At 50.5% G+C, this 53,715-nt stretch overlaps 3 protein-coding genes across 4 annotated transcripts; all 3 read left to right on the forward strand.

Annotated features, from left to right (window-relative positions):
- Positions 1 to 636: 636 nt before the first annotated feature.
- XKR7 (XK related 7) lies at positions 637 to 22,344 on the forward strand. The gene is made up of 3 exons (XM_006202669.4): positions 637 to 1,410; positions 19,802 to 20,004; positions 21,347 to 22,344. Exons 1-3 carry the CDS (start codon positions 827 to 829, stop codon positions 22,300 to 22,302), a joined length of 1,743 nt encoding a protein of 580 aa, XP_006202731.3. The 5' UTR covers positions 637 to 826; the 3' UTR covers positions 22,303 to 22,344.
- A 6,121-nt stretch (positions 22,345 to 28,465) lies between these two features.
- Positions 28,466 to 30,120, forward strand: LOC102529118 (splicing factor U2AF 35 kDa subunit-like). The gene has a single exon (XM_015237898.3). The coding sequence runs from the start codon at positions 28,527 to 28,529 to the stop codon at positions 29,229 to 29,231; it is 705 nt and encodes a 234-aa protein (XP_015093384.2). The 5' UTR covers positions 28,466 to 28,526; the 3' UTR covers positions 29,232 to 30,120.
- A 4,459-nt stretch (positions 30,121 to 34,579) lies between these two features.
- CCM2L (CCM2 like scaffold protein) lies at positions 34,580 to 51,482 on the forward strand. 2 transcript variants are annotated; one of them, XM_072944000.1, is made up of 10 exons: positions 34,580 to 34,680; positions 36,809 to 36,976; positions 39,228 to 39,311; positions 39,404 to 39,587; positions 40,464 to 40,924; positions 44,013 to 44,148; positions 46,237 to 46,300; positions 48,606 to 48,735; positions 49,300 to 49,438; positions 50,320 to 51,482. In XM_072944000.1, exons 1-10 carry the CDS (start codon positions 34,651 to 34,653, stop codon positions 50,631 to 50,633), a joined length of 1,710 nt encoding a protein of 569 aa, XP_072800101.1. In that variant the 5' UTR covers positions 34,580 to 34,650; the 3' UTR covers positions 50,634 to 51,482. The 2 variants fall into 2 exon arrangements, 1 of the variants encoding a protein (XP_072800101.1); XR_012061685.1 differs by lacking the exon at positions 46,237 to 46,300 and having other exon boundaries at positions 50,320 to 50,452.
- Positions 51,483 to 53,715: the final 2,233 nt, after the last annotated feature.

Consider the following 53,715-nt stretch of genomic DNA (forward strand, 5'->3'; position numbering starts at 1 on the left):
TTTCCACTTCCCTGGATCTGTGATCCAGACTTCCTTGAAAACATGCCCTCCAGTCTTAGGCCTCCAACCCTTTGCACTTGCTCTTTCCTCCACCTGGTGTTTCCTCCCATCTCTCTCCCTCTGATGTTACCCCCTTCCTTGCCTCTATTCTACTAGAGCTGTGGCCAGATGAAGGCAGTCTCTGAGGGGGGGAAAGGGGAGAGTGGGAGGAGACAGCTACTCTCAGAGCAGCCGTTTACTCAGCTTAAAAGCAATAAGAAGACAATAAGAAGAGACCTCTCAAGATCAAAGAAAGGGATGGAACAATATGTGAACACTTTGGCAACTAGGAAGTGGCGTGTGAGCATCCAGTGATTGCCAGTGGGTTACTGGGGTGCCCGCCCCTTACTTCCAAGTGCCTGGTCCCCTACCCTCCTCAGACCCAGACCATTGAAGGTAAACAGAAGAGTGGATGGAGAGGGGGCGGCGAAGAAAAGAGGAAAGAAGGAAGTGGAGAGGGAGGTGGGGGGTGCTGAGAGGCAGAAGGCATGAGATTGGGGCCCCAAGCCTCCGAGGAAGGAAGGAGAGGGTGACCTGGAATGCTCTCCCCTCCCCTCCCCCTCTCCTCTCCCAGGGGGGCTGCCCCCATCCGGCCACAGCCCAGGCGCGGTGGGGGAAGGGCGGGGGCGGCGCCGAGGGGAATGAATAATTGAAGTAGAGGGGAGGAGGAAGAAGAGGAGAAGGAGGAAGAGAAGGAGGCGGGAGCCGCCCGCACAGGGTCCTCCCTACTCCGCACCCCACCCCCTCCGCCGCCCGGAAGTCGCTCCCCGCCTCCTGCTCTGCCAACATGGCCGCGAAGTCGGATGGAGCGGCGGCCGCGGCCGGCCCGGAGCCGGAGGGGGCGGCCGGAGGAGCCCGGGGCAGTGCGGGCGGGCGCGAGGAGGCGGCAGCGGCGGCCGAGGGCCCTGGGGTGACCGGGGCGGGAGGCCCGGGGCCGCGCTACGAGCTGCGGGACTGCTGCTGGGTCCTATGCGCGCTGCTCGTGTTCTTCTCCGACGGCGCCACGGACCTGTGGCTGGCGGCCTCCTACTACCTGCAGGGTCAGCACACCTACTTCGGCCTCACGTTGCTATTCGTGCTCCTGCCCTCGCTTGTCGTGCAACTGCTCAGTTTCCGCTGGTTCGTCTACGACTACACGGAACCAACTGGGGCCCCGGGACCCGCCGTCAGCACCAAGGACAGCGGTGTCGGCGGGCCCGTCATCAGCACCAAGGACAGCGCCGTCGCCTTCCGGACCAAAGAAGGCAGCCCGGAGCTGGGCCCCCAGCCCGTGCCCTCCTCGGCCAGCGCCTTCCGCCGCCGCTGCTGCCGCCTCTGCGTCTGGCTACTGCAGACCCTCGTCCACCTCCTGCAGCTCGGTCAGGTCTGGAGGTAGGAGAAGCTCAGGTGGAGAGAACTGAGTCCGAGGAGTGGGGATTGTGAGGGGCTGATTGCCACCCCAGGCTTGCTCTGACCCCTCTTGTCCTGACCTCAGCACCGCCCCACCCTATTGCAGCTCTGATTTCTTCTTTGCCAGCTCCTCCCTGACCTCTGCCCTGTAACTCTGACCAGCCTCAGTACCATCCTCTCTGATCGGGCCGTTGAGGGAAGAGGGAATGAGTCAAGAAGAAAGAGAAAGATCCTCAGGGGTGTGTGGATGAGGAGGTCCCAGGGTCGATGGAGATGAATGTGAAGCTTGGCACAGGGCCCCAGGGCTCGAACCAGCCCTCTCCCACTCCTCTCTCCTTGAATGCTGAGCCTGGGCTTAGGGAAGATCTCAGAAATCCTTCCCTGCTCTCAAAGTTTCTCAGTTTGGAATTGTAGTCCATTCCCATCCTCCCAGGAGAAACAGAATTTGAGGCAGCTAAATGAATATCCCGCCCAAACTTTCTGGGCTTTTGGGAAAGGGTGTGCTGGACCCACCCAGCTGGTCTAGCTCCTTCTGTTTTCCAGCACTTCCCCAGAGTCTCTCCAAGTCTCTCTTTGAGTCACCCCAAAAGAAACAGGGCCATGAGGATCTGGGATCTTGAATCTAAGATTAGATGGCCACTAGCTGTCCTTTCATCTCAAGACAGTAATACAAAGTTGAGCTTTGTGTAAGCAGCTCACTTCTAGGCTTCTTCCTCTGCCAGGACTGAGGGTCCAGCTGAGCTGAGCTCAACTGAGTTGACTGGAGACGGGGAATTCTGAATCTCAGGTTCCCCTTGGGTCAGTATTGCTCTAGTAGCTAAGGCCCTACTGTGCACTGCAGAATGAACTTGCCTACTATGAGATTTTTGGCAAACCCCTCCTCCCTCTAAGCCTCAGTTTCCTCATCTGTGAAATGAGGGACATTCCCTATTTTTCTCATGTCACTGACCTACTCTTATGTTTTCTTACCTATTAGGATGGTCAGGTGAGAGAAGGTCTTCATAGAGACCCTGCAGATTGTAACATATTTTAGGATTGCAATAGATTGTCATGATTATCACAGATGTGGGGAAAGCACGGAAAAAGTCAAAGTCACTGTGGAGTAAAAGGTGACCATTGCTGTTGTTATATTTATTCTGCTACTTGTTAACATATTCTGCTTAACTCAGAAGATTCAGTTCTGTGCTGAGGGTTGGAAACAGGACTCCCAGGGTTTGTCCCAGCTGCTCACTTGCTGTGTCACCCTTGTTGTGTTGCCAGATCTCTCTTTGCCTTGGTTTCCCCATCTATGCCTTGCCTAGATAATGTGTATATTCCATTTATCTTGCCCTGGGGGAAAAGGTGGGTGGAGCTCTATCCACACAAGGTGGTGTTATTATTATTAGCTTGACACATAAAAATATTCATGTCTACATCCAGGAACTAATCTGCATTTATCATTCTGTGCCCGAGTGGACAGATGGTGAAAGATATTTTTAGATTCTGAAATGGTAACTTCCTATTCTTGGTAGCCAAAGCTTCATCCCCCTTTCCCTTCAGCCTAAAGTGGGCCAACTGCCCCTTGACTCACTGGCTACCTCAAAACCCCCTTCTCCCCTTGCTCAGAATCTACTTACAAGCAATGGATACTTCTTCCTTGAATTTCCCTCAAACAGAAAAAAAATGACCATGGGGTGGGGGTGAGGGGGGTCTCAGGGGAGCGGCTGCAGATGGCTGAGGGTCCATTGAGCACCATGCTTTCTTAGATAAAAGGGCTAGCAATTTCCACTCTACCCTATTTGTAAAGTGAGGGGGTTGGGATGAGATGATTTTGCAGGGATGACAGACTAATGGCTATTGGGTTAAACCTGGCCTACGGAAGTGTATTGTCTGGCTTGTATAGTATTTCAAAAATCCAGAGACCTAGATTCTCTTGAAAAAACAAAACAAAACATCAAGCAGTATCAGGCTTGAAACAATTTAGACAAGGTATATGTGCTTCAGTTTGTCTAGTTCCATTCTCTTTGAGCACAACTGGACTATTCCACTTACGCAGTAGGGGTATGGGAACCCTAATTTATAGTTCTATAATAATTATTTTATTAGACACTCACTTTGTGCCAGCCTATAGGTTGCATTTTTACCTGTTTCATCTCTTGTATCCTTCCTAATAATGTGATGTGGTTGTATTATCATTCCTACTTAACGGATGAGGGAATGGAGGCTCAAAAAGGGGACATCCTTGCCCAAGGTCACACAATCAGGGAGTAAAAGCGCAAGGACTCAAGACTCTCTGCTTTCAGAGCCCAAGTTCAATTTATCCACCCTGCAATTCTGCCACTAAAGTGTCCCCTGTGCTCAAAGAATTATGAGTCTGAGATCCCAAGATTCCAGAATGGTAGAAAGTCAGGGCTTCTGCTGGACTGAGATAAGAATGGGAAAGGAGGGGGAGGGAGTTGAATAAGGATGGGGACACACTGTATATTGCAGGGAAAGTGCTGGACTGGGGGTGGGGTCGGATCAGGAAACTTAATCTGGATTTGTAACCAGCTTGCTAGGTGACCTTGGGTGAGGCTCTTCTCACCTCAGTTTCCCTGTATGTGAAATGAAAATATTTGATTTGATGACCTTAAGAGTCTCCCCTTTTCTGGAATTCTGACTTTGGGTTCAGTTATCAGAGCTAAAGTCCCTAGGCCCCTGACCCAAAGCTTAGGATTCTGAAATGGCTAAGGGTCTGGCTAAATGGAGGGAAATCCAGACAAGAAGCCACCAGGGTTGGCATTCCTAGAAAACAAGCAATGTTGGCGCAACATGTTTGCTTACCCTGTGAAAATTTCCCACAAAGAATAGGTTCACTGTTCAGCAGGACTTCGTGCAGACGTCCTGAGGGGTGGAACTCAGGGTAATGAGGAAGGAGATGTGTGTCTAAGCCCACAAAGCTGGGAGATTGGCTAGTCATTCACCTCCTGATCCCACATCCCTACTTCTGAATAAATTAATTTGAATCATAAAGACATCTTTTAACTCCTCATGCTTGTGAGAAGCTTGAATACTTTGAGGAGCCAGGTAACACGGACCTGTGTCAGTACATGGATGTCAGACAAGAAGACAGTACAGGACATGCAGTGTCCTGGAGGAGAGGAAGCTGATACTCAGCTCCAGCTGATGGTTCCATGAGAAATCATGTACCAGGTATTGTCAAATCTTGATTTCTCAAGAGAAATGGGAAATTGGGACTTCTTTTCTTTTGGTGAATTCTGCCAAAATTCAACTATTAATTAAGGTTTTTAAAAAATAGTGTCAACTAAAGGAAACATATATGTGGGCCCATTCTCTTTGAAATCTCTGGTCAGCTCCTCACAACTGATTAAGGTCCTTTATTATTCTGTTCCCAAACCACTCTGGGAAATGAGTGTTATTCTTATAAACGCAAAATGGGGCCCTGAGGATGGAGAGGAGGAGAAGGAATCCACAAACACTGTGCACCCTCCATGTCCCAGCTGGCCCCATGTGAGGTGGTCCAGGCTCATGATCTTGTTTTACCCTGAAACCTTCCCTCTGGTGGCAAATTGATATACCCATTTATCAGATGAGAAAGTGAGGCTTGGAGAAGTCATGTAACTTGCCCAAGATCACTCACTGAAGAAGTAGGGGAGAGGTGAGGTGCCAACCCACCTTTGTCCAATTTTCAAGCCTGGGTTCTATCCCTGGCAGCACCACATTGGCAGCTTTAGAGGATCCTAGAGCAATGGCCCTGTACGTTGGCAGATTGATCCCTGAGAGAACACTCAGATCCTTGGGTAGGACATGTAGCTGGCTGTGGGCTGGACACCAACCTGTGTTTTCATCTCTTTCTGCCCACCACCTCCCTCCCCAACCCTCTGAGCTATTAAGCCACTCAGGGCTGTTAAGCCAATTAAAGTCCTAACCCTGTCTCCTCTGACCCTGTGTGCAGCAGAGCAGTAAGCCATGAATCCTGCTTTCTCTAATCTTAAACTCACTGGGCCCCAGCTTTGGCCAGATAAGCATGGTTTGTTTAGCCAATTAATGGGAGGCGATCTGGCATGGGATTCCTCCCAGGCTGTCAGGATCTGGGGGACCCCATATTGGCCGGGATGGGGGGAGATGGAAGCAAACTGGGCATTGAGGTTCTTCCCTCTAATACTCCCTCTATTTCTAGGCCCCGGAGCTACTCCCTCTGCCTGCTCACAGGCCCTGCACTTAAGAGAAGTTCTGAAATAGTGTCTTTTCTGGTGGTCAGGTCTGGGTTTCCTCTTTGGGAAGCTATATTCTTCACATGCTGGTTAAGAGCATGAACTCTGGATTCAAATGTCCTCAGTTCAAATCTGGACCCTACCACTTTATATATATGATCCTGACAAGCCGCATAATCTCTGTGTGCCTGAGTCTAGTCTCAGCCCTTGTAAACTAGAGACCATGATGGCACCACCTCTTGGGTTGTTTTGAGGTTTTACCAGGTAATGTACCAAGGGTTTAGCAGAGGGCTGGCCCATCGTTGAGTGTCCAGAACCTCTGGCAGTGATTAGTGCCATCAGCCTGGGCTTTGTTCCCCCTTGGAAAGGGGTTTGTGCATTGAGCAGGTGGCCTGGGAGGGGGCAGGAGGGCAAGAGGGTCTTGAAGGCCCCTGAAGCCATAGTGACCTGGCAGCTGTGCATTTAATCTGTAATCATTCATTCCACAAATGTAAGGAGCACCTGCTATATACCAGGCACTGTGCTAACTGCTGGGAATAGAGGGGTGAACAAGACAAAGTCCCTGCCCTTGTGGAGCTCAAGAGTCTTGTGATGGGAACCAATAAACAAACAAAATAAATTATGTATTACATAAGATAAAATAATATCATACATGACTCAACGATAACACAATGTAAAATATTGTGTTCAGTGCTAGGGAAAAATGAATCAGGGTGGTGTGTGGCTCTTTGAGGTAAGGTGGCCAGGGCAGCCTCTGTGAGGAGGGGGCATGTGGGCAGAGGGCTAAATGGGGTGAGGGCGAGCTACGTGGATGTCTTGGGAAGGGTGTTCCAGGCTCAGAGAAGGAGAAGAGCAAGGATGAGGCCCATGTGGCAGAAGCAAAGAGGGGTTGGGGAGAGAGTATAGGAGGCAATGGTGGACAGGTTGGCTGGGGTTAGATGCTGTAGGGCCTCACAGGCCACGGGGAGAATGTGGACTTTCAATCTGCATGAATCGGGGAGCCCAGGAGGATTTGAATAGAGAAGGAATAGGGTCTTGACTTATGTTTTACAATGCATGCTCTGGCTGCTGGATGGAAAACAGACTGGAGGGAGGGCAGGGTAATCTTGGAGACCCATGAGGAGGCTGCTCAATGATACAGGTGAGAGAAGATGGGAGCTGGACCAGGCTAGTAGCACAGGGGGCAGGGGTTCTGTTTCAGGCAAAGCAGACCCGATATCTTTCCTTTTTTGGTTAATTTCCCCAGTGAAGTCAGATAGTTAATGATTAAGAACTCTGGAACCAGCCTTATCCTATGTCTGCCACTTTCTGTGATTTGGGGCAAATGGCACAACTTGTCTGAGCCTCAATTTTTCTCATCTGCAAATTGGACATTCTGAGTAATAGTACAGTTACATGTGGCTGGGGGAGAAGTAAACTAAAGAATGTATATGGTACAGTGCATGCTTATCATGCACAAGGTCCTGGGTTCAATTCCTCAGTACCTCCTCCAAATATAAATAAATGAATAAACCTAATTACCTCCCCCTCATAAAAAAAAAAACCAAAAAAAAAAAAAGAACATATGGACAGTGTTTAGCATAGTGCCTGGAAAGACAGGAAGTCTTTAGTCTTAGTAGCCATTATTGTTTGTATTATTATTCATAAAAAGGTCAGGAATTGGATTTCATAGTGTTTCACAGCCCTCTTATCATCATTTCAACCTGAGTATCTCTGAGTTTTTCTTTTTTGATATATTGGTTACGCATCTAAGATTTCATTTTGACAGTCCCACAGCTGAAACATGTTTACAACCCCCTGAACTCAGTGACTCTCCCTCTCTCTCTCTCTCTCTCTCTCTACCTCTCTCGACAAGGGCCCTCCCTGCTGTGACCTGGCAGGGTTGTTCCACCACCCACCTCCTGGGAGACCCCTCTCCAGGACGCTCTCCCCCCTCTACCGCCCTCCTCTCCCTGCCCAGCTGGCAGCAACAGGCCATTAGAGCAGCTCTGAACAGACACAGCGGCGGCAGTTGGGCCCAGCGTCCCCTGTTTGATCTATAAAGACCACACAGGAGAAGCCCTGAGGGAGGAGGGAAGAGTGCCAGGAAATGGCTTTGAACCCCCAGCAGCTGGGGCGAAGGGTCCTGAGGGAGAGGAAGGAAGATGGGTTGGGATCTACTCTGGCCTCTCCATTCATCGCTCTGCCTTTGTTTGGGCCTCGGAATTCCTCCCCTGGGAAATCCTATCAGCCTCCAGTGCCCCACCTCCTGGGCCCCCACTCCACCCCATCCTGCCTCCACCTGCAGCTGGAATGATTGTTCTAAAGCTCAGAGCTGACCCTGCCACTCTGCAGCCAGAGGGCCAGCCTCGAGCAAGTCTTAATATTTCAGCCTTGTGACCAGCCCCTTACCTCCTGCCCTTTTGGCTCCTCACTGCTCTGCCACCCCCCAAATAAGCCACCTGCTCCTTTCCTTCATGCCTCTGAGCAGCTGCCTGCAGTCCTTCCTCCAGCAACACCCCATCCCATCCTCCTCCAAGTGAAACTCTGCACATCTTCAAGGCCAAGCTCACATGCCGCCTCTTCCCAGGATCTTTCTCTGAACAAACCCAACACGTGCCACCCTCTGCCCCACAGACCCCATCTCCCATTCCCTCAATCAGACAAGTTGTTGTTGTTTTTAATCTAGAAAGGACATTGCTTGGTTGTTTTGTCTGTTTAAAAAGGAACCGAACACTCTTGTTGAAACCTCAAGCAGCACAGAAAATATGGAAAGAAGACCCCTCTCCTCTCATTGTCTCTAGGGTCAGAGAGGTGGGGTGAAGGGAGATTCTCACTTACTAATTAGATATTTCTTGTGTTGCTTGTGATGCTAGTCGCATCGGTGAAATGGAGATAGTGACAGTATCCACCTTGAAGGTTCTTGTAAAGATGTCTTGAGATAATATAAACGTACAGGCCTTTCACATACTATATGCTCAGAAAATATTTACCACTAATTATTATTGGCCCAAGTAGCAGCCCATCCTAGTCGCTTAGTAACAAGATAGGGGGTGAGAGGGGGGCATCAGGGGTCCTAACGCTCACCACCCCTCACCCATGGGCCCCCTTTCAAGGAAGGAGGCTTATTCTGTGACTCCAGAGACAGTGGGAGAGTAGGTGACAACCCGAGGTTAAAGGAAGGCAAAATCTGTTTGATAAGAGGAAAACTCACCCTGACAATCAAGTTGCCCCCAACAGAGAGGGCTGCCCCAAGGGCATGAACTCTACATCCCTGGACATGTGCGGACAAAAGTGGCTGACTTTGGCAGAGAAGCTGGAGCAGGGCCTCCTGCCTTCAGTTTGGAGGAAAAACTAGATCATCTATAAAGCCCCTCACAGTTTTAAGGGTCTGGTAGATCTAACCTGGTGGCTTTATGATGCTAATCTGCCAGACCACAGGTTGCAAATCCATGGCCCGTGGGCAAATCCAGCCTAAGATGGTGTTTGTTTTGGTCCACACAGTGTTTTTTCCCCCTACTGTTTAGTGAAACTTTTGATTATGGGAAAAAATTTAAATGTACAAAAGGAGAGAGAGAGCAGGATAATGATCCCCCATGTGCCACCATCCTGCTCCAAGAATGATCAACTCCTGGCCAACCTTGCTTTATCTAAGCCAGCATCATCCAACAGAACTTCCTGCAGGGATGGAAATGCTTTATATCGGCACTGTCCAATACAGTAACTACCAGTCCCACGTGACTATTGAGCATTTGAAATGTGCCACTGAGGAACGAATTTTAAATTTTAGTTACTTATAATTAATTTAAATTTAAATCACCGCACGTGGCTAGTGTCTGACACGTAGATGCTGGAGAGCATAGGTCTAGACCCCACCCCGTTTTTTTCCCTTACATGCTATTTTTGAAGCAAACCTCAGATGTCATAGCACTGCATCCATGAATATTTCAGTATATCTCTAAAATGAAAGACTTTTTAAAAGTATAACTATAAGTATGTAATACTGTTATCACATCTAAAAAAGGAATAATAATTTATTTTAAATTCATATAGTATTGTTAAAATTAGTTGCCAACATTTCCAAATTGGGGTGGTTTTTGTTTTCATTTTTGTTTTTGCATAAATATCCTGATTTCCACTTCTTCTTGAAAAATTGAAATTCCAGCCACTGTGGGTTCACATTCTCCCGTCCAAAAATCAGTTGGAGTTGAGGGACAGCTGCCTTTTTAGACAGGGCATCTCTTTATCACTTCCTGGAGTCCCTCATCATATCAGCCTGCCCCCCCTACCATCTAGGATCTCACAGACCAGAGACAAATAGACGTGGTGATTTCTGCCTGCCTTGATCTTCTAGTACCTTCAGATGCTGCCAGGAGACTAGGATCTAACTCCCTCTCCTTCACAGGCTCACACCATCCCAACTCCACATAGGGATATCAGGAAAAGAGGAAAAGGGGGAGACAGGGAGCCATGGGCTAAAGTATGGAGTCGTCAGTTTTAGTCTTTGGTCTGTACCCACTTCACCGATGAAGATAGTGAGGCCCAGAGAGAGAAGGAGATCTGGCTGCCCTCATGCAGTGGAAGACATGAGGCGAGAACCTGGTTGCAAATGCTTTGCTGGAGAGGAGCTGCCTGCTTCCCCACCTGGCAAAGAGAGGAGCATTGGCTGAGAGCTGATAGCAGTGGGCGGGTTGGGAGAGGGTCTCAACTTTTCAGCCAGAGCCTAAAATTAGTGGCAGAGAAATGTTTGGCCTTAACCCAGGAAAAAAAAAAAAAAAGGTACTGTGACTCTGCAGGGGGCTGCGAAGGAGGAAGGAAACAGCCCAGCTACCAGCACCAAACGAAATGGGAGCCAAACGTGTAAAATCGCATCCTTTACTGACATTTATGACTCATTTGGCTGCCAACTCCAGGAAGGTCCCATTTTGCATCCTTGCAGGAGTGCTCAGCATTGAGGGGTGGACAGATGGGGAGGGGGCCTCAGGGCCATTCCCCCTAAGAGCTTCCTTGGTCACATTGCAGATGAGGTAGCTGTAGAATTGGACACCCTGTGGTCCCCAGCGAACCCATAGATTGCACCTGGGTACCCAGGGCCTGGCTCAGCTCGATTTGTGCCCTAGGGTGAGGTGGGGGAGTCAGCCATTTCTAATCTGAGGTGCAATTCTGATGCTTCTGGCTGTTGACCTTGGGCAAATCACTTTCCCAAATGTCTGCTAAATGTCTCAGGGGTTCATCTCTTCTGTCTGGGCCAACCTCACCCCTCTCCTGGTAACTGGTCTCCCCCCTCCATCCTTGCCTCCCTCCAATATGTTCCCTGCAGCCAGGGTACTCCTTCTAAAATGTGGAAGTGCTCTCTAACACTACCTTCTTGTTTAAAACCTACTTCCTTGTTTAAAATCTTTCTACGGCTCCCTACCATGCTTAAGATAAAGATCAAATGCTTCACCATGGCCCACCTCATCCTTTATTTTCTCACCTCCTCTTCTGGAGCTAGAGCCATCCTGACCACTTACCTCTCCCTCCCAACTCAGGATGTTTACCCATGTCGTTCCTCTGCCAGAAACTCCCTTCCCTCTCTTCACCTGGTTAACTCCTGTGCCTGCTTCAGATCATAACTCGGTAGCCACCTCCCTCAGAAAGCCTTCCCTGACTGCCACACCTTTCCCAAGCTAGGCCCTTCTCCAATAGCATTGCCTTCCTTGGTGCAGGAGCACAGAAGCCCATTGGAGCATGTCTGGAACCCACAGAATGTCTGTTGTTTCAAGTTTACATAACGATTTCATTAATGTCCAGGTCCCCCAGTAGACTATGCCAGATGGGCTGGGTCTGTCTGGCTCACTAGTGTCCCCACCAGCATTTTAGCCCAGTTCCTGGCACATAGTTGGTACTCAAAACTGCTGGGTGAATACATGTCAAGTATTCACATATCAAGTCTCCCTCTACTTTTCTGAGATTCAATTTCCTTATCTGAAAAACGAGGATCATGCCCACAAAACCTCATAGGGCTGCAATGAGGAGTTTAGCAAATTGCCTACAGAAGGCCTTCTATGAGTGGCAGTTATTTTCTGGGGGAGGGCAAAGACCCCAAAGAAGATGCTGCCTTGCGAACTTGCCCCGAAGGGACTTCTCTGACCATCTGTCTGTCTGAGGACAGATTCACTGAACACCAGGGAACCCAAGCGAGGAGTAGTATCAGCCCCACTGGAAACTAAACTGGAATCTGTAAGACCTCCTCTTCTCACCAGGGCCTGTGAGTTGGTGAAGTTCGTCAAATTTCTTGTTGGTTGAGTGCCCAGCACTGGGCTGGCCATTTTATACATATCGCTACTTTCTGATTTCATAGCTGTCCCATACAGTGGGCATTGAGCTGAGGGGTTCAGAGAGGGAAGCAACTTGCCCAAAACAACACAGACAGTAAATGATGGCCTCAGGATCTGAACTTGGGTTACCCTGACTCCCAAAGCTGATTCTTTCCCTCAGCACTTGACAGGCTTCACTTGGGGGCCTTATAAAATATATTCACACTCTTCATCCATTCACTCATTCAAGAAACAAATATATATTGAACATTACCTATGTGCTAGGCACTAGGGGCACAGCAGAGAATAGGTCAAACATGGTCCCCACACTCATGGAGAGATAGACAAGAAATTTGTAAGCAATAAATAAGGTCATTTCCGATTGTAATATGTGTTATTAAGAAAAGAAAACAGGGTAACTGAACAGCCAGTGGCCAGAAGGGTGGGTAGAAGTGTTTTGGAAGGGGTAGGGGGCAAGGGGAATCTGGGAAGACTTCTCTGAGGAGATGGTACTGAGCTAAGATGGAAGGAATGAGAATTTGCGAGGCATTGGTAAAGCCCTTTCCACGCAGAGGTCCTGAGGTTGGAAAGAACTTGGGGTGGGCAGGAAAAAGCAAAACCAGTATCGCTGGAGACAGGAAGTGGGGAGGGTGGAGGGAGATGAGGTCTTAGAGGTGGACAGAGTTTATTGCAATGAGCTCCGAAGGTCATGGTGAGGATTTTATTCTAAGGGTAATAAGGAGTGACATGACATCACCTGACCTAGGATTTTACAGGACCACTCAGGCTGCTCTGTAAAGAATACAGTCTAAGAGGGCAAGGATGGAGGGAGAGATCAAGGTAGACGGAGGCTGCTGCTGCTTGGATGTGGGTGGCTTAGATCAGAGTGATGACATCGGGGTGGAGAGAAGCCCTTGGGTTGAGGATACAGCTGTTGGTCCTTAATATTATCAGAATTGGATATCTGGGGTATCCAGATGTTATCCAGAATTGGATGGGTATTGGATTCTTGGGGTAGCAAGAATCAGGTTACTTGGGCCTGTTTTGTAGGAGGACTAAAGAACACAGAGGGGTTGGACTTTTCCAGAAAGTCTAGTAAAAGCCTTGAGTCGGGGGCTCCTGCTTCTCCAGCTACTTATTGTCACCCCTCCCCTAGTTTTCTCTAAACCCACATAATTCCAGGCAAAGCTTCTAGCCCATCCCTGTCCAACTTGGGTCCTTCTGGGCAGCCCTCTGCTTGTCCTTTGTTCAACTGAAACACCTTTTCTGGTGCAGGGGTCCGTGAAGAGTCAAGGCTGAGTTCTGGGTCTGGCACTAACTTGCTGTGTGACTTTACATATGTCCCAGGCCCTTTCTGGGTCTCAGTTTCTTCGTCTGTAAAGTAAGGATAATCATAGTACCCACCTCAGAGATTTGCTGTGGGGAATGGACAATATGTATAAAAAGGCTTAGCACAGCCTGTCACACAGTTGGCGCTCAATAAGTGTGAGCTATTATCAACCCCTGCACACTATCCCCCTACCGACTCACAGAGCAGTCATGGGCTCAACTGGTGTTGTGTTCCTGCTCCTTCCCGTCAGACCAGCCTCCCCAGCCCCACCCTGGTCACCCTCCAGAGCCTCCAAGCCTGGACCACGTTAGGGACTGGAGAGCTGGCCGTGGTGAGGGGCAGTTCCTGGATGGAACAGGAGTGAGGGAGCCACTGGAAACTGCTGTGTTTTTGGCCCCGAGCTGTGAGGGGGAGTGGAGAGGGACGAGAACACACACTCGGAAACGCCGAGATCGACAGATGGAAAAGCCGAGGATGTGAGAGACGCAGACAGACAGAGAGAGCCCCAGAGTCGGGAAAGGAGGAGCAGGCAGGGGAGGGCGGCTGGAAAACTGGCAGTCACGCGAGCCACGAGCTGAGCAACAGACCGGCAGATGGACCGACCAGCCAAGAGACTGAAAGAAGGACAGACCCACAGACAGTATCCAAGAGACAGCCAGAAAGACAGACAGGAAAGTGGGCCCGGTATCCAAGGGGACAGACAGGCTAACCTGACGTCCAAGGGACAGACAGACTAATGTTCCTGGTCTCTAAGATCAGACAGACAGGCTGACCCAGGACACCAGGGTTAAGATGACAGATGGACATAGGGTCTGGGAGACAACGTGACCCATAGTTCGAAGACAGATAGGTGGACTGACTCAGGGTCCTCGGGTGACACTGACTGATAGATTAACTGACAGTAACTGAGGAACAGGTAGGTAAATAGAATGACCCTGCATTCAAGGGGCAGACACAACAGGCTGATGTGAGCCACAGACAGAGACAATAACTGAGGATCCAAGGACCCACAAAGAGATGCGTCCAGGCTGACTATCTGCATGGAGACTGAAGCTCAGGCCAGCAACCCTGGCTGGTACCAGAGACTCCTGGGTTGCCCCAGGAACAAAGCACAGGAGAGAGGCATGGGGAGCCAGATGCTGGGCCCATAAGCTTCCTGGCTTCTTGGGGATGTGGGATCCCCTTATCCTTCTCCCTTCTGCCTGTTAAGAGAGGAGCCCCCCCAGCCCGGAGGATGCTGGGAGGTCCCTGGGTCACAAAGGCAACCAGGCCTAGGGAGAAGGGAATGAAGTCTGTCCATCTCTTGCCCTGCCAGCTGCTCACAGAGGGCAGGACGTCTGGAGAAGACAGCCTTTTGGATCCTGAATGGAGGGATTTCACAGCCTCACTGCTGGCTTCTTTCTTCTCAAGGCTTGGTTGTTACCAACCCCACCCTCAATGATACACACTTCTCTCCAATTTCCAATTTCCTCCCAAACAGGTTTCCTCTCTGAGCCCAAGACTGGGAGTCAGCAAATTAGATCCAAAACAGATATCTGAGCACCTCTCTCCTCATCTGCAAAATGGGTGTGGTAGAAACTCTTTGTTAGGTTCTGGCTCAAGCCAGCCTCAGGCAGTTTAAGGCTAGGAGATGTTAGAGTTGGGGAGGCCCAACCAGGCTGAGGAGCATTGGGGAAGGCTTCCTGGAGGAAGAAGGACAGATGTGCTAGCTCTATGAAAACAGGCAGAGAAGCCCCAGGGCCTCCAAGGTCAGGAGGGAGACACTCGCACTCACTCACTCACATGTATTCATTCAACAAACACTTAATTGAGTGCCTACTACATGTATGGATGCTGGGCACACAATGGTGACCAGGACAAATGAGGTCCCAACCCTCAGCAAGCCATGGTAGTAAAATAGAAAATTTATGTGTAAATTAATTTAAAAGATTGTTTATAGTGTATATTAAGAAAATAAGTGATATAAGAGATGAGAGTGATTTAGCAATGGGGGAGGGGCTGACATGGGATGAGTGGCCTTGGGGAGGGTCTCTCTGAGAAGGTGATGTGGGAGCTGAAGATTCAGCCAGGCAGAGCAAGTAGCAAGTGCAAAGGTCCGGAGTCAGGAACAAGTGTGGCTGGCTTCCAGGAACCTCCAGGGCATCGGGAGTGCCGGGACAAAGGAAAGAGTGGTTTGCCATGAGGTGAGAGAGACAGGCAGGGCAGATGGTCTAGGGCCTGCAAACCAAGGGAAACTTGGACTTTATTCCAAGTGGGATGAGAGGCCCTTGGAAGCTTTTGAGAAGGGGAATGACACAATCTGACATAATCCGTTTAAAAAATATCCCACTGGTTGCCATGTGGAGAGTGGACTACAGGGGGCAGGAGCAGATGCAGGGTGCTTACTGAGAAGGCAGAAGATGACAGTAGCCTGGACCAGGGTGGTGGCAATGAGGGAATAGACAGACAGGAGATGTGTTTTGAAGGAGAGCAGAGGCACTGCCTCCAAGGCTGGACTCCTTTCCCTAAGATGGGGCATCCTTCTCTGCGGGGGCTATCTGTCCCATTTGCTGGGAAAATCAACTTCTTCCAACTTCCCTTCAAATAGAGTGGAATAGAGTGGGCTCCCTGGCACAGGTTTTAAGGGAGGCTGCTAGTATGCCAACTACATTTCAATTATAAAAGAGAGGCTTCTTGGCGATCAGGGGGAACCAGAGGCCTCCGGCTAGCACATGTTCCCTGTCACTATGTATAGGTTAGAAATGCTCACAAGGGGGAAAATGAGACTCAGAGAGGCAGAGAGATTACTCAAGGTCACACAGCATCTAGGGCAGGGCTGGAAAGCAAACCTACAAATAAAGGAGTTAGTCCCTTTTTAGAGAAAGTGAAACTGAGGTCCAGGGAAATCAGGTTGAATGTCCTGGGCAGGGCTGTTTTAAGACCTGTGTGGGCCCCACATCTATCAAGCACATTAAAATGCAGCCATATCAAACATCAAAGGTAAATTATATATAACTAGATAAAAGCCAAATTGCAGTTGACCGGCTGATATCATGTTCTATTTTGCAGACATTTAATTAAACATTTATTAATTTTTGATTCTGCAGTTTTTCCCTGTGTTTCAGAGCCAATTTTTTCCCCCAGGCCTCTAACATTTTCCTAGACCCATGAAAACCTCGGAAGCCCTTGGCAGCGAGCATTTAGTCCTCACTGGAAGGGACCGCCAGTTTTTGGTCCTGTTTCCAAAGGAGGGCAGAATAAGGCTGAACACCGGCCCGCTCATCCTCAGACTGCGGCATGGTCTTTCCATGCTTCCCGCTGACCCCATGCTCTTGGGTCTCAGTGGCCTTCTTTCTTCCCCTCCCCCTTCCTGGCTCCAGCCCACAGCAGCCCTGGCTGGATGTGCCCTTTGTCTGTGGCTAGCTGGGGTGTGGGGGCGCATGGGGTGTCGGGAGCTGGCACAGGAGGGGGCAGGAGTAGGCGGGGAGGTGGGCAGGCAGCCTGTCAGATGGTGATGGATGCTGGCCGAGCCGGGGCCTCCCTCATGCTGACCCAGGCCGGGAAACAGATGGTCTTCCAGCCTGAGAGAAACTTCCAGGGTGTTGCCCTCCCCCAGCTCCCTAGGCCCCTTCACGTTGGACCAGCTGGTCTCTCCTTCCTGTTCAAAGCCAGAGCCACAGGACTGGGGAAGGGAATGGGGAGGGAGGAGATGCAGGCTGGGAAAGGTGATCTGTGTTCTGAGCCCTGAGAAGCTCTGGAAAACATCTTGGTGTCTCCCCTAGTCACCCCTACTTCCGGCCATCTCCAGCTCTGCCCTCGGCCCCTCCTCTGTGCCCTGCCTTAACTTAGCCCTGTCATTTCAGTCCTGGACCAAACCCCAGCCTCACCTGGCCTTTCTCCCAGCTGGCCTCCAGAGCGAGCTTTCTAAGCCACTGAGCTGATCGTATCACCCCTGATTCTGGGATAGAATTCAGATTTAGAATAAAATATGAACTCTTTGGTCCAAAATTTGATGCCCTTCATAATTCTAGTCTTCTTATGCCCCTGCCAGAGAAAATCCTCCCCTCCAGGCCTGGCAAAACACTGGCCATTCCCCTAAAAAGCCATGTTCTCTGATGCCTCTATACCTTTGTCTCAGCTGAGTCTTCCACCTGGCATACCCTTCCGCCTCTTGTGTGCCTTCAAATACCTACACGTGCTTTAGAATAGAGATCAAATGTTTCTTCCTCCAAGAAGCCTTCCCTGACTCCCTCCCCCAGCTAAAGTTACCCATCTCTTCTCTGGGTTCCATGGCATCTTCGAGCATCTATTTCAGCTCTCAGCTTGTCTCTCTCCCATGGGGTTGTGAGGTACTTAAAGGCATAGGGCCTGGCACAGAGCAAGGGGTCAAGAGACATGAATGAGTGATTCTAACTCGAGAGATCCTTCTGTGGGGGGTACGCAGGAGCCCAGAGAATAGAAGTTACAGGGATACAAATTTCTGCTCATCAGAAGAAATATCATTCAGCCCTGGAGCTGCTCAGAAGCCCAAGGCCCTGCCTCAGGAGGTAGGGTCTCCCTGTTCTGGAAAGTGTGTGAGCAGGTGTGTAAGTGCGTGGGGCTGGGAAATGCTGGAGGGATTCCAGCATTGGATGGGAGAGTTAGACCGCGGGACCTTCACATTTCTTGAGCCAGCTTCTGAGGGAACAGCCCTCTTCCCCATCCTGGCTGCCAGTCCCACACTGTGTCACACTGAGGGTGTGTCTATACCACTGGTTGGTCCTGGGAAGACCCAGGGGTGGGAAGGAGAGCCCTAAATGGGATGTTTCTGGCTACGTATTGTGGGGGGAGAGTTTGGGTCCCAGAACATTAGCTCTGAAAGGACCTCCAGTGTCATCAAGCCCATCTCTTTTGTTGCCAGATAAAGAAACTGAGGCCCAGAGAGGGCCACACCATTGCTAAGACCAGGCTACTCATTCGGGGAAAGTTTGGGTATCAGCTGGTCACAAATTCCAGGGAGCACTGTGGTTCCTCCCTTGGGCTGGTGACACAACTGAACACAGTTAGTCCCAAAACAACATCCTGGAAATGCCGGCACTTCATATCTGGGAAGAGACCCCCCAAACCCTGGCTGCCCGATTTTGCATTCAGGCAGTAGAGTCACTGAATCTGGTGGGATTTTCTCCCATTGTTTTGGGGGATATCATTTCTAGAGGCACCCTCTCTGGTTTTAGCCTGTTGCGTGCATCAGAAAATTTGGGGGTTGGAGGGGCAGGGTCTGTGGCTGCAGTGTGGACAGGTCCTTTTTCACCCTAACGGTCACTGCACTTTATAGTTGCAAAGTATCTCATCCATTTAACCCTCACAGCCACTTTGGGAGGGATCACCCAGGGCTCAGGGAGGATCTTGCCCAAAATCACATGGTAGATTAGAGGCAAAGTCAGGAACTAAGCTCAGGACTTCAGGATCCCTTCCATACTGCCTACAGGGTTACTAGAGTTCCACTCAGTTAAACCAACTTGCAATCATGCACACATTCATTCATTCTGCTGACGCAGAGTGGCACCTACTGTGAGGTGCATAGCAGTTAGTAAGCTGACCTCGTCATCCTCATGGAATTCAGTCTGGGGGGAGTGCATAAACCAGGCAGTTACAACCCACTGTGATGAGTACTGGGGTTGGAGGGCAGCTGGGGAGAGGCCCCTACCCTGGGTGAAGGGAGGTCAGCAGAGGCTGCCTACCTAGAAGTCATATTTAAAAGCTGATCCTTGGAAGAAAAACAAGAGTTATCCAAGTTTGGGGCTGGGGTAGGGTTGGAGAGCAGGGCACAGTATTCTAGGCAGAGGGAACAGCAGATGCAAAAACTTAGCATTGTGATCTCTAGAATCTGTGACATGTGCAGAGCAGCTGGAGCTGTGAAGTTTGTTGGGAGAAGTGGCACCAGAGGAAGTGGCAAAGTCTCAAATGCAGGGGGATCTATGAGCAGCTTCCCTATGGGGAGAACTGGGCTCTCAGAGATGGGGTTGGGGAAAAGGCCAGGAAGCTCCTAGTGGCAACAGGACTTGGGGCTGGCACCAGGGACTGCCTCTGAAGGATGTTTTGTGTGGGCAAACTCATTATGGCTTTCAGTGAGAGGCAGTGTTGTCTCATGGTTAGAGTATGGGCCTGAGACCAGCCCATCTGGGTTTGAATCCTGGTTCCATTGCTTCCAAGCTGTGTGACCTTGGACAAGTGATATACCTCTCTGGGTCTCAGTTTCCTCATCTATAAGATGGGGATAATAGGGCTATTGTAAGCCCAGGGTAAGATATCAGGAATCCTGCAAAGAAAGCAGGCCCTCTTTGCCATAGCAATAACGATGCTGACAACGCTGTATTAAAGGCTTACTTGTGCCAGGGCTTTAAGCTAGTGAGCCCATTGGGAGCTGCCCAACAACAGTCCGGTGGGGCGATCCTCTCAATATGTCCATTTGGCAGCTGAGCACAGTGACTTTCCCAGGGCTACACTGCGCCCTGGCCCTTTGCACTTGCTGGGTGGCCAGGGACCAGTTGGGAGGGGGCGAGGGGCACGAGCGCGAGAGAGCCTGACCCCTTGAGCACCGCGTCCTCCCGCAGGTACCTGCGCGCCATGTACCTGGGGCTGCAGAGTCGCTGGCGTGGGGAACGGCTGCGGCGCCACTTCTACTGGCAGATGCTGTTTGAGAGCGCAGACGTGAGCATGCTGCGCCTGCTGGAGACCTTCCTGCGCAGCGCGCCGCAGCTGGTGCTGCAGCTCAGCCTCCTGGTGCAACGCGGCGGCGTGCCGGACCTGCTGCCCGGTGAGCCCCGCCCCTCCGCCCTGCCCGCCCCGGGGCTCACGCATCTTCAGTATTTTGATGGCCCTACCTGTCTACTCTCGCAGCTTCAGGTCCCCTGGGGAGGCCCTGCCCATTTCCCCACTCCTCCTGCCACCCCTACCCCCAGCCCACTCACTGTCCAGGTTTTGGAGGCCCCCCTTCTACTCTCACTATCCTCCAGGCCTCTGGAGACTCCCATGTCCCCTCTGATGGCCCTCTTACCCTCAGATAAGAGACCTGACTCCCGACACCTCTTGCCTCCTCTTAGGCCCCCTGCGCGCTCCCCCCTCCCACTTTCCTCCCTTCCCCATTGCCAGGGTGGAACAGACACTCCATTTCTGCTAAGTCCGAAGAGGCCCTTGACCCCATCACCACACCTCAGACCCTCAGGGAAGTCCCCTGCCTGTTTCTTTCTCCAGGCTGTCCTGGTCCCAGCCTGCATCTCCTGGGGACCCCTCCCCCCCCACCGCCTCACAGACCTTCTTAATCACCACCAGTTTCCAGAGTGTTTCCATACACCCTCTTGCTGCTCTTCAGCCCCTGGGGACTCCTTCCAACAGGCTAAAACTCCTGTCCTGGTTCCCATGTAGTCACCCCACCCACCCACCTTGCCCCTTTCTCTGATCCAACAGACTGGGCCAATCCCTTCAACGTCAGAGATAAAACACATAGCCAGTCTCCCTGGAGCTCCCCACACTCCTCCCATGCAGACGCTGCCCAACATACTGGCAGGGTTTCAAGAGACCCCATTACCACCTCTCAGGCCCTTGGCAATCATCCCTTGCCCAGGACTGGGCCCTAGTCAAAACTTCCCACTGGGATTTTCTTCCCATGCCCTCAGCAGTGCTCAGCTTGGAGATCCCTCTTCACACCCCAGCCACATCCTGGTGGCCTATAGCTTCTAAAAGTCCCCTCTGGCTCCTCTGTGCCCTAATTGTGACCCCCTCCCTCCCCTTCACCTCCTTTTTCACTCCCAGAGTCCTGGAACCTATTTTCCCACCCTTTCACCAAGACCCTTGAACTCTAACAGCCCCAAACTAGATTCTTGGTCCTGAAACTTATGAAGACCAAAACCATCCACCTTCCCTCTCCCTTTATGCTCCCACCCCTGTAGAAATACCCAACCCTATCCACTCTCACCCCTGCACCATTGCTCTTGAAGACCACCCACCTGGACCCTCCCCACACCCCTCTTGATTTATAGAGCCTTTCCTCACACCTCCTCAGAACCCAGCTCCTGACCCAGAACCCTCCCCCTTTCCCCAGACCCCAACCCAGACCCACCCCTAACCCAGCCCACCCCGCCCCGACCCTGTCTTCGCAGCCCTCTCCACCTCGGCTTCACTCGTGTCCCTGGCCTGGACGCTGGCCTCCTACCAGAAGGTGCTGCGGGACTCACGGGACGACAAGCGGCCTCTGTCCTACAAGGGCGCTGTGGCCCAGGTGCTGTGGCACCTGTTCACCATCGCGGCTCGCAGTTTGGCCTTTGCACTCTTTGCCAGCGTCTACAAGCTCTACTTTGGCATCTTCATCGTGGCCCACTGGTGCGTCATGACCTTCTGGGTTATCCAGGGCGAGACGGACTTCTGCATGTCCAAGTGGGAAGAGATCATCTACAACATGGTGGTCGGCATCATCTACATCTTCTGCTGGTTCAACGTCAAGGAGGGCCGCAGCCGCCGCCGCATGACCCTCTACTACTGCATCGTCCTGCTGGAGAACGCCGCGCTCACCGGCTTCTGGTACAGCAGCCACAACTTCTCCACCGACTTCCACTCGCTCATTCTGGTCTGCGTGGTGGCCTCCAGCTTCGCGCTGGGCATATTCTTCATGTGTGTCTACTACTGCCTCCTGCACCCCAACGGACCCATGCTGGGTCCCCAGACGCCTGGCTGCATCTGCCGTGAGGCTCCAGGGCCCTGTGGCCCACCAGCAGATGCTGTCACAAGTCCCCCAAGGTCCCTGCCCAGGACTACAGGCACTGAGCGGGATGGGGTCTCAGCGGGAGGCGAGCGTGCGGGGACTCCCACACCGCCTGTCTTCCAGGTGCGGCCTGGCTTGCCTCCTACACCCGTGGCCCGCACCTTGCGGACAGAGGGGCCCGTCATTCGGATTGACCTGCCTCGTAAGAAGTATCCTGCATGGGATGCTCATTTCATTGACCGACGGCTCCGGAAGACCATTCTGGCGCTGGAGTACTCCTCGCCCACAACGCCCCGGTTGCAGTACCGAAGCATCGGGACCTCCCAGGAGCTGCTGGAGTATGAGACCACAGTGTAGGCCAGTCTCCCCCCAAGAAGGGATGAGTTTTGGCTGACCCCACATCGACCACAGTGTTGAGCCCAGAATTTCAGGGCCACTGGGCTAGGGGGGAATGGATCTGTGGGTCCAAGAGGAGAGTGGCCCCACCACTGGGTTCTTTCATGGGAGGAGGCAGCCTTGTGGAGGCCCCAGCCCTTGGCCCTGTTTTCAGCCCTGTGGCCCATTTCCTAAACTCCCCTGAACCGGGGCCCAGGGAACCAACTGGTGCTATGCTCCTGGTGAGCTGTCCCACCTTCATGGAGGCCTCTGTATCATGGCTGGTGCCAGGGACCCCATACCCTCCCCCCTGCCAGGAGTTGCTCAACTGGTGGACCCACCAGAGAAGGGGGTCCATGACCTAGGCCCTGTGCTCATCAGGGGGTATGGGGGTGTGGGAGGAGATCTCTGAGAAGGATGGAGGAGGCCATGGAAGATGTGGGGTGAGGTGGGAACATCTGGTGGACAAAGTTGCTCCAGTTCCTATGGGGTCTGAGTTCTGGAGCCTGGGCAGGAGGGGAATTAAAGGAGGGAGTTGGGGTTGGGTGGGGAGTTGGGGTGGGGAGGGTTGACAGTGTTGGAGCTGGACAAGAGGAAGAACCCTGAGACACCTGAGGGGTCCAGGCTGGCAGAAGCTAGAAAGGGAGGCAGATGTAGGGGAGGGGAACCTTGATCCGGAGCATAGAGAATGTTCCTCAGGAAACACCCTTTGTTGTGGGCTCTCTTATGGATGAGGTCCCAGACACCTCAGGTGAAATGTTTCAAGGAGCCATTCTTTGTTCTAGTGAGCATCTAGAACATTTCTTCTAGATAAAGGTCTGGAACACAACTGTCTAGAAAGATACTCTGGGCTCAGTTGTAGATGAGGTTCTGGCATATGTAGCAGAGGAACTGTTCTAGAGGGACAGTCTTAGTTCTAGATTAAATTCTGGGACACATAGCTGATAAAGTGTCGTAGGGAGTCACTCTGATCTGGATTCTGTTATAAAGGGGTGACTGGCAGCCTGATGTTCTGCCACGGGGGATTCTAGCTCCTGCTTGGGGGCGGGGGCGGGAGCTCTAGAACCCTATGTGAGTGGAATATCAAGGAACAGGTACTCCAGTTCTAGACTTCGGAGGTGTATATGAGTTCTGTGCCCCTGTCCGCCTTGGTCCATAGCCATCTTCCCAAGAAGAAATTGTCCTCAGAACCCCTGAGACATTTCAACTGCCAACTGGCTTCCAGCTGGAAAAAGGTAGCTCTGGGGACATGACAGGCATCTTGGCTCTTAGCCACCTTGCAGATGCAGCTCCCTGGGGCAGCAGCTGTAAAACTGACTTGATTTGCCTCAGATCTGACAACCCTCCAGGACCTGTGGTTCATTTCCATGGCCCCAAATCCCAGGGTATCCTTGGGACCACTCACCCAGCACCACTCCCCTCCAGTCCCAGATAGCTTGGAGGAGGAGGACGGGACCAGAGAAGTAGACAGTTCTGTCAGGTGAGGGGCAGAGCCTCTCAGCAAAGCTTGGAACCCCTCCTCCCAAAGTCAAGTTTCCACTCCCCCCATGCCTACTAAGGTGCGTTCACTGCGAGGGCACAGCAGGTGATATTAAAGACAGATGTAGACCTGAGCTGGGGTGGGTAGACATAAGAATCCTAGACTATGCAAATTAGAAGGGCACTTAACCCTTTCTGGTTCAGCCTCCCTTGGGTTATTACAGATGGGAAACTGAGGCCCAGAGTGGCAGCTAGTCTCACAAGGTCCTAGATTCCTGCTGCCCCATCCGATAGTGATGGGTGATAGTGAATTTGCTGAGGGTGCTTGGAGAGGGCCACACTCAGGGTGCAGGGTGACTCCAAAGGCCGAGAAGGCAGGACTGTGCATGCACACACACACACACAAACGCAAAAGCACACATCACACATGAGACACAAGTCACCTCACTGCCTGTCCCCTGCATCATGGGTGACTGCACAGACACCCACACAGGCCGAGATGGTGTGCGCATCCTTCCCGTCAACACATAAAGAGTGCTTTTCCTTCTTTCTTTCTTCTTCTTCCCTGATCCCTAAGATGCCTCAGGAATCAGGCCTCAAGGTGATGGGTGGTGAGGGAAGCCTAAGGCTGACCCAGGCTCTTTCTGGTGGGTTCCCCCATCCTCCTCGTTCTGTGTTCCTCTGTCTTCAGAGACAAAATTCTATGCCCCTTTGTGAGATAGGAGCATTGAGAATGTGGACCCAGATCCAACTGACCATTTCTCCTGGGTTGACCATGCTGAGAGTTTTCACCTGTATTGTTTCACTTAAACTCTCCGTTGCTTCCAACATCCTTATAAGAGAGGTGTTATCAATCCATCTGACAGAGAAGGAAACTGAGGCTCAGAGAGGTGACATGAAGTTCAGCCTTGGCAAGTTATTTTACTCCGCAGTGTCCTAGGATGGTCCATCTGGCTGCCCCCACCCCCAGCATCCTAGAAGGAAAGGTTACATGTCCTCCGTGGGAGCTGGGAGTCCTGACAGCTCCAGGAGCTGCCCAGAGAGTAGGGACGAGCTGGCAGTGCTGAGGTGTGGCTTGAGGCTCTCCGGGAAGCCACGGCAAAGGTTTTGGACCTTACTCCACCCCCACCCCCACATCTCCTCAATCCCACAAAACTTTCCTCAAGGGCCTCTGCCTGCAAGGACACCTGAGCACCAGAACGGTCACAAAGAGCGGCAGGAGAGGGCTGCAGGCCCCTTCTGCCTCTCGTCCTCAGGAAAGGTCTCAGCCCCTTAAGGACTCCCCGCTCCCTCTATACCTAGGAGCTCAGAACCCATCCCTCCCAGGCCTGAGGTCCCTCTCTCTGCTGGCCTGTCCCCCACTTCATCTTGTCCCTGCCAGCCCCCTGATTTCACTGGGTTGGAGGTGTCAGAGAGGCGAAGTGACCATCCCATTCGAGCTGTTTTATTTTCCTTCCTGTAACACAATCTACCTCAGCCATTCTCTCTTCTGTGCCAGAACTGGACACCCTGGGTCCCTGCCTCCTGCTCCCCATTCCATGTCCCCCAAACTAGCCTGGCTGCTCAGTTCTTCCCAGAATCCCTTCAGGGTCCTTGTGGTGAGAGAAAGTTCTAGAACCACAGCCCAGAGGGGCCCTTGGGGCCCCCTAAGCCACCTGCCCTCCCATCTACTATAGAGAAGAAATGGAGTCCCAGAGAGGGCCAGGGACTTGCCCAAGGCCACACAGGAAGTATGTGGTAGAGTTAGGCTTTTCCTAGGGATGAGAAGGAGTTGGGTCCATCTTATTTGCCCAGGATAGAAGAGAACAGGACACTCTAAGTACCAAATATGCCAGACCTACTCTACCCTCAGTATCTCGATCCCCACGAGACCATTTCCCCATTCCCAGGGCCGACTTCTGTCTCCGTTTTTTGGAACTGATGCCCCAGGCTGCTGACTGTGCTCCCAAAACCTCTCCAGGCACCACACACCCCTCATCACACCCCCATGCACTGATGTACCACGTGCCTTGTAACTATCACCCAGGTTGGACAGCACAGACCCCCACCCCTCCCCAGCAGGGGACTCCCCAGCAAGAAAGGCTTTCTTGGTCCCCTCTTCTCATCTGCATCATCCTTGTGTCTCCCCCATATCTGCCTTACCCCCAGCTAGCTCCCTGCTACACCTATGTCCCACAGAGTCCTGTCACCCATGAGAGCTGAGGAAAGCAGAGGGCAGGGAGGGCAAAACCTAGAGAATGTCCAGGTCTCAGGATCAAGGCCAAGGGGGCTAGGAACATCCAGGAAAAGTCTTGCCTGGTGGCCCCAATGCCCTCCTAAGGGCTAAAGTCCCATGAGTCCTTCCCTTGGAGATCACCTGGATTTGGAGTTCATAGAAACCTCAGGCAGTGGGGAGAAGGTTTTCTGGGGCAGTGGTACCTGGGTTGCAAATTCAAATGCCTTCAGTTAATGAAAATAGTAGCCAAACTAAACACCCATATTTGACCCGTGCACCACCAGTTTGAAACCTCAGGTTCAAAACGTTGATAAGGTTCTGGGAAGCCCAGGAGAATCTGGAAACTCCTTTGAGACTTTTCTAGTCCAACTCTAAATCCCCACTGCCTGGCTCCAAGCCCTCTCAACCAAAAAAGCCAGGGAGGTCTGGGCATCCACAAGATGCCTGGTTTGGGAACCATCATCTGATAAGGACTACCGGCCCCTCAAGTGCCTGGCATGGGGAGCAGGGCAAGGGCTGGGGTCTTCAATCTGGGGGCCCCTGGTTAGGAGCCTGCACTGGGTACAGGGAGAGTTCAGGTACAGGATAAGGACTGAAAGCCAGGACCCAACTGCCCCCCACCTGTGCTGGGCCATGCCATCCTTTGGTAACCCCAGGATGGCTCCCTCCCAGGTAAAGCTGTAGATAGGGCCTGTGGGGGAGGAGCTACAAATCTCTGTACTGTGCTTTGTGATGTCTCAACAAAAGAGACTGAGTGAGTGCCAAGCCACTGGGCAGCAGTGGGGGTGGGGCCTGCAATCTCTGATCCCCCTTCCCAACCAGAGGAGGCTTCTGAGACTGGGGCTGGACCAAAAAGAGACTCTAACGTGCCCTTCTGGTTGGGAAGGGACTAGGACATTCCTGGGTTCTTGGTTGCTCCAGGTAGAGGCAAGAGGAGGAAGAGTAGGAAATTGTGGAAGTGGGAGACGAAGGCCTGGTCTAGGGATGGCCTGGTTCCTGGAAGCAGAAAACTTCCCAAGGGGAGGGGGATGGTCCTCTTGTGCCTGGCCTTCTCTACCCCTCCCTTCCCCCAGCAAGAAGGAGGCTGCCCCCTCCCCAGCAATCCTGGCCTTTATTCTATGCATAATCGTTGTAAGGGCAGCCCTAGGCCAGGCTGAAGGGGTGGGGGCCTTGGGCACCTGCAATAATCCCAGAGTGGAGGGTAGCTTGAAACAAAAAGGGTGAGAAAGGCGTCAGGTAGGAAAAGGATATTCTACCATCTCCCTCTAACCCACATCCCAGAATCCAAACCAGGCCTGTCTCCACTGGGCTAAACAACCAAACTTGGAGGGACACTGTATAAACAGCCCCCAAATGCAATGGCTTTTTTCATAAACTAGCTGGCAGGGACCTGAAAGATTCCCAGAGCATCCTGTCGTTTGGGATCTTAGTATTTTCACCCCCGAAGATCCTATAGTTTGGGAGATTTTTCTCCCAAACAAGCCTCACTTCTTGAAGGATAATTACTTTTCCCTCATTAAATTAACTCAAGCTGAGCTTCTGATTGCAGACAAATGCTTCCAAGGCCTTGGGTGAGCTTCTAGGGCTTAAGGGTGGGGGGAATATCTGTATTCTATTGGAGCGTTTAATACACAATTCTCAAGAACACTTGTAGGCCCCCATTCCTGCCTCCACAGTCGGGCAGGGTCTGGGACCCCAAGTTGGGAATCTATTTAATCATCCAGCATCCATTTTACTTAAGGGGAAGACCCAGAGAGGCAGCCATCGGAAGGTCACACAGCGAAGGTTCTTTGGGGTCCCACCAGAACACCCCCACCCCTGATGCCCTCCCACTTCCACTTTTTCTCCCACTCCAGGAACCACTAGCCATGCCTGAGGGGCTGATTTTCCTTCCTCAGCACAATTCTAGGTGATTCTCCCCTCCAGGTTCTTTCTTCCCTCCCTAATCGGCCCCTACCCTCTGCTCACCGGTGTTTCCAGTCCTGGTCCCACCTCCTGGTATTTACTACATCTGTGCCATTCTCAGTCCCGACCCCACTCACCCCTCTGCCCTTCCCCCAGGAGGGGGAAGGGGCCCCAAGCTGGGACTTCTGTACTGAGACTCTTTTGTACACCACAAACTTTTTGTATATTTTTAATTTTGCTGCGACATGAGATATTAAAAGTCATTTCAGTACGTGCTGTTTGTGTCCTATTGTTTTGGCTATCCTGGGCCAGAGGAAGGAGATGGGGAAGGAGGAAGCAGGGAGGAAGGATACTCTCTGCACCAAACCCTGTGGCTCCTTTAAGAGACAAAAGTATTTGATTGGAAGAATCATGTAGTACACCAAGCTCCCTGTTGATTGGACAGAGCCTCAATCAATCAACCAGAATGGTGGGTGGGGCTTAAAGTTTTAGGGATTATCTTCAAATTGTTCGTTTATAGATACGGGAAAAAAGAGATTGGATTCCGCGGGCGTCGGACGGGGTCGTAGGCGTTGGCAGCAGTGTCGGCGGTGGCGGCCGGTGAGAAATGGCGGAGTACTTGGCCTCCATCTTCGGCACCGAGAAAGACAAAGTCAACTGCTCATTTTATTTCAAGATCCGAGCGTGTCGCCATGGAGACAGATGCTCTCGGCTGCACAACAAACCGACCTTTAGCCAGACCATCTTGATTCAAAACATCTATCGTAATCCCCAAAACAGTGCACAGACGGCTGACGGCTCACACTGTGCCGTGAGCGATGTCGAGATGCAGGAGCACTATGATGAGTTTTTTGAGGAGATTTTCACGGAGATGGAGAAGTACGGAGAGGTGAAGGAGATGAACGTCTGTGACAACCTTGGAGAGCACCTCGTCGGGAATGTGTACGTCAAGTTTCGCCGTGAAGAGGATGCAGAAAAGGCCGTGATTGACTTGAACAACCGCTGGTTTAACGGGCAGCCCACCCACGCCAAGCTCTCCCCTGTGACCGACTTCAGAGAAGCCTGCTGCCGGCAGTACGAGATGGGGGAGTGCACGCGAGGAGGCTTCTGCAACTTCATGCATCTGAAGCCCATTTCTCGGGAGCTGCGGCGGGAGTTGTACGGGCGCCGTCGCAAGAAGCATAGGTCGAGGTCCCGGTCCCGGGAGCGTCGCTCTCGGTCGAGAGACCGCGGTCGAGGTGGCGGCGGCGGCGGGGGACGGGAGCGCGACAGAAGGCGGTCGCGAGATGGGGAGAGATCGAGGCGGTTCTGAGCCATGCCGTTTTTTACGTATGTCTGCTAGAAAGTATTGTAGTCGATTGACCAAACCAGTTCATAACGGGATTTTTTTTTTAAAACAACAACAACAACAACAACAACAACAACAAAAACAAAGATGGATTTCTGAATAAAATTTGTAGTGATACAGTGAAAAGAAAATAAGAGATTGGAGACAAACTTGCTAGAGGTCCCAGAATGAGTCCATGACAAAGTCAGGACCTAGCCTGAACTAACGCCACTAAAACAAATGTTTTTTGAGTACCTACTACATGCCAGACACTCTTCTAGACATAGTGAACAAGAAAGATATAAAACCGTATATGGTCCCTGCCCTCAGGGTGGGTATTGCCCCTAAAAGATCTCCCTACCTCCAGTGTTTCCACCCTTTAATCCAGTGGTTCTCAAACTTCAAAATGCATCAGAATTAGAGGGGACATACTTAAAATGGCAGATTTCCATCTCCACAACCAGAGGGTAGATAGAGCATGCCTGGAAATCTGAATTTTAAAGGCTCTCCAGAGGATCTGGTGCAAGGGGGTCTGAGAATCTCATTTTGAGGACCACTGCTTTAATGCATCCTCCCCCAAATCTGATCATGGCATTTCCTGGCTTTAGAATCTCCTATGGCTCTCCAGGGCCTTCAGGATAAAGACTGTTGATAAAAAGGTGCACAATATAAAAAAGACAAGTTTATTCAGTGTCTCGCTGAGGACTCTAGCCCGGGAGACAGTCTCTTAGATAATGCTGAGAAACTGTTCCAAAGAGGTAATGTGAGAGGTTAGTATATATGAGATTTTGGTGAAGGAGGTATATGCAACCAAGTATACATCTCACAGAAGGTTGCTGCTAGCCTTCAGGAACAGGTATCTTAATTAATGGTATTAGTGCTTTTCGAAGTATGGGAAGATACAAGAATCTAGGTTCATTCAAAAATCTCTCCTGAAAATATCTATCAGAAGGCCTATTCGGCCAGTTTCCCGGAGTGCAGAGTGCCTCATTCCTGATCTCTGCCCTGGGCTCCTTTCAGGGTGTGTCAAAGGTCAGCAGCTGAAGTGGCTAATGACTTAACCCTTGTAGAGCCAGATGACTAGCAACCATCCTTAGTTGGCAAGATCAAACCCTTTGCCTGATGCTGACTTTTCACAACCTGAACCCCAATTCCTCTTGATCCTCACCTCCATCATAGCCTCACCTCAAAGCTTCTCCAAACCACCATCTTCCTGTTTCTGTGAGCCTCTCCTGGTTGCCAGCCAAAGGCCTTTCTCACCATTCTTCCATGCAGGTAGAGTCCTATTTCCTAGGAGCCCCCATCCCAAGTGCTCAGGGAATGTGGCTCTTACCTGGAGGCAAGTTGTGGCTGGCCCAAGACTGTAGTTCTCCAGCTGTGATATCCAGATCAGCATCACCAGGAAATTTTTTAGAACTTTTGATTCTCAGACCCCACCACAGACCTACTGAATCAGCCAGTGTTGAGGTGGGGAGCAGCATGTTTTTATAATCACCTTTCAGGTGATTCTGATCCACACCCAAGTTTGAGAACCATTGGTCCAAGATAATTCCCCTGAGGATTGGTGGGGGCAGTAACATGTGACCCAATTCCCCCAGTATCCATGCTCACCTTTTTTCTATAAAGGAATTTTTAGCTGGGCACATGACAACTCAGAATAAAAGACTGTACTTCCCAGCCTCCTTTGCAATTAGGCATTGCCATGGAAACAAATTCTGGCCAATGGGATATGAACAGTAGAACTTTGTGCTGCTGCCGGGTCATCCCTTTAGATGGAGGAGCTGTGCTCTCCCCTGGCTCAGTTTACCCTTTCTAGGGCTGGACTTTAGCTGTGTGGAGAGCCATCTTGAAGTTGAGAGCAAACCCTAGCATGGTGGAGCAGTAAGACAGGAAGCCCCTAGGTCCTGGACACATGGAGTGGCCATACCTGCCCGGGACCTCTTATGTGAGGGAAAAGATCAACTTCTGTTTAAATTTAAGTCACTGTTATTTGGGCCTTTGTTACAGCTGAAATATATCTTGGCTAATATATCTGGCCCCTAGATTCCTAAGGGAAGTCTTTTGAAGAATCTCTGGGGAAGGTTTTCCTTCTCAACAAAACGACACCTAAGAAGGGGAAACCCTGGCCTCATCAAAGGTTGATAGCATCAAAAGCAGGATAATGATGAATGGCTTCATGTCTTTCTTGGTTGCTTCTACAACCGCCACAGCCCTTTTGCCAGCTGTATTTAGTTGGCTGGGGCTCCCAGAACAAAATATTACAGACTGGGTGACTTAACAGAAATTTATTTTCTCACAATCCTGAAGGCTAGAAGTCCAACTTCAAGGTGTCAGCAGAATTGGTTCCTTACGCAGTTCCGTGCTTGGCTTGCAAATGGTGGCATTCTCTCTCACTGTGTCCTCACATGGTCTCTCCTCTGTGCGTGCCTGCCCCTGGTGTCTGTGCATCCAAATTTTCTCTTCTTAGAAGAACACCAATCAGATTAGATTAGAACCCATGCTATGGCCTCATTTTAATTTAATCACCTCTTCAAAGGCCTTATCTCCCAAAACAGCCACATTCTGAGGTACTGGGTGTTAGGGCTTCAACATTTTGGGGGTACACAATTCAGCCTATAATACCAGCAAAGCAGAAAATGTAAGGAACTTGATATCATTTCTGAGCTGCTCAATTAACCAGCCCTAAAATCACTCACCATTGGACTTTTTTTTTTGTCTTGAGAGATAATAAATGTTTCTTATTGTTTAAGCCAGCTTTGATTGGACAGGCTATTCTTAGCAGCAAAAAACATTGCATCCCAGGCACTGAGTGCTCCCTCTGCTTAGAACGACCTTCCTGTCCACACGCCCTTCAAGGCTTGGCTTGAAGGCCACAGGCTTGGTGAATGGCTCCTGATTCTGCCTTCCCCAATCAAGTTGTTTGCCTTGTATCGAAGTTCTTTGCCTGTTTGTCTTTGTCTCTCATCAGATCAGTGTCAGCATATGCACTGCACACCAGCTGCCACATCCCCCGCCCCACCTCCTGTCCCTTGACAGGCATTAATAAGCAATTTCTTTTTCATTAGGAGTAGATCTGATTTTTAAAATCATCACTCCAGGGCAGCCCCTGCCGGTCAACTGGAGATGGCTCAAAAGAGGTGAATCCTGTTTGTGACAACTGTTAAGTCTTTGAGGGCACAGACTGTTTCACTCATCTCAGTTTTGATTCACAAGCAAGGTTGTTAATAAGGGTTACCGTTGTACGCTTCTGATTCCATTTAATCCCTGCAGCAGCCTTCTGAGACAAGCACCATTATTCTGCTTTTGACGCATGAGCCTGGGACTATGAGAGATGAACTACCAGTTCAAGGTCATACACATTTGAACCTAGGTCCGCTTGTCTCCACGCATTTCCACTGACCTGTTCTAAGCACTTGATCTGTTCATGGTCCTAGACGGGGCAATGCCGGGACTACAGGGATCGTTTGCTATTTCTAGTGGCATTCGGAACGCTTCTTACTCTGCTCGAGAGTCCCAGCAGTTCAGCAATGTTTGGAGTTAGTCCGGGAATCACAGACTTTTCTATTTTACAGATGGGGAAACTGAGGCTCAGAGAGAAGAAAAGGCTTGCAAAAGTCAGTTATGGAGGTGCCAGAGCAAAAGACCAGCCTTCCTTCCCGGCTGCCATACTGAGGATGGGACTTTGGGACCTGCTCAGGGGTTAACTGGGAGTTTCTATGTCTGGGGCAGTCAGGGGTTGGGTGGTACATCCTGGCCTCTTCCTGTTGGCCCGGCAGGCTGAGGGAGATCTCACTTCCTGCTGTTGGGAGGTGACTGGCAGGATGTGGGGGAGCAGGAGCCGGTGGCTGTGTGAGCTAGCACTACGAAGCCTGGGCCATTTCCCTACCTCCGAGAGAGGGAGGGAGAGAGAGAGGGAAGAGGGTGTCCGGGAGTCCCCTGTAGCCCTCACATCCAGAGGCGGTGGGCAGCTGGGGCCCTCGCTCCCAGGGGCACTGATCTGCTGCACCCAGGCTTTCAGAAAAAACTTTCAAAACACTCCTCTGCATTGGCCCCTGCTCTTCACACTTTCTGACAGCCTTCTCATCCGCTCATCTTTCCTGCCATACCTCTGACTGCAGGACAGGGCTGTAGGGATTACTCTTTCCATTAGAAAGACAAGGAAGTTGAGGCCCAGATAGGTTACAATAAGCTACGTGCCCTGGATCATACAACAAACCAGTTCCAGGACTCGGGTCTCCAGGACTCGGGTCTCCAGAAACCAGGGGTCGTGGCCAGGTGAGGAGGGGTGAGTCAGAACCTTCCCAGCTGTCCTGGGTGGGCTGTGCAGAGTGCATAGACCCTAGAGGTGAGGAACCAGGCTTCAGATTGAATTCAGACAAGGCTGCAATCCCTGGTCTTCGTCTCCTTCACTGTGTGCCATCCTTGGGTCAGTCTCTGCAGCTGAGCCTGTCTTTAAAATCTGTATAACAGGTATAATAATGGTACCCTAATGTGAGGTATCAGTGAGATGAAAGACATAAAGTACTCAGCCCCAAATCACAAGGGAGCCTTGCTTCCCTAATGTTATTCTCCCAAGAGACAATAAAAGAGCCCAGGACACACAGATAGGTAGTTAATATTTATTGAGTGTTTCATATGTGTCAGGAGCTTTTCTAAGACCATGTAATTTTACAAATTCACTCTGAGATCAGGCTGGTAATATGCCCATTTTATAGACGGGGAAATTGAGGCACGAGAGGTTACAGGCTTGAGGTCATAACCCAAGTAAGTGACAAAGCCAGGATTCAAACTCAGGCAGACTGTCTGGGAAGCCCACGCATACTGCCTCCCTTAATTGTAATGATTACTTTTTAAAATCATACCTTGCTTGGACATAGTATTTCACAATTTTTTTATACAGTATTTTCCCACCCACTCTTTCATTTATTTCTCATCACAGCAGCCCAGACAGGAAGGCAGTGCTGACTCCTAATTTATAAAGGGGAGGGGGAAACTGAGGCTGCCAAAGGGGGAACTGATTTGCCTTGCCAAGGTCACACAGCAAGGTCAGTGGCAGAAGTAGGGGTGAAATTTGGGATTTTCTGATTCCAAATTCAGGGCACCCTTCCCAGCCTTACTCAGATCCCAAGCCCCCTCTTTAGCAAGCCCATTGGCTGGAAGCCTTGGGGCTTTCTCCCCAGGTCAGTTGCTCTGGCTGGGATCCTACTGTTCAGCTGGAGGGTCCCAAGGCTGCATCCTTCACACCCCCACCCCTCCACCTCCACTCACTATCAGACGGGAGGGGCAGGAACTCCGGGGCTGGTGGAGTTTCCGACCAGGCAGGAAAAAGAACAAAGGAACTGCGTAGGGGAGAAGGTGGAGGAGGTGGCCTGGAGGGTGGCAGGAGTGGAGGGGACGCTTCACCATGGAATATGAAGTCAAGAAAGGGAAAAAGGTAGGTGGGAGTTTGGAAGGGATGTAGGGTAGAGAAATGCCCACGGAGCTGAAGAAGTGGGAAGCCGGGGGTGGGGGGTGGGAAGATGGGAACAAGTGGCATCAGGAAGGCTTTTCTTCTTATTTGGAAAGACCTTCCTCCTCACCCTCAGGCAGCCAAACATTTGCGTTCCAAACTCCCTAACCTGTCTCCCTGCTCTCAGTGGCCTCTGCCATCCCAGCTATGGACAGAGAGACAGGCACCTTCCAGGGAAATCCAGACAGATTAGTTTGGGAGGGACTCCCAATTTGCTTCTCTGGTGTTCCTGGGGATTCCCTCCTGTAGCTTCTCAAACAGAAGGACAGACAAATGCCCAACAAACCCATTCCCCTGCTCCCTGCCTCCCGAGATAGAAGGACCTCAGCCAGGGTAATTCTGCAATATGAGGTTGCCTATTCAGGCTTGAGACACCTACCTGCTGCCCCGCTGGGCTCCAACCTAGACTGCCCCCTCCCTGTCTTTATACAGGGACCAGCTCTACTCCAAAGGCCTCAGTCTGGGGGTGACTCCCCCCAACCCCTAGATCTTTACCCCTTCCTGACTCTCAGAAATTTTCTAGTCCAGTTCTCCGGGCATCTCACCTGGTTGTCTTTGTGGTCCAGGGAGCCTCTCGGATTCCAACTCCCACTCCCACAGCGCCCTCTTCCTCCAGGAAACCTAGGTTGGGCTGTTTGAAAAGGCTCTGATGTGAATCTTGAGGGCTCCATAGGGAGCCAAGACACAGGTGCTTGTCCCCTCTTGGTTCATTCCTTCTATAGTTATTTATTTATTCAGCACTTATGATGTGCCAGGCACTGTGCCAGGTGCTGGGGATGATGCAGTGGTGAGCAAAGTCAGACAAGGTCCCTGCTCCCTCCCCGTAACTCAGTCTAGTGGAGGAAGCAACTATTATTAAAAAAAAAAAAAGCAATTAATTTAAAATTGTATGAAAGTCTCCATTTTGCAGTGCTGGGAGACAGAATATTAAGGGACCCAGCCCTAGACTGGTCAGTTTGTGCTGCGGTCTGATGGGTGGAAGGATAGGGCGTAGGGAAGGGTGTTTCAGGCAAAGGAACAGCATGTGCAAAGCCCCATGGTAGGAAGGAATGTAGCAAGTAGGAAGAACTGAAATATGGCCCTATAGCTGGAGGGCAGGAGTGAGGGGCATGTTGGGTGAGATGAGGCTGGAGAGGTGGGCAGGGCTGGACCTTTGGGGGTCACAGACAAAATATTTACTTCCCCACTCCACTCACACATACACAAACGCTACACACACAGGATAAAACCCCAGCTCCGTAGCTGGCATTCAAGCCCTTTATAACTTGTTAATCTCATCATCCAGCCACAACGGACTACAACACATGTTCTCCAGGCTCCTGCTCATCCAGCCCTTGAAGCAGCCAGGGTTTTGCACATGCTGTGCACTCTGCTTGGAATATCCTTTCCCAGATCGCTTGTTCTCATTTCTCAGAGCTTCCTTAGACTTTGTCCAGGCTCCATGATACTGACGGTAAAACAAGCTGGGCGTGCAACAGAACCACCTGGAGCACACACTGAGGGCCGCGCTCACACTTTCCTGTGAGGTTTAAATTCTGTCTTGGGCTGAGCTGGGGCCCTGGAATTTGCTCCTTTAACCTTGCTCCAGGCCATTTTTATGCAGGTATCTGCTGGATTATACTTGAATGTACTTATTAACCATTTCTAATTTTTAGGAAAGCACAGAAAATAGCTTAACAAATACCTATGCACCCACCACTCAGCCACGTTGAATGTTACTGTTTTTCTGTCCTTGCTCCAGCTGGGCCGCTTCCTTAAACATAAGCCTGGGCCTGGGCAGGGCTTCCGCCTTCACCTGGGTGTTCAGAATGGAAGGTTTGGAGCCAGACTGCCCAGGGTGAACCAGTGGTTCTACCGCTACTAGCTGGGGACCTCTCTGAGGCTTAGAGTCTCCATCTGTAAAATGGGAATCACAGAGGTAACCCCTCCACAGAGTCCTTGTAAGAATTAAATTAGACACTGTAAGTAAAATGCTGGGCATGCAAGTGCTGGATAAGATAAAGTCAGTTGCTGTTTTACTGTTTCCCCCCACCCCGCGACCCACCTCCCCCAGGGCTTCGTGTCCCCTATCCGGAGGCTGGTGTTCCCCAAGGCTGGGCGCCGGGCAGCCTTTCGGACCAGTGTGAGCCGCCGGCCCCTGCACTCGATGCCCCTTTATCCTCCCGACTACCTCATCGACCCCCAGATTCTGCTGTGTGACTATCTGGAGAAAGAGGTCAAGGTGCGTGTGGGATAAAGAGGAGGGGTGGTTCTTGGGGTGAAGGGTGTAGGGGAAACAAGTTTTCTTCAACCCTCTTAGGGGCCTTGGCTGGGTCTGAAAATTAAACTGGACAAAGACAGATTAACAGGAGAAAAGCGTACACGTTTTATCAAATTTTCACATGTACACGAGAGCCTTCACAAGAGAATGGAGACCCTGAGAAATGACCAGAGCAGGAAGCTTTGACACCTTTTTGACAGAGAAACAGTAAATTTGTGAAGAAGAACCACCAAGGCAGAGGGGTTTGGACTAGATGTAGTAAGTGATGAAGTACCCAGACGTCTCAGGCCTCAAGTCCTCGTCTCTGATGATAAGGATTTCTCTCTTCTTCCTGGTACCCTGAAAGGAGGGCACCTCTCACCTGGAAGACTTATCTTCTGCTTTCAGAGAAGAACGGTGAGGTAGGGGAAGTCAGAGTGACCTTCCTGCCTCTGCTGTCTTCTCAAACTCCTTCTGCTTAAGATAGTCAATGTGCCACAGTGCCATGTTTTAGCGTGGCACATCCTGGACCCCATCAGGAAAGAGCTTACCTCCCCTGCCACCAACCCCTGACCAGCCTTTTCTCATACAGGGGAGGCTCAGGGGAAAGAGGCCTGGATTCAAGCCAGCCTCTCCCCTGCATCATGCTGTGGACCCTCAGCAAGTGTCCTCCACCAGCTCAACCTCAGTGTTCCCATCTCAGCATGGGGCTCAAAGCCTACCCCCAGGGGAGAGCAGATGGGAAAGTGCCCTGTGCACTGAAAAGCCAGACCTTCCTGTGAAATTTTATTGCAGTGATGTTGCTGCTACTCAGACAGTGTCTAAATTAGAGGAAGCCACTTCTGCAAGCCACAGGGACTTAGATCAACTCAAGGGCTTGACTTCTATTTCATGAACTCCATGATGGAGCAGTGGAGAAACCCCACTACCCAAGGAAGACTGATATGGGAGTAGGAGTGTCAGATTTGGCAAAAACAGGTGCCCAGTTAAATTTGAATTTCAGATAGGCAATGAGTCCTGTTAATATTAGTATGTCCAAAATATTGTGTGGGACTAAAAATACTAAAAAAAAAAAAAAAAAACTACAAAAATATTGGTCGTTTATGTGAAAATCAAACTTAACCAGCATCTTACATTTTACCTGGCAATGCTATATCAAGGGAAAAGCTAACAAAGAAATTCCTTTTAAAAATTTGGTATGGGGGAGGGTATAGGTCAGCTGTAGAGTGTGTGTTCAGCATGCAGGAGGTCCTGGGTTCAATCCCCAGTACCTCCATTAAACAAACAAACAAACAAACCTAATTATCTCCCCCACCAAAAAAAAAAAATGGGGACTGAAATTTCATTGAGAATAAAAAGAAGTGGCTTATTGGTAAAACTCAACTAGAAGAATAAAACTAAAAATAATGAAAAAAGTTATACTTCTTATAATGAGTAATATTTAAGTTGTGATAACATTAAGCTATGTCTAAGAATGAATGAAGAATTAATTTACTGATTTGAGATACCATTTTTCTAACAAAATTATACAGTAATTTGATACAACACATTCTTCCCTTTCCATTTAACTTTTTCAACAAGATTATAAAGAGGGCCAGTGACCTACACAGTCAGTTGACACTGTTCCTTGGGGTGGACAGAGCCAATCAGGCCAAGCAGGAAATCACAGGTGGTCAGTTCCTTCAAGCTATTATAGTGACTTTTGCTTCCACCATAGCTAAATAGCTATGTGCTCATAAAATAAGCTGATTTTAGCAAAAATAAGTTAACAGTGTGAGTGTGGGCTCTGTTGTGTGGGGTCCAGTTTTGCCATTTGTGGCTTTATCATATTGGGTAGGTTTAGCTTTGCCATGCCTTAGTTTTCTTATCCTTAAAGCAAGTTTGGGCAATGGATGGGTATAGCTCAGTTGTAGAGTGCATGCTTAGCATGCAGAAGGTCCTGGGTTCAATCCCCAGGACTTCCATTAAAAAATATGTAAAGAAAAAAATTTTAAAGCAGGATGAATAAGTGCATAATGCTCTCTAGACTATATCTGGCTCCTATGACCACTTTAATAACAGCTAATATCAGGTTATTATTATTAATTATTATATTTATTATTATTAATTTAGATATTTCTATGTCAGTCTACCCGCACTGCGTCAGTGAGGAGGTCAGGGTCCTCCAAGGCTTCATAATGACATCTCTCTGCCCTTCTCCCACCCCCTACACCCCCGCTCTGTTTCCATCCAGTTCCTGGGCCATCTCACCTGGGTCACCTCCTCACTGAACCCCTCCAGCCGGGACGAGCTCCTGCAGTTGCTGGACACAGCCAGGGTGAGGCTCCGAGGAGAGGGAAGGGCAGGGTCTCCTCCCCTCCTCTTCCACCCGAAGCCCCCGGGACTCAGGAGATCCGACTCGCCCCACAGCAGCTGAAAGAGCTGCCACTGAAGACCACGGCGGAGCAGGACAGCATCCTGAGCCTGTCCGCCCGCTGCCTGCTGCTCACCTGGCGCGACAACGAGGAGCTCATCCTGCGCATTCCCACGCACGAGATAGCCGCCGCCTCCTACCTGCAAGACGATGCTCTGCACCTGCTGGTGCTTAAGACTGGTACAGTGGGCGGGGCCTGGCCGGGGGCAGGGCGCGGATGTGAAGGGGTAGAGAAAAGGCCCAATGCCTAGTCTTGGGAATGGGCGTGACCTGGAGCAGGAACGGGGCCTGAAACATGATGATGAGGTGTTGGAAAAGGCCTGACCAAACTACCCAGAGACTAGGGGCAGGGCATGGCCGTCTGCAAGAAGACGGAGCCCAAGGTTGAGGCTGAACCTTGGGCTGCCTGACCCAACATCCTGAGGCCAGGAGGCTGATCCTGGGAAGGATGGAGAAGTCAGAATCCTGAGGCCTGAAGTTAAGGGGCGTGATGAAGAGTAGAGTCGTGACAAGGCTCTGAAGCTAGGAGGGAACCTGGGGCTAGAGGCAGGGATCTGATCTGGGAACCAGGCCTTACACCGTGGAGACGGAGCTCGCGGCTGGGTTAGGCGCTGGGAGATGTCAGACCCTGCCCAGCTAGGGGCAGGACCTGAGGCCAGGACTGGGATTGAGGAGGAAGCCAGAATTCAAGGAGGGGTTCCTGAAACGAGGGACAGGATCTGAGTTAAGTGTAAAGAGGGACAGCCTGACCACTACTGTCAGACCAGACGGCAGGATCTGAGGCTTGGAGCATCAGAAGGGGGTTGGGCCGGCGGGACAGGCCAAACCCAGGGGTGGAACCCAAAAGTAAGGACTCGGAGCCCGGCTGGGTCCCGCCTCCTGACTTTGACGCCATGGGTGGGACCTGAGTGCAGGGGCGGGACCAGGCGAGGCTGGACCACTCCCCCACCTCTCAAGCCCCCACCCCGAGCGGCGGGGTCTGGTCCTCCAGCTGGAGATAGAAGAGGGCTCTCAGCCCAGATCTCCTGCTGCTGACGCCCACCCGGCTTCTCCTAGGTCTGGGCGTGGACCCGGTGCCAGCCGGCGTAGACGCCAGCCCCGGCGGCGCAGGGCGCGACCCCGGCCAGCCAGGCGCGGCGCCGGAGAAGCGGCGGGTGGGCACCACCGAGCGGCGCCACACCATCTGCAGTCTGGACTGGCGGATGGCGTGGGGCGGGGGCTCGGGCTCCGAGGCCCGGGCCGGGGGCGGCGGCGGCGGCAGCCTGGAGCGCCAGCGCGCCGGGGCGCGGGCGTCGGGCAGCTGGGAGCGGAGGCAGACGTTCAGCGGCAGCTGGGAGCGGCGGCACGGCGGCGGCGGCGGCGGCGGCGCGGGCAAGCCGGGCGGCAGCTGGGAACGGAGGCAGGCGGGCGGCGGCGGCAGTTGGGAGCGGCGCCACCCGGGCCCCAACCCTCTCGACCCTCAGGACCCCAGCCCCGACGCCTACTGCAACCTCGTCATCCTGGCTGTGGCCAACAGGGTGAGCCTGAGGGCACCCCGCGCCCCTGCGCCCGGCCTGCCCGGAGCCCTCCCACCCCCGACCCTGCCCATTCTCGAGGTTCCTGAAGTCCACCCCGGCCTCTTTCCTTCTCCCTTCTTCGGCCCTACGCAGGACTTCTGGTACTACCTGCGTGCCCATGACGCCAAAAGCCTTCTAGACTCCAGCCCTGGACACCTCCAGGATACCTCCCCCTTGCTGTCCCAATGGGCTGAAAGCTCAAAATGCCCCAAACAGACTTGATCTAACCCCTCCACCAGCCCTGCTCCTTCTCCAAAATCGTCAGTGTCGGCACTACCACAGTTACCATCATGAGGACAGTAATCACCAGTGCGAATTGAGTGCCAACCTGTGCCAAACAGGAAACCAGCCTTAACTCATTTCATCCTCACAGTAACCCCTAGTAGCAAATATTGCAATCATCCCCATTCTGTAGAGAAGGAAGCAGACCCGGAGGCTGAGCAACTTGTGCAAGGTCACACAGGAAGCAGGTGGTGATTTACTGGGACCCAGAAGTTCAGAGCCTGTACTCTTGTTAACAGTGGCAGTCACCCAAGGCAGAAGCCTGCCTGCCTTTTTGCCCTCCCCCTCCCCCCTCCTCCATATTTACATTTTACATTTTATTCATTTGATCATATTCATTGAGCGCCAGTGTATGCTAGGCATTGGGCTGGGTGTTATGGATATAGAAATGAACAAGACATATTTAGTGTCCTTCCTTAGGGAGTTCAGACTCGCAGACACATTCAAAGCCCTGAGCCTTGTAAGCTTTTTCTCTGGCCTCTGTATATCAACCCCATACCGTGAACAAAACAGACATGGTGCCTGTGTAGAGGAAGAGGTAGATAGTAACCAGTAAACTCGGACTCTGGAGCTGACTTGAAACACTTTCTCACTTGGCGTCCGGCTCTCCACATTCTCCTGGTTTTCCTACCTCCCTGGCTGCTCCTCCTTAGGAGCTGGTGCCTCCTCTTCTCTCCAGCCTCTTAAGGTTGGAGTGTCCCAGGCTTAAGTCCTCGATCCTCTTTCTCCTTTGTCCACACTCATTTCTGGGTGACCTCCTCTAGTATCGTGGCTTTTAAAACACCGAGAACTCCCTAAATGTTATCTCCCACCAAATCTCCAGATATGTTTCTCTTCTCAGCCTCTCCATTCAAACGCCTAATGACTATCTCACACCTAACACGTCCAGTTGAGCACCCAGTCTCCCCAGATCTGCTCTTCCCTTGGTCTCCCTGTCTTGAATGGCAGTTCTGTCCTTCCGTTGCTCAGCCCAATACTTACAGTGAGCTTTGGTCCCTCTCTCTCACACAACCCATATCCACTCTATCAACAAATCTTGTTGGAGTTTCAAAATAAAACCAGAGTGCAGCTACATTTTCCCACCCACCACTGTCCCCTGCCACCAAGGTCCCTGCACCATCTTCTTCCATGGGGGTGGTCCAATCACCCCTCACTGGTTTGACCATTGCTCACAATCTGTTCCCCAACATGGTCAGAGTGGTCCTGTTAACACATAAGTCACATCATGTCACTGCTCAAAACCTTTCAGTGGCTCCCCATTTCACTCAAAGTAAAAGCTAATGTCCTTACAACTGCTTACAAAGCCATCCACTTTGTTATGGTGGCCCCAGCCACCATCCTCATTTTCTCTCTGGCCTCATCTCAGGGCACCTGTGCGTTCAGGATGGTTCACTGAGTTATCCTCAGCACCCAGAACCGTGCCTGGCACACGATAGGTGCTCGATAAATATTGAATGGATGGATTAGCGCATCCTCTGTTGCTATACCTTGTGATGGGGACCAAGAAGAAATCAAGCAGGTTGTCATGATGATGATGGGGGAGATCCAGAGAGAAAATGAGTTTGTGCTTTTTAAACTGAAATGTGGAGGAGAGAAGAGCAAATTCCAAGCAGAGGGAACAGTGAGGCCTGTTTATCCAATTGGCCTGTGAGGGCTTTAGGCCTCATCTAATTCACTTCTGAGACCCCAGAGCCTAGCCCAGTGGCTGCCACACAGTAGGACTAAATAAGAATTTGTGGAATGAGCAAATAACTGAAGAGTTGTTTTCCAGGAGTATCTGAGCCTCTGATGTCCTATCTGAGGCATCGTGGTCCCAAGGAGGGTACAGGAGTTAGAGTCAAAAAACCTGGGTGTCAAAATTAACCCCAAAGCCATGAGCCTGCTGTGTGAGCCTGGGCGAGTCACTTAACCATTCTAAGACTCCATCTCTTTAACTATAAAATAAGAAATCTCTCTTCCCTATCTGTTCTGTAGGGTTATTGTAAAGATCAATCCTGGTTTAATGATTATTTCACCTTCCCATCCCCAAATGCCTATCCTGAGTTACATGTTAATTATACCCAAGGCTGACTTTTTTAGAAGCACAAAATAGGAAATGGCTTCCTGAAAATGGCTTCATCTTTCTGTCTCTTGCTTAGAGACTTAAAGAGTTAAATTAAAGAGGCAAACTCCTCTTTGAAATTTGCGATCTCAAAAAAGTTTCACCTGAGAACTTAAATGCCTTTCTTCTATCAGGGACTAAAGCCAATGTATTCATCCTGCTTCACGTATTGATTCTGCTTCCATTTTTGCCCTGGGTGCTGGGAAGCTCATATCTAAATATGGCATCCAGTAGTAGTAACTATGTTGAGCCTAACATTTTTTTCCTTTTTTTTCCTTAAATTGAAGTATAGTTGATTTATAATGCTATGTTAATTTCTGGTGTACAGCATAGCAGATTTCTACCTATAAATTAAACTAAATTAGGGCTTATTTTAGATAACTTTTAGGAGGGCCCATAATTCCCCCAGATACTTGGGGTGCATGTGTGCATTTTTCAGGGCAGAAGAGTTACAGTTGTCACTGGATTCTGTGAAGGCCAGTAAGTGGCTATTTCTATAAATACATTTCACCCAGTGTGGGGCCATATAGTTTTCAAGGGAAATGTCCTCAAAGTTGATTTAAAAGCATCCCTAGATGTGTGTGAGCCTCCTCACACTGCATTTAGGAAGCAGGGGCATCCTGGTCACTGGAGACGGCCTGAGTTCTGCCCTCCTCTCTGGACCAGGATGCTGCCGAGGAGTCCTGCGCCCTCATCTGTCAGGTCTTCCAGATCATCTACGGGGACCAGAGCATTGAGTGCGTGGACCGGGCCGGCTACCACTACATGTCCACACCCGAAAGGCCGTGGCTGTGCAGCCGCAGTGAGTACTCCCACTTGTGGCCACCTGTCCTGTGAAACATCCTGAAAGGCCAGGGGAAGGGGGATGTCCCAGGACTAGGGAGGAGGAAAGCCTTTAGGGGTCTTGACCCCTACAGCAATTACAGCATACTCCCAATATGTAGCTAAAACAAAATATCCAATTTCATAATCACCTCAAACCTAGCTTCTTCATAGGTGTTCCGGTTGCCAGATTCAGATCAACCCCCTCAGAGCTGACCTTCTTTTTCTCTCTTTTGTCTTTGGTGTCACTGCTTTGCCAGAACCTAAGCACGTGCATTGTTTATTGAGCCGTCTAGCCCCACTAAGACTCTAGGTCAAAACTGAGATTTCTAGACTGGTCCTTGAATGCAATCAAGGGCTGGGATGAGAATGAAACCAATAGAGGTATTTATTGAGCACCAACTAGGTGCTAAGCACAGTACTGTTGTGCCAAGTCTTATTTAATCCTCATGGCAACCCTATCTGTCCCGTTTGCCACTGCATCTCATGTGCCTAGCGCAGGACCAGAGATAGATGCTCAAGGCGTATTTTCTGAACAGATGAAAGAACTCTCTGAGGCCTTATGAATCCAGTTTTACAGATGAGGCCATTAAGGCTCAAGGTAGCCAATAAATTTCTCAAGGTCACACAGCTGGTGAATGGCAGAGTCAGGATTCCAAGCCAGGTGTGTCTGATTCTAAAGCTTCTCTCTGGGACAGCCTCGCTGCCCATGCTGCCTTCAAGGCCACTATGTGAGCTTCCTCAGCCACAGCCCCTCAGCATGGTCCCTATTTGCATAGCTTCAGCACCAGGAAGCTGGCTCTTCCCTTTTGAAAGGCACTCTCATCTGTGGAAACTGTGGTTACTGAGAATTTAGGAAAGTTCGTTGACTCTCAAAAGGATGATGGACAAATAAATGAGATCATTCAACAAATATTTCCACAAATTCATTCAACAAGTATTTATTGAATGCCTCTGTGTCAGATTCTGCTAATCAGCAGGATATACTGGTGAGTAAAACCAGACATAGCCCTCCCTAGCTCTGAGGCTTGCATTGCTGGGGGAAGCCAATAATAATTAAATCGTTACACAAATGAAATGTACCCATACACTGTGCTATGAGAACAGATAAGGAGGAACCAGCCTCTCCTGGAAAGTCAGGGGAGTATCCTGAGGAAGTGACATTAAGTAAACCAAAGTCAGGAGGGTGATCAATATTTCAAAGATTGCAGAGAGCATGCAAACTTAGATGAAGTGATTTTTTCTTCTCTTAAAAGATCAGATGGCTCATCAAACACCATTTTATAGACTATAAATGAATTTTATGTGTTATTACTTTTTAAAAATCTTTTTAAAAATGTGTTCTTTTTTAGAAAATTTCTTTTGGGGGAGGAAGTAATTACGTTTATTTACTTACTTATTTCCAATAGAGGTACTGGGGACCTTGTGCATGCTAGGTATGCACTTTACCACAGTGCTATACCCTCCCCACATTGCATTTTATTTATGTATTACCTGTGTATAGAATTGCTCTTTTCATATAAGATAAAGGCCAAAGTAGTAAAAATATGCATTAAATCAATTACGCACCCCTTCTTCCCCCAAAAAAGATCAGAAGGGTGAGACTACTACCTGAATTCACTGAAATGACAGGGCAAGGGACAGAGCAAGTTCTCTGGAACTGGTGCTGTTCTCCCCTCATGATTTTGAGTTCTTTTCCCTCAAAGTTCTTCTTTGCTTGCTCTCAAACACAGACAGTTTATAAAACACTACCTCACCTGTTACCTGGCTTGCTATCCCCAAGGCCCCCATGAGGTAGGCAGAAAGGTGGTATTGTCCCAACCTTGAGAAGTTGAGGGCCAGGAGAGGGGTAGTGAGTTGCCTAAGCTAGGCTGTGTGTTGGTGGTGGGGGCACATTTCACTCAGAGTAAAAGCCATCACCTGTACAATTGCTTAAAAAGCTATCTGCTCTCCAGCCAGGGTGGGGGCTATCTGGCTCCAGGGTAGGGCTGAGCTTGGCACCTCTGGGAGCCGAGGATTTTGGCCCCTGCTTTGCTGCTTCTGACAGCCCTCTGTCTGCTGACCCCAGGTGAGAGCTGCCGCACGGATGGGACTTACGCCTATGACGCCGACTTCAGCTGCTGCAGCTCCTTGTGGGTACCCTGCCAGGGACCCCATTCTGGTCCCCCCTAGCCCTGCATAAACAAGGTTGCTCTTTGAGGCATTCTTGAGACCCTGTGGGCAAGAGAGGTGGGAGAAAGTGACCCCCCAACCCCGCTTGATTTGTGCTGAGACACTAAGCCCTGAGGATGGGGGTGGTAAACTGAACTTCCCAGGCTCTGCTGAGCTCATAGGATCTGAACCCCCGAGAGGCCCAGGGGGCAGCTAGAACCTAGAACTGGGTCCACATGGGCCTGCGGCTCTCTCCCAGGCAATCCAGACACAGTGGCCTGCAGAGGCCAAAATCACAGCCAATGCCAAAAAAAGAAAAAAAAATCATTTTGATTTACTTTAGTTTGGGCTCCGTGGAATAGAAAACCCTCAAAAAAGTAGCTTGAACAAGATAGAGCTTTTTCCCCCTGTCTTTTATATAAAATAGACTAGGAGTTCATGGCCTCGTGGTCATCAGGGACCTAGGCTTATCTTTTCCTCCCTCTTTAACATTTGCTTTCATCCCCAAGGTCACCTCATAGACCAAGATGGTGGTTATATTTCCAGCCACCACAGTAGCATGCCAAGGACCTCTTTAAAGTGCTCTGCTAGAATTCCCACCTGACAGCTTCTGCGTACAACTTGTGGTCTCATGGCCACAACCAGCTATAAGCAAGGCTGGAAAATGCAGGCTTTTTAAAAAAATCTAAGTTGGGAACATTGTCCAGGGTTCTATTTAGGGTGACCAACCACCCTGGTTTGCTCAGGATTAAGGGGTTTCCCAGGACATGGGATTCTCAGTACTATAACCAGGCAGGTCCTGGGAAAACTGGGACAAGTTGGTCACCCTAGTTCTTTACTAAGACTTTTGACTTGATAAGGAACAGTCTCTGCCAGTGATACATGCCTTACTTTTTTTTTTCCTTTTTAGTGGCAATATATTTACCTTCCTAATACTGTGTGCCCTTAGGCCAGTCTTAAACAAGGACAGATGACAATCATGAGCTTGCTGTGTGCCAAGTGTTATTCTATAATGTACTTCATTTAAAAAATCTACATGACAACATGACAGTAACTGCTGTTTATTTATTGCTTTGTTCATGACTCTTAATGCTTTATAAATATTAACTCCTCTAATTCTCATGATGACTTTAATTTTTATCATCCCAGTTTATAGATGGAGAAACTGAGAAATAGAGAGGTTAAATGGCTTGACCGAAGGTCAAGCAGCTTGTAAGTTGTAGGCCTGGGGTCTGAATCCAAGCAAGCTGGCTCCAGAGTCCACACCCTTAACCACAAAGCTACACTGCTTCTCTAAGGGTAATAACGGAAGATGGTTCTGGAACAATGTAGAGACCAGGAGGCAGCAGCCCACGGCTGACTTTTATTTAAGCAATATTTATTGAGTACCTACCATGTGCCAGGCACTGTGCTGTGTGCTAGGGATACAGTGGGGAGCAAGACTAGGATGAGTCCTGTGCTTGGCACATAGTAGGTACCCAACAAACAGAGAAAACCAAGATCCCCGCTCTTGCATGGTTTACAGTTTAGCACAAGAGACAGTAAAATCACTATTATTCAATAGCAATAAGCATCAGTGAACACTAAAGAGAAGCTTAGAGTCCTGAGAGAGGCTGTGGAAACCCTATAGTCACCCCGGGAGTCAGGACGGCCTCTCCGAGGTGATGACATTTGAACTGAGATTTGACGAATAGAAGGGGGAACAGCGCTCCAAGTGGAGGGAACAGCAAGTGCAAGGATGCTGAAGCAGGATACAGCCTGGTGTGTTTGAGGAGCAGCCAGGAGGCCACTGTGGCTGCAGCAGGGGTATGAGGGCCAGAGTGGTCAGAGAGGACATTTGGTGGGGCATCTGAAAGGCCTTGCCTGTCACAGGTAGACTTGCAGACTTCATGACCACATTTGACAGAGGGTCTAACCTGGCTAAGGGGATCAGGAAAACTTTCCTGAGGAGGTGACATTTGAGATCCAATGATGAGGAAGAGTTAACTAAGCAAAAGACAGGGAAAGAGAGGCATTCCAGGCAGAGGGAACAGCATGTGCAAAGGCTCAGAGGTGAGGGGGTACTTGGAGTATTAGAGGAAAAGAAAGAAGGCAGGTTGGCCTGAGTATAAACAGCAAGGGTGAGACCAGGCTTGAGAGGTGGTCTGGGACCCGATCATATGGGGCCTCGAAAGCCAAAATAGGATCTAGGATGAGGCATTGGTGGCAGGGCTCCTACCTTCAGCCTATCACATGGAAAGGAGCTGGAAGGAGGCGAGTGAGGATCCCTTTCCCCTGTCCCTGCAGCAATAGTTCCCAAGACACATTCGAAGCGTGTTACAGCGGCACGTCCACACCCTCTTTCCATGGCTCCCACTGCAGCGGCAGCGACCACAGCGGCCTGGGCCTTGAGCAGCTGCAGGACTACATGGTCACGGTGAGCCGGGGCAGCCAGTGGAAACAGCAGAAGCAAAGGCCTGGAGGCCAGAGAAAATATAGGGTATTTCAGGAATCATGAATTGTCCTTGACTTAACTGATGCATAAGACCTCAGAGGTCTGGGAAGGATGTGAGGTTAGAGGGTAAACTGAGTCATCTTGTGAAAGGCCTTAACGTCAGCTGGCGTTAACTGAATGCTGGCTATATACCAGGTGCTGTTTTAAGCGCCTTTCATGCATCATTTCTTTTAATCCTTTCAACAGCCCAAGAGGAAGTGCCTTCACTATCCTTACTTTGCAGATGAGGAAAAGAAGGGTTAAGGAGGTTGTCTCCTACCCACAATCCCAGAATTGATCAGTGAAGGGGCTAGGATTTGAAATCAGGCAGCTTGAGGTCACATCTCGTTCTTAGATGCAGCCCAAGGGGTCTGGATGTCCCCCCAGTAGGCTGGGTTTTCCGAGGAGGGCTGGGCCAGATACACCCTTAGAGAGGGCTCTGGGTCTTTTGGGCAGGGGTGGGGTGGGGGTTGCTCTCGGGATTCATCTTGAACGGTGTCTCCACAGTTGCGGAGTAAGCTGGGGCCCTCTGAGATCCAGCAGTTTGCACTGCTGCTGAGGGAGTACCGACTGGGGCTGCCCATCCAGGACTATTGCAACGGCCTGCTGAAGCTCTATGGAGACCGGCGCAAGTTCCTCCTCCTTGGTGAGCCCCCTGCGCGGGTTAGGAGAGTTTAATCCGTAACCCTCAGCCTCCAATAAAGCTAAGATCAGGATATCTGTGAGGCACAGTAGGAAACCAAGGTGCAGAGAAGGGAGAGGACTTGCTTGCAGTCTCAGAACCAGGAGAGAGAGCACAACACAGCAAAGCTGGGAGAGGGAATGATTCTTCCTATTTTAGCCCATGAGGAATCTGAGGCTTAGAGAGGCTAAGGAAGTTGTCCAAGGTCACAGAGCTAAGAAGGAGAGCTAATGATAACAGCAACAGGAATGAAAATGTTAATAAAGTGATATATTATATAGTACTATGTAATTATTGTAATACGAATAACATGTATTTGGCAGTAACCATGTGCCAAGCATCATTTCATTGAATGCTCTCAGTTCTGGGAAGCTGAAATTATTACTTGCCCTCATTTTGCAGATGAGAAAACTGAAGCTTAGAGAAGCAAAGTACATAGGTCACAAAGCTAGTAAGTAGCAACGAAAGTAAAACGGAGCCCATGATGTGTACTAAGTACCCTGTTTAATCCTCACAGCTGTGTCAGGAGAACAAGTGCAATTATCTCAGTTTTACAAGTGGGGAAAGTAAGTCTCAGTAATTATTGAAGGAGGGTTGTCCAACTAGTAAGTGGAACTGTAACAATCGAAATAATAATGACAATAATAAGCTATCATGTAGTGAGCAATTACGGTGTGCCGAGCATTGTGTGATTATTCTCTGGCTCAGAGAGTCAAGGAATTTTGCAAGGTCACACAGCCAGCGAATGGCAGGGAACGGATCTGAACTCCGCTCCCCAGGGGTGAGTGCTACGTGGAAGGGGAAGGGTTGATCCGCGAGGAATCACCCTGCCCCTTGGCCCGCAGGAATGCGGCCTTTCATCCCGGACCAGGACATCGGCTACTTCGAGGGCTTCCTGGAGGGCGTGGGCATCCGCGAGGGTGGCATCCTCACCGACAGCTTCGGCCGCATCAAGCGCAGCATGAGCTCCACGTCGGCGTCGGCCGTGCGCAGCTACGACGGCGCGGCCCAGCGGCCCGAGGCGCAGGCTTTCCACCGGCTGCTGGCCGACATCACGCACGACATCGAGGCTCTAGCCCCCGACGACGACGAAAGTACAGATGAGGAGGCCCGAGGCTCCCCGGGCGGGGGCGACGCGGCGGAGGACAACTACCTGTAGCCTGTGCCGCCTGGGTGGGGAAGGGGATGTCCCCGCACTCACTCTTGCCTGTGGACCCCATCTCCACGGCCGCCTCCTCAAACCCCAGCCCTGGGTCTCCCCGGGTCTGTCCCTGGGGTGTCTGTTCCTGCCCTGGGGGCTCCGGTCCATGCAGTACCGAGAGTGTCCTGCAGGGGGCGGGACCCTAAACCGGGCTCTGCCTGCTGGACGGAGGAGTGAACAACTTTGCCCCGTTAGCTCCGAGTGTCCGGCCTCAGGACACTCCCTCCCTCTCCAGACTCCGCAGCTTTCTGGAGGCCAGAGGAGGGCTGAAGAGTAGGCTCCACCTGCTGGCCAATTGGGAGAATTCCCAGAGCCAGGAGACCTCTGTTCCTCCTATTTTACAGTTTGAGAAACTGAGGTTCCAGAGGAGGAGGGACTTGAGAGAGTCTCCTGACTCCGCTTAGATGTTACCTCAAACTGACCTACTAAATAGTGTAGAGGATCTTTTTAAAGCTCTACATGGCAGGATCTCCCCTTCCGTGATGGCATGAATTAGATGGTCAGTGTGGAAAAGAGGTTTCTCTCTACTGAGAGTCCACCGAGAGGTGGGTGATCTGGGTCCCAGTCCTGACTGCAAGGCTCTGGACAGGCTTCTTGTTCAGATCTTGCATTTGGAGCTGGACAATCCTAGGCCTCCTGTCCGGTAGGGGTCCTAGCCTCTCTGTGACTCTGATTTCCTCTTCTGACCAAGAAGTCGGCCCCACCCACCTCACAGGGTAGTCATAGGTGTTATGGAAGTTCAAGACTATAGTGCTGGGTCAAGCACATGGTAGGCGCTCAATAAATGCTGTTCCCTTTCACATTGAACACTTTCTGACTCAGTTTGCCTGTCTTTGCCCTGTGTGCAATGGGACGGGAACTGGGGTGGGGGTGACATCTCAGAGAGACCCTCAGGGAGCTCACAGTTTGGGAGGAGGAAATACAACTTGCCCATCACAGCTCTGTTACAGTCTGGCTCCATGTTCAAGGTCCAAACGAAAAGTACAGCCACCGAGTCTGGGGTAGTCCAAGAAATCTGACAAGGTTGGAGGGGGAGGGAAGTCAGCATCAGGACAGTACTCAGCACAGCCTCAGTAAAGACACATAGGCTGAGAGGAAGAAGCCCTAAGAAGAGACCTGCATAGAAGAGCTAAAATTTAATTCTCAAACTTTACTTGACTTTCCATGGCCAGGTACATGGTAATTACTGTGAGGCTGGTACTATTATCACCATCATTAAAATAATATCATCATTATTATTAGGTCTTTGGATCCGGAGAGTTTCGTGGTTCATACTCAGTTCGTGGCAAATGACCATCATAATTGGTCCATGCAAGGTCCTTCTGATGTTTTACTTATATTCCCCAAACTCCATTCACACATTCCTACACTCCTTCCCCTCCCCACCACGGGCACCCATGTGTATGTTTTTATATGTCCCTGAACATACAATATACGATGTTGTGTGTGTGTGTTTATATTACATAAATGGTACTAGGTAAGGATTCATTTTAGTGTTTCCTCTATCACCCATAATATGTTTTTAAAGATCTACTCACGTTACTATGGAAAAACCTAACTTTTTATATCCAACCACCTCTAAATATTCCAGGCTGAGCATCTGCTGTTTTGTTCATCTGTTCCCCCATTGATGGACATTCAGGTTGCTTCCAACCCCCTCTTACCACAAACAACACTGTGATGAACATCTTTGCACATACTGTGCTGTTTGAAAGCTTTTTTGGTTTTCTACCCAAGGACAGAATTACTGGATTACAGGGCATATATGTTTTAATTTTCACTAAAATCTGCTAAAATTACTCCACTAACAGTATGTGAAGGATGCTGTTCCCACATTTTCAGCAACTTCTATGGTTTTTGACTTTATACTTTTTTGCATAGTTTGAATGTAAGGTGGCATCTCATTGCTGTTTTAACTTGCATTTCTCTGGTAATCCTGAGATTCAGAACCTCCTCCTATACTTGTCAGGCAATAAGGCTTCCCCTTCAGTGAATTGCCTGTTTGTATTTTTTCCCGTTATCTATTGGGTTTCCTGTCTTTTTCTTGTTGATTTGCAGGAGTAGCAGATATATTTTAGATATTAATCTCTTATTGGATATTGTTGTTCCAAATATCTTCTCCTAATCAGTTGTCCATCTATTAAGTTTATTTATGGCAGTGGTTCTCAAACTTTAGCATGCATCAGAATCTCCTGGAAGGACCCATATCTGGCTCACCCCATATGTGAGGCTCTTATCCTGTCTACCAGTCTTTGGGATACAATGATCACAGGCTGAGGCATTTGGACCTGCAGCTATGGGGAGCTTTAGTAAGTTCCTGAGTGAGGCAGCCGTGAGGGAGAAGTCAGTTGGCAATGGCTGGGGCCAAAGAGATAGGAGTCCCCTTTAAAGGCCAGCAGGCTTTGCAAGAGGATCAAACTCAGAAATCACCCAGTCCTAATATAGGTCCAGCAACAGGGCTGCTGAGAGATGCTGGGACAGCTCTTACCCCACAGCTCCGAGGATGGAGCAATTTCCCTCATACCCCACGGAAGTCCCCACCCACTCCGGAGCTACTCTCTTACCAAAGCCATGTAACCCCTTGATTTCTGAGGTCCAAAGAGCCCAGGCTCTGAGCATGGGGCCTCTGACCTTGCTTCCTCCTGCAGTGTTTGGAAACCCTGCCAGGATCACTTCCCATCAGGGTTCAGTTCCTAGCACAGCAAGATGCGAAACCCCCTGGGGGGTGGGACAGTTGATTCCTAAAGACTTTTAGGAGTGGGGTAAGGATGGAACTTCCCTCCCAGCTGGATCCCCTATGGGCAGTGTCAACCCACGGACAAATGATGGTTAGTGAAAATATCGCCAGCTGCCCCTTATACCCAAGCCCCTCCCATTTGGGGCCACTGCAACTTCTTACCCTGTCCCAGACTCCAACTGGAGACTCCTAGCAATCCTTCACAACCTGGGGCCACTGCCATTCGGTCACTGTCGTTTAGAGGGCACCCACTCTGTGCCAGGAACTGTGAGTCACTAGAAGGAGAGACAGAATAATCCCCAC

The sequence above is a fragment of the Vicugna pacos genome, chromosome 19 (genome assembly GCF_048564905.1).
Source record: "Vicugna pacos chromosome 19, VicPac4, whole genome shotgun sequence".
Classification (NCBI taxonomy): domain Eukaryota; kingdom Metazoa; phylum Chordata; class Mammalia; order Artiodactyla; family Camelidae; genus Vicugna; species Vicugna pacos.

Excerpts from the sequence above, each read along its gene's own strand:
- XKR7 (XM_006202669.4), top strand. The coding sequence starts at position 827 with ATGGCCGCGAAGTCGGATGGAGCGGCGGCCGCGGCCGGCCCGGAGCCG. Across the intron at positions 1,411-19,801 it reads CAGCTCGGTCAGGTCTGGAG|GTACCTGCGCGCCATGTACC; the intron begins GTAGGAGAAGCT and ends GTCCTCCCGCAG. Across the intron at positions 20,005-21,346 it reads CGTGCCGGACCTGCTGCCCG|CCCTCTCCACCTCGGCTTCA; the intron begins GTGAGCCCCGCC and ends CTGTCTTCGCAG.
- LOC102529118 (XM_015237898.3), top strand. The coding sequence starts at position 28,527 with ATGGCGGAGTACTTGGCCTCCATCTTCGGCACCGAGAAAGACAAAGTC.
- CCM2L (XM_072944000.1), top strand. The coding sequence starts at position 34,651 with ATGGAATATGAAGTCAAGAAAGGGAAAAAG. Across the intron at positions 39,312-39,403 it reads AGTTGCTGGACACAGCCAGG|CAGCTGAAAGAGCTGCCACT; the intron begins GTGAGGCTCCGA and ends CTCGCCCCACAG. Across the intron at positions 39,588-40,463 it reads CCTGCTGGTGCTTAAGACTG|GTCTGGGCGTGGACCCGGTG; the intron begins GTACAGTGGGCG and ends GGCTTCTCCTAG.